Source organism: Pholcus phalangioides, unplaced genomic scaffold, assembly GCF_987345545.1.
Source record: "Pholcus phalangioides strain wild (caught in Gottingen) unplaced genomic scaffold, Ppha-v1.0 ptg000015l_1, whole genome shotgun sequence".
NCBI lineage: Eukaryota > Metazoa > Arthropoda > Arachnida > Araneae > Pholcidae > Pholcus > Pholcus phalangioides.
Window position 1 is genome coordinate 63023609 of NW_028301608.1, and position 59338 is coordinate 63082946.

Below are 59338 nucleotides of genomic sequence, written 5' to 3' on the forward strand. Positions count from 1 at the left end.
TGGCGAGCTACAAGCACTCAGTGGCAAAGTGTAGAATTATCGCCAAAATCTACTTAAATGCCTTAAACAAATGGTGATTTCAGTGACATTATTGCAAACAAATGACTAAATTCCTCCCTAACTAGATGCTAATATGGTTGTTGACTTTCGAAAGATGTTGCAATATGGACACCTAATAAGTTTTTGGCTAATTTGATTGATTGTAGTTAGGATGGTGTTTACGGAATTGATAATTATAGAATGCGACTTCATCTTCACTCCTTCGGGGCTTGTCAATAAACGTAGATATTTTGATGGAAATGGTATTACTACAGGATTTTACTGCTCTTTCCAAGTATATGCTTAGCTTGCATGTGTTTTTCAGAAACTTCGCAAATTCAGGTTTCTTTAGACTAGTTTTCTTTCATAATTCATAACGGCCCCAACTGCACAGAACATGCAGTTACTTGCAGAACAACGGCTGAAGTTGGTTTTCTGTGGTTCCCAACTTCAAGGTGCAAATGCGAGCCGATCTCCCCGTTAAAAAGTCTCGCCACAGACCTACAACGATAAATCATTCAATCATAACACTTCACTCATAGTTAGAAAAACTAGTGGCAGATGGCAGCACTACACATAAGCATTAACAATTAGAATTAACAGGTCGCGTGGCTCTTCTTGCACTAAGCAAATCTCATAATTGAGAATTCAGTTGAATATTTTCAAATTAACAATGGGGTAGGGAAAAACCTTTCGCAGTTCAAAGGTTTTTATCAAAAGCGTGCAAGTATTTTTTTAAATAACTTGTTCTTAGACCAGTGTACCACTAATAGACTTTTATTATAAAGAACGAAGTTCAGGAAAAAAAATATCATGGCCATCTCAAGATGCAAAGGGTGAAATTTTATTTTAGCAGATTGCACATTTTTTCAAAATAATACATATAATTTATACAAACGTTAGGTTGTCTGAGAACCCCACATAACTGGTTCTAAAAACATCACAGCACCTAGGATTGTCACAAACCTATGCCAAGTAAATTGCAGTAAGCTGGCAGTCTCTAACATGCTTTGAAGCAGTTTTTGTTGCTATTCACAGGTGACAAAACTTTGCCGTATTGTATATGGCAGCGGCTCTCACCCTTTGGAAGTCTACGGCCCTGTAAAACTTTAGTGTAAGTGAAAAGCCGTCATAAATTTATGGAGAAATGAAACTGCGCGAATCACTCGTGGGCCGGTGTGACTTGTTAGGGTCCTGTACTGGCAGTCGAGAAACACTGGTGTATGGCAACTTGCTAGTGTCATTTCTGCAATTAGCTTCTTTACACAGCAGTGTCCAGCTTACTCTTTATGCCCATGCTGCTATTTTTAATGCCAGCTCTATCAGTCAGTTTGATAATCACAGCAACTACCTTTGGGCACAACACCTAAAAACTAAATGTGTTGTGGAGAAAGTGCAGATAAGTGACTCATCCATACAGTATGTTGAATATATTTAGTAACATTTGGTTTCTACTACTCCTGGTCACATTTTTATTTTCTGACCCACAACACAAACCAAAGTTTCAAGACAACTTACAAAAGAATTAACATAGTTTTTAAAACATTTTTCAGACTCAAGCAAAGCTCAAAGACAAACAAGTCATGAAACATTTTTATTGCTTTAATCAGCATTTAATACAGCTGGAAAGCAGGTCCCATAGTGCTCTTGACATGGAGAGAACGGATGTTCTGCCAATTTTTCTTGAGAAGTGATACCAAGAAATTGATAGCCAAGTTCAAGTTTTGGGCCAATTCATCAGGCGTCATTTTCACATGCCCCACTGCAACAGCCAAACACAGGACCTAAATACGAACAGAGGAAAGAAAATTAGAAGAGAAAGAATCATTGATATGCTGAAATATATTCACTTTATTCATATAATTACCTTTCACCTTTACCCAAAAAATAACCCAGGTGGAATAATTATAAGTACTCTCAGACAGTATATACATTCATTTATTTCAGGTAATACATGCAAAAAGCATCACAGAGTACTCAACTTTGAGGCAAATTATAATTCAACATTAATACATTCACATGGCAATTCCATTTACAACAAATTCTTGAGACGGTCACCGAAGCACACAATCTGTGATGTGGCTCCCACTGGCAACATTGCTTCTCTTGGGTCTTTAAAGTGTGTAGTGTACGAGACATTAACAAAAAGTATATTTAGTAATAAATATCAATTTTCAAAATAAAATCTATCTCAAATTATAGCTAACGACTTGTTTAATATTTAATAAATATTTTTAACTTTTATTTCATAACACTTTATTTTTTTGGTTTTATCACTGAGTGTCATAGATTTTGTCCACTCTGTTACAAAACCACCATCGCTGTAAAAAAATTATTTCTGCTTTTTTTAATTCCATTTAAAATGAAACACTTATTTCTTACATATATGCCAAGGAAGTTTTAAATTTTTTTTCGACCTTTTTCCCATTGTTTTGAAGGGTTTTCATTTTTTTGAAACAGTACATAGGAAAGTTTATTTTTTAGTTACAAAATCAAAACTTTTTATTTCTGACAGACAATGAGTTGGTAATTTACAATTTAACGTCTTAGTTCGAAATGTTCTTGAATTTTTTTGCCTGTTGAATTGCAAAAATGCTTCCTGTAACAGTGCACAGAATTGTTTAACTAAGACACATACCTCAAATATTGTATGAATAGGCTATACAAATAAACTTCTATTTTCTCAAAAGTTATATACAAAATGTGATAGGTGACACACACTCCTCTATAACCTTTGAAAAATTCCTATCCCATAAGCAAATTCAACCCCCCCCCCTCGTAATTGAATTTTGGCCTGGTAAAAATGTTAAAATCTGGCCAAAATGAACACCAGAATATATGCACTGTATGTTATACCAGGATGACTTTTTACAATTTTTTTTTTGATGAAATTGGATTGAAATTTAAATGAAATTAGAAAATTGAAATTTGATGGTATAAATCTAATGTAATAAATCTAGGGATTGGACAAATGGCAGAATATCAATTTTCTTAAAATTCATCAAAATTATACATAAAATTGCCATTGAATTTTAATTAATTTTATTTTAATATTAATTTATTATTTAGGTATAAAAAAACTGATAACCAAAAGATTTTTGTAGCAGTGATACTGATAATCAAATTTAACGATGATACATCGTAGTTTCTATGGAAAATTGATTCTTTCTAGCTTCTGCCAGGTTTTTAACACAGAAGAATGCTATAAAAAAGACAATCTGAAGGCTAAAATGAATAGCTTCAAAATTGTATAAATGAGAATATACAGGAAAATGTGAGAGATGCTGAAGATCTTTTTATTTACCACAACCAACACCAGCTTTAGTCTACTAAAGCTCGTGTTGACACATCCCCATCCATTTGTGATTTAGTCAGCTCATTTCTGTCTCCGATACATGCAGATAAAGACAACCTCCCAGAATGTTCACACTGATGCTAAGCTTCTTGCACCAAATAAACACCCCATACTCTGAAAACACAGGCTCCTTTTTTTCTCAATGCATTTTCTATTTTTGCTGAATCTATCATTTTATATGAAATGGTTCAAAGAATTTCAGAAAAAGAAATGCAGATACATCTGAAAGAGATTCTGAGGTAGACATGAGATAATCTGACTCTAGTGACATTAATTCTGATGATTGGTGTAAAATTCAGCTCACAACGTGGTTATTTTATGTTAGTGCATACATTCATATCATCAAAAACCTTCATTAGCCAGACAATTCATAAGCCAAGGTGTTAATTAGCAGAGGTATCACTGTACTTACAGAATCAATTGTTTCAACACTTATTACAAACATCTAATCAACCCTGAAATAACCTCTTGCACAGAAGGGGATAGGTATGCACCACACAATAAAATATAATCAGTAAATTGTTAATTTGTGAGACAAAAATAATAAAGGCGGTCCCATAAAACTTGTGTGTGTAATATCACACTCTAAAACAGAGCCTGACTAATCCCAGGCGCCAGAGCAGCTAAAAAAACAAACTGGTATTGTTATTTTCACGTCTGATCATCATATAGAAGCCAGAGAATGACAAACATTTCAGAATATATATCTGTGCATCTTTTCTTTTCAAACCGAGCACAACTCAGGTCTATTGCCATAGGCAATTTACTACCTAGTGAGTTGTGCCGGACGTGTAAGTGCGTGTGCCTAACAATCTGAGTGTGTATCTAGTGTTGTGTATGATTTTTCAGTGCTGCCATCTATATCTCAGAAGTGAAGTGACTGAATATTTGTACTGTTTGTAGGACTGTTGCTCTCTGTGGCGAGATTTTTTAACGGGGAGATCGGCTCGCATTTGTGCCTTGAAGTTGAAAACCACAGAAAACCAACTTCAGCCGACCCCCGCGGTGACGGTGGGGCTTGAACCCGGGTCCCCGCGGTGCAAGTCCGTCATTATGACCAGTCTACCACAACAGCGGCTATCTGTCCATCTACAGCCTTCAAAAGTCCTGATATTTTTTGATTTAAGTCTTGCTTCAAAGCAAAAAGGGGGGGGGGGGGAAATGTACACAACCCCTGGCCTGTGAGCTATATCTGGGCAGAATTGGCTGAAAAGGTTGTACACACACCCTGGTCTCAAGTTTTTTTTCTCCACTAGAAAAAAAGACTATTTTAATATTGCAAAAAAAAAAAAAAATCCAACTGAACATACCTTTTTCATCTGGAACTTGATGGTGGCCTTAACCTCATCAATTTTAGCCATCATAGACTCATTGTGAGTTAACAAAGAAGGAAATTTCCCCGCCTTATTCAAACCAGGTCCTAGCAATCTAGGAATCTGCTTGATCAACGATTCTGAAGCCAGGAAAGCATCATACTTTTTGGCTGAAACAGTAAAAAATTTCAGCCAAATTCACAAAATTAGGTGAATAATAATGCAATACATATCAAAATATATATTTATAACAAGGATATACATGGATTTCTATTTCATGAATTTACTATGTACATTTTGGTGTCATTATAGCCTTGTTTACACAGGAAATAGGAAAAGTGGGTTTAAAACCAGCTTCAAGAATTTTTGAGAAAGAAGTCAAGGGTGCTAGAATTACCAATGTGACAATATTGCAAATGTAAACAGGACTTTAACGAGACATCTAGCATCCATGACATTCTTCATATCCTATAAAACTTGTCTTTGTATTGCTGACAAGAATAAAATTAAAAATCCAAAACTAATTTTTAAGGTGAAAATTACACAGTAAGTATGAATTCACAAGTGCTCTCAGAAATTGTTCACACATTCATATGTTTCAGATAATACATGCGATATGATACATCACTGAGCACTTGTTATGAACTATGAACCAAAGTTCTGATGATTCTTTGATTAGCCGCTGAAACCAAGCGGCAGAAAAATTTCATTTATCAACCTTAAAAAAAGATAGTTACCCAATTTTTTGACAAGCTTCTTGTTTTTATTCAGTTTCTTCAATGCTTCTGCATCCATATGAGACACATCATTGGCTTTTGCTTCATCACAATGTTGCTGGTCACCGAGAACACAAACAGTGAACTTCGGTCGCGGAATATTCTTCAGCCTGCACAATGTGAAATTAAAAATAAAACTCAAATTTAATGACAAAAATGTTTCACAATGTCAAAACAGTCAAAATTATTTGATTATAATTTTAAATCTGTGTTACACACAGCTTCTCACTCTCGGGGGAGAGAGAGAGAGAGAAAGATAGAGAGAGAAGGATGTTCCAAAAACGACATGCATCAGACAAGCTCAGGGAAAATCTGAATAAATATGCATAAAACACTGATGCAAGAATTTTTACTGCAGATAATTTTCAGCGAGCCGAGGACTTCTGGCGGAACAAAACAAAACATTCTGCTTTGGGATTTTGAACCAGGAAAATATAGAGTTAATGCAATTCAGTGCTCTGAACTATCTCAATGAACACTGGCCATAAGTTAAGGGACTGCATTTGCTGCCACTTATTATATGCAGAATAGTTGCAGGTTCTGTGCATACAAACATCTTGCGTTTAGACCATAAACCAGGTTTTAATTATTTAAATTTGTAACAGCAGAAGGTATGTTTCATAGATTTTTCAATCACATAAAAACACATGCCAGCCATTCAACAATAATTCACTAGATAGGGGCCATAAATGGCTCCCAGCAACCCAAGTCAAAGAAATCAAGCAGATTTTTCTGGAAACCCCAATAGAGATAGAGCATTGAGAATAAATACATACCAGAAAAAAATTTGTTAAAAAACAATAGTGATATATTTTCCTTTCTTTTTAGGCTTTAAAATTTAAAATAACCACACATGTATGATTTTTTTTTTGCCACACCCAATACATTTTATTGCTATGAAATGTGAGTAAATTTAAAGCAGTGTGCAGTTTTTAAATCGAGTCTGGAATATCTCATGTTCAGGAAAAACAAAATCGAACACTTCCAAGTTATTGTTTCTAATTAATGAAACAGATGCTCCCAATCAGTAACGTTGGCCATCAAGAAAAAAAAAAAAAATGTATGTGACATTAAAATGTACTTCCCATTCCCAAAGCAGAATATGTGCTATACGTTGCAGAACAATCCAGAAGAAATTTAAGAAAAGTGTTAAGAAACATCATGGAAAGTTCCACTGCAAAACATTTTCACTAAACCAAGGGCTCATTGCAGAACAATGCAAAACATTCTGCTTCCCACGATACATAATTGGCGAATGCTGTTTCCGAAGAATGAACAGATGGCTTTTATATCAGTTTTACTCATCAGAAAGTGTTCACAAGTGCCAAATAAACTCAATTTACAGAAATTGTACAAGCCGACTAAATTTCACATATAAAAGAAACCTATTTCAACACATCACAATAGCTTATTATACTCAAAATACTTACTGCATACCACAACCTTTATAGGACGGTGATGAGTTTTACATTAAAGTGAAATCTCACAACCTCCCCATTATGTTTTAAGACCCATGGGTCTGGGTCCGCCAAGGCATCAAAGAAAGTACAATAAAAATACAAGTGACATTGTATTTCAACTACACTTTCTTAGACTAATTTTGGCTTCCTGAAAAAACAAACCACATTCAAATACATCTTCAAATGTTCTGACAATATTTTGTAGTTTCTTTACATTAATTTATTACTTGTTATGCCACGTTAGTTAAAAATTGAACAATATGTTGAATTCATGAGAATGTGGTTTGTTAAACAGGTAAAAAATTTGATTGGAGCAGCATACTTGACGGTGCCAGAGAAACGTTTGTCTTTCTGAGGATCATAATTCTTCAACGCAATCTGTAGCTCCACAGTCTCCAAAAATTTACGAGGCTTTTTCTGTGAGTTTTCAATGACTGTATTCACACACTCGTACAGAGTATCTCTGCTGACCTTGGAACTAGAAAGGAGAAATTTATGATATTAGTATACATAACCGGAAATTTAACAAACAATAAGTTTTCAACCAGGGTGTTAGTGATTTAAATCAATTTACTTCAGTACGAAAAAATATCTATTTTAATCAAATAAAATTATTTATGCAGCTTTTAAAAAGCTATTTAAATTTTTATTATTAGATTATTTTAATTATTATATTTTAAATATTATTTATAGTATTAAAATATACATTTATATATATTAAATATCAGAGATGCAACAGTTGTACCGTTTGAACAAAACAAATGGTTGCTCAAGATTTACAATGATGAAGTTATGGTATGTAAAGCTGACTTGGAAAATCAGACAGTTTTCATGACAATCGAGGTATAAATTTCCATAATGAACCAATTGTGTGTGTTATCAAACAGTGTAGTAAAGCCATGTTGATACTATTGGCTCATCGCATACTGGAAATTATTTAGCAAATTTGGTTTTCATTTCAGTGAAATCAACAGAAGAAAACTTCAAATGTAAAATATCAAGTTTTGTTACAGACAATAATTGCACATATGGTTTCTTCCAGAAAGACTCTGGATGAAGAGCTTGGCTTTTTGGGACTTACATATGAGTGCAGTGGCCACATTTTAAAGCTAGCCAAAGATTTGGTTAAAACTAATGTAACAAAGCATATTATACAAGTACAGTATATTTAAATATTATCACAATCATCTCTCGAAAGCATGGTATGTACAGCAGGTGGAAGTGAATTGATACTTCCTGTAGAGGCAAGATGGAATACTTATTGTCATTCTTTTGAATAGTATGTTAAAACTGATCAGTTGTTACCAAAGTTTATGAAGACCACAGATCTCAAATATAGTGACATTCTCCAGTAAAATCATAAATGCTGGTTTAAAAAGAAATGTCAATGACATGATTGCGATTCTAAAATTGATAGCCAAAACTATTGATTTTGTACAAAAAGAACTGCTCCCTAACTGAATGGGTATTCCTAACTAGCATGAAAAAGGCTGCAATTGAAGATAAAAGCAGCATCAAACAATAAAAACTTTTCCAATTTATCACTCGTACACATCTGACACTTGTTGATGACACAACAAAATAACACAGTGGCAAATCTTTATAGCACAAACTGCATTGGTGCGCCATCTGTTGTCTGAAATCTGCATTTCATACTTGTACACCTGGTACATACAATTCTAGGGATATGAATCAGAGTTCAGTAGACTTCCCATTTCTGGATTATTTACTGCAGAGAAGAAATATATATATATATATAAAAAGTAGGCGAGCAAGGGTAATTCTTCCTCAAATTTAACACAGGATGTGACCCAACAATGTCTCGGCACTGATTTATACAGTAATCCAGGGGTTCTCAAATTGCGCCAAGGAGCCCTGGTGCACCTCGAACCTTTGTCAGGGGCGCAGACGAATGGTGACCCAGACAAGGGTTTACAGAAAATAGTCTTTGTTAAACAGCTCCAGGAAGCCGGCGGAGCTTGCGCATAAGCATTGAATAGAAAAAAAGAGCGCCAGAAAAGGTGGGAAAAGTTTGAGAACCCCTGCAGTAACCCTCCATACTAGGAATTCTTCCCCCAATAATATCTGAATATGCACCAAGAAAGCTGTTGACAACAAAAAGGGAAACTGTATACTAGGAATGAATCCATAATTTTCATTTAACCGATTTCAAATCATTAGTTTCCAGCATCAACGCTAGCATAAATCTCCCAAGCACATAGGTGCCAATTCAGACTTGAAAAATCTGTATTTTATTCCGCGAGACAACATTCCACATCAAACAAATAAAAGGAAAAAACCGGAGACTTTCTGAAATTGAAATAGGTGACCATATATATAAATCCTGTTTTTCCAGGATGCATTTCCCTCGTCCTGATTTTTTAACAATAATTACCAACTTTAGAAAAATTACAAATTTTGAAACACATGCAGTATGGTCTGCCATAGCTTTGGCGACTTTTTCCTGGCCATTAGTCACCACAACTGTTATAATGGGGATACGGATATTTTTCAACATCTTTCCAGTTTTCGCCGAGTGATACCTGGTGGCGAAAGCTTCGCCGAACAGGACTTTTCATTTGTTCACCGCATTTTTTTAAAAAAAACATTCAATTATCGTTCGATTTATTAAATGTGGCATGTTCCACATGTTCATTTCTCAGGGGCTTTTCCTACTAGTAGATAAAGTAAACTCTTGGATACATGTTTTTATTTACCATTACATGAATTATTTACTTGATTCATAGAGATACCTCCTCCTCCTCCTACCCCAAACATGACCTATCACTGACTTAATGAAGAGAAATAAGCAGGTAATTAAAGACCTGGGCATGCTGGAAAAAATTCATAGATACCAGTTTTTTTAAAAGATAATTTTTTTCGGGAGGGACCCACTTTCACTCAAAAGGGACCCGGATTTTTTGAATAGCGTAAATTAGAGTAAAGCGGCATCTCTGCATAAAACGTTGTTCGGTATATCACAAGTATCACTGTAGTTGGACGTAATGGTAATTTTTAATGGCATACATTGAAAAATCTACACCCCCCCCCCCCATATCCTGGAGCATCCCCACCAGCCATCCCTCCACAAGCCGGGATGTTTCACAGAACCTGCCATAGTCAATTTATAGCATGAAACAACAAAAAGTAATAGTAATTGTTCCTTGGCAGTATCAGCCCCATCCTTGTGGGGGGCATGATCATCTCCAGCACTAGGTGAAATTCGGAGGGAGTTAACAACGTTGACATAATTTTCGGACAAACATAATATGTTTAAAGTGAATGATATTTAACGATTATTATTATTTTTAGTCGTTTTCCCAAAAATATAATCAGTAATTCAAAGATCGAGAAAGATTGATTGCTCACCTCATCTTTCAACCGCGAAAATACACGCACACGAGCTGTGAAAACGTAAGATGACTGACTGACGACCGTGACTTCACTTCACATATCACTATAACGATGATCGAATGAGGAAACCGTTGCCAGATCTTTAAAATATTTTCAGCTAAAACCAAAGCGTATTAAAGTATTATTATATTATTAGGGTGACCATACGTCCCGTATTTCCCGGGACAGTCCCGGTATTTTCTCTTTTTTTGGCCGTCCCGACTTTTTGGCAAAAGTGTCCCGGTTTTACCCGTATTTCACACGGCGCCTACTTGAATTTTTATTCTTTATTGAAGTCGAAGATTGAAATTATTTTTCAACTCATAAATTATTTTATGATACATCTATATATGAGAATACTAATCTCCCACATTTGCCTTGGTTTGGTAAACTTTTTTTTTTCGTGGAATACATTTTAATCCACAAAGCGTATCAATATTATTGATACGCTTTGTCTAAAACCAACCTCAAAAGTAGCCAAAATATTGGAACTTGTGCTTCTTAAAAAAATAAATTCTGTGTTTTTCATCGACTTTGAAAGTATTTCTTTCATTTTATTCTGAATTTTCATGACTTTCATTTTCTGAATATTTTCTATTTACCTCTCACAGAATAAAAAAAAAAAAAAAGCTAGCGTCACAAGTGCTGCTATCTATCAGACATTGTTTACACTAACAGGGGGCCCACTGAGTTGGGGGGGGGGGCATTTCTGGTAAGGGTGGTCCTGCCCCTTATTTCTCCCATTATTTTTACTGAAAAAATTTATTTCTGGGATAAGTTGTGGAAGTTCGGGTTGAACATTCGATACTCTCTCCCAGGCCGTTTCAACGCAATAATGTAGTCGCCGGACGTCAAATATGACGTGAAAATTTGGTCATTTTCTCCGAGGCCAACGAGAAAGGATATATCAGGGAATATTGCACTTGGAAACATGTAAATTTTTTTGCTACAGGGTTCAACTTTCTAATTGGAAGTTAGAGGACGTGGGAATCATGAAAAATTAGATTTTTTTATTTTATGACACACTGTATTTTCACTCTCAATACTGGTTCGATCGTTTTCGTCGCACCAGTGCCGTCTTAACGCATGGGCGCACCCGGGCACGGCCTGGGGTCCTCAAGAGAAGAGGGGTCTCACAACCCCTCGAATTCTGAGGGGTCAGAAACCCCGAATTATTCTGACGGAAGTTGAATTTACACAGAAATACGCATTGCTGTCCGTCGGTGATTGTGTATTAATTATAATGCTGGGGATTTTTAGTAATAGTTTAGGGTTGTAAATTCATAATTTACATAATTTCTCAAGTAATTTGCCTCACGTATTTTTGATTTTCATAAATTCTGGAATTATTTGTCAATAATTCTAAAAAATAAACAAATAATTCATTTATTATTAATTTTCAGTAACTCCACGATTGCATTTCTCATATACTCTAAATTTTCATTATTTATGAAATTATCTCAAATTGATTATTATCTCAAAAGAAGTACGATAAACATGTTGGGGTAAATCGAGAAGCTATCCATTCTTAGAATAAGACAACCATAAGTATTCTTTATGGGCATTGTATAATATTTTATCATGTGTGTATATTGTTTATAATTTGTGTTAATTGCATTTTTAATTGGGTTGCTGTATTTTTGAAATATATGACAACCATATTTTATGGGCATCTTTTTATCAGCCACCTCGTTGGGCATTTTGTCTGTTGTGACGTTGTATTTGTATCTGGATTTCCACAATTATGGAAATATTTCATTGATTCTGAACTATTGATAATTCTGAAATCATGTCTCATTATTCTATATTTTCATTATTCCCGACTTCTTTTCATTTCATTCTTAAAATATTTTATTAATTCTGGATTTTTAATATAATCCCGAAAAATATTTCTTCATTGTTTACTTTCAATTCAGTATGCAGCGTTATCCAAAAGAAAAAGAAAAATTGAGAAAATATTTCACACCTCTCCAAAAAGGGAGTTTTTTAATGAGAAACAAAAGAATTAGTCTACAGAAAAATAAAAAGACTGCTTTGACTCCTCGAAGGATGAAATTGAAATTTTGATGAGTATTAGCGGACACTGATAGTACGTGTACATACGAGTAAAAAAAAAAATGAGCAAATGAAATTCCTTTCACACATTTTATTTATTTCTCTAATTTTTCTTCACCGAATACTTATGGCCGGGTGGCCACCATCCACCAAAAATGTTCTCCAATTCCATAGCGCACTTTATCGCCAATCGATCATTGTTTTTGGAGGCCACGATCTGGATTCCTATCGGCATCAATCCGTTCTCGTCTAGACCGAGTGGACATTGCGTGACGGGAAGACCGATAGTACTGAAGATGGTGGTGTAACCGCTCGAGAGAACCAAAAGTATCGATTCTCCACGATAAAAGGACTTCAAAGGAAACGTCGGCATCAATAGCACTGAGTTTTCATCCAATATCGAAGTGAATTTTTCTTCTATAGTCTTTAATTGTTTCTCGAGTAAATCGGCCGTTTCGACAAACACCTTGTCGAAGATGCGGTCTATACAAAAACATATTAAAACATTGGTACTGAACGACGATCGCCCGACGATATTCTTCAAAAGTTCTGTCACCTCACTGATTTTATTCCCTTCTCCTAAGACGCCTTCTTTCAGGGGTTTTTTGTAGGACGAACGCATCTTGCTAAGTGACGAAAGGAAAGAATATTTCATTGACTCCATGTGGAATCTCACTGGCTCGACATGAAATTTCTTTTTGAGCGCGGCGACCGCCTTTTAAAAACAAAACAAAAATTCATCGATCAGATCATGATATAACTTCGCAAATGCATAAGCATAAGAGAAATGGGCAACTATGAAAATCTATTTTACGTCGTACGAATTTGAACGAAAAAAAAAAAAAAAGAAACGTCTAAATTCTTTATAATTGTACATACAGGGTGTGGTTAACATAGCGTATGGTACTTTACCGACGAACCGTTGATCATAGAGGCATACTTCCAGTTGAAAAAAAAAAAGATTCAAATTTCGTGGCTACTCATGCGATTCGTTTTTCAAGGGGATGTGTAGTTATTAAAACAAAAAAAGTTTTTTCTGCAATCCCACGTGCTCAAGAACACAATTAGGAAGTTGTTGCCCTGTCTCTCTTGATAGAAATGCAGAAAATTTTTTCATGTTTACAAGTTCAATATTCGCCTAGATATTTGAATTCGAAAAAACGAAGGAAAGTTGGAGAAAAAACATCATTAAATGTATATAAAACAGTTTTCCAGCATTTAATGCTGTTTTTTTCTCAATTTCCCTCCGTTTTTCGAATTCAAATATCTCTGTGAATATTGCACTTGGAAATGCAGAATTTTTTGATTAGCATCAGGAAAGACAGGGCAACAACTTTCTAACTGGGTTTTTGGGCACACGGGAACGATATAAATAGTTAATTTTTTTTAATAACTATATGACTTCCCCCCCCCCCCCCCCCCCACCCTGCAACATGAATCACATATTTCAGTAGGGCTACTACACGTTGTATTCTAACTGGAAGTATTTCTCTAGGATCAACGGTTCACCAGTAACGTGCCATACGCCCCGTTACCTATGCATCTTGTATATACTGTACACATGTAAATTATATTTGAAGATAAATATTTTAGAAATAGAGGTATATGCATAAGTAGAAAAAATAAAAGGAAAAACTTTATCCTTTTTTTAATTAAATATCTCTTTTTTTAAATTGATTAATTCTAAGGTTTTCATTTGAGAATGATTCGATATAGGGCAAACACATACAGGATGTTCGTAAACTGTTTAAAAAAAATTGAGTGTGGATGGGTGATAGCACCCAACAAGACGAACAATATTCACTTTCTTTCAAACCGAGCACAACTCATGTCTATAGCCATGGGCAATTTGTTATCTGCCGAGTTGTGCCGTTAGTGTAAGTGTGTGTACCTAAGCAAGTACCTCTGCAAGTCAGAGTGCGTATATAATATTGTCTGATTTTTCAGTGTTGCCATCTATATAGGGTGATTCAGAAAAGACGGGAAAAACTTTGGTTTGTATTGGTGTATACTATCACCTCCTATTGTCATCAGAGATCGCATGGTCTAACATGAAACGCAAACGCACTAGCGCGTTTCGAAACAGAGGCTTCGCATACGTTAAAACGGCAATCCTGTTGAAATTTATAGGGAGAAAAAGTTCTAATAGTTGTGATGTACGGGATAATGTCACACTTTAGTATTACTAAAGAAGCAGACATGCATTTCATTTATTTCAGAGCTGTAAAGTGCGTCATTATTCCGTACGTTACAACTGTTAGAACAGTTGCACACTGGAATAACTTCACAGCGCTGGCGTCCGCGCCTTTTATTCACTGTGACGTAGATTTGCATAGCGTTTCTTCTTCCCCAGGTTACATTGGCATGCATGGTGTGCTTTTTCTCCCGATAAATTTCAACAGGAATGCCGTTTTAACGTTTGCGGAGATGCCGTTTCGAAATGCACTAGCGCGTTTGCGTTTCATGTTAGACCATGCATTCTTTGATGACAATTGTTCGTACTGGTGTGTATTATCACCTCTTAAAGTTTCTCCCATCTTTCCTGAATGACTCTGTATTTCAGAAGTGAAGTGTAATGATTGAATATTTGTACCTATTGTTGTTGTATATTTGTTATTAATATATTATATTAATAACAAAAATTTATTATAATAAAAATAAACCTGTCATTCGAATATAACTCAATCACCTGATGCAATCTTCTTAAAATTTCCGATTCCACTGGCAGTGTGAGCGTGTTGTCTGCAATGCTTTCCATGTAAAACACCTTTATTCTGGATATATCAACCTTTGAAGAAAAACAAAAATCAATTTATGATTGTTTCCTTCGAAGAATAAAATTTGGTAACTAGTAACACCAAAAATTGAAGGTTTGCAGCAAGGAGAAGTTAGCTTCGTTTTTTTTTCAGTATAAGTCCACTTTCTTGTTAAAAAAAATTCTTCCTTCCTTTGGTGCAAGAGAAGAGCAGTTAGTTCCCTGTCTCTCAATAGATGAAGCTACCATCGTAGTATTCGAACAAAAAAGAAAAAGGGAGGTGGGGGATTTAGTTCTCCTCCTAGCTTTTTTAAATTCCCCAAGTGTCAAAAATACAGCTAACCCCTTCTTGCTACATGTCCTTTAATTAGCGAATTTTGAGGTTTGTTATTTACTTTTTTTTTTGCGAAATCGTTGTCTCCGTCTCAAAGGGACAAAACATGTGCTCGAACGCGATTTATAAATTGCAACGTAAAGTGGAAGTTATTTTTTTAGCACGCGTAAACTGTGTCTTGTGCGTGAAAGAAAATAGAGAAATATGGAATTTACCGGATCATCCAGTTTCATTTTTGTTTTTTTGGTGCCAGTCAATACTTTCATCGAAGTCAATAGATCTTCGGCGTAACGACACATCGGTCCAAGAGTCAAGATTTCTTCCGGTGCGACAGGGAAATGGCCTCTTGGGGAAATTATTCCTGGAACAAAGAAGCTAACACCATTACTTTAATTGCTTGCTGAAACGAATTTTCGTGAGTATGAAATTCTTATTCGTAGAGGTTTAGATCGATTTTATGAATAATGTCGTTTGTATATACTGCATTTATTAACAGGTGTGCACTGCCAGATACTAGACACCACACCTTTGGCGTCCGAGTGGCGCAGTGGTTAGATGCTAGTAGTCTTCCACTATGAAGGCTACCGTCGAAGTCCACGGGTTCGAATCCGGCCAAAGAACATGAGAAACAAGTTCTTTACCTACCGAGCCCGGGGTGACAACCGATAGGTGGCACCTTCATTTCCTCTACTGGTAGGAAATTGCCGTATGGCGATATACTGCATGACCGTAGTTGGTATGCAATGAAGTAGATACTAAACACCGTGTCCGGAAAAATTACCGACAATAACTAACTGACATAAAACTTTGCTGGAAAAATCCAACAAATAATTAAATTCATCGACAATAGCGAGCGAACAAATAAGCAAGTGAATTTTAACGTGTGAGTGAAAAACTGAGCGGGGGAATGAGCGAGTAAGGAAACTGAGTTATATGAATTACTTATTGAGTTGATGGATGAACGAGTGGGCGAATGAGAGGTAAGTGATGGTAGGAGTGATAAAAGAGGAAGTCAGTGAGCATGAGATAACGAATGAGTGAATAAACAAGTGAGCACAAGCAATTAGGCGAGAAAATGAATGACTCATAGTCACTAGTGCCGAATTGTTGTAGGCGTATTTACTTTTTTTTTCGTAAATCACTAGACACATACCGTTCGTGGGTTTATGAGCGAATACCCCGCAAAAATTAGCAGGTAGTCTAAGGCTTCCTCCGATGTCAGAGCCTATTCCAAGAATTGAACTTGCAGATGATATCAATGCACCTTCGCCTCCTAAAAAAAAAAGGTATATTTCATGCATAAATTGATACAATTGAATTGAATTTTTAGCGTTTTCATGTGCAGGGCCGAAACTAGGAGACGGGGAGCAGGCGGGTCTGGTGTCCCGAACCAGAGGGGGCGCAAATTTCCACTCTTTTACCTCTCCATGGTGGGGGGGGGGGGAAGGGGTGCTAAAATGCGTGCTTGCTCCAGCTGACCAAGAATCCAGTTGCGGCCCTGTTCGTGTTTCGAAAAATAAATGAACCAATATTGACAATATTGATAAATAAGAAAAACTCGAAATGAAATGAAAAATAAAGCTGAAAGTTTGTAAATATTAAATATGGAAGATTTGTTTTATAAAAATGTATTGATTTAATATAAATAAAATGAAAATACGTATAAGTACGTAAAAAATATAAGTACGAAAGGCAGATGGCAGCACCAACAAGAGCACGAAACAAGCACAATTCTGAAAACAAATACGTTAAGGCCACACACATCTACCACTCTGAACACAGATTCCATCATGTACCAATTCGTTAGAAATTCCGTAGAGGAATGTGTACGAGGTGCATGCACAGTTAACTAGTAGTGTAAATAGTATAGTATATATATATAGTATAGCAAGCACATTACGTTGGATGGACATTATTTCATATAAAAAAGTAGGGATAGTCAGGGCCGTCTTAAGAGTATCATGGGCCCCCGTGCCAACTGGTTTTTCGGAGGCCCTACCTGGCAAATCCTAGAAAATTTCGATCGGATCATCTCATTTTTGTGAGGCCTCTCTTCTCTTGAGGCCCCCGGGCCGTGCCCGGGTGGGCCCATGTGTTAAGACGGCAGTGGGGATAGTATTTTTATGACTTAAAAACCTCCATAGAAAAATGTATTTATGTTCCTAAAAAATTAAAAATATGCGGTAACTCGTAAAACCGAAAAATATACTTTATAAAAACATATGTTTTTTAAAGTTATATGTAGACTGACCATATTTCCTGAGGAAATTATAGGAAATCGGCAGCTAATTGTCAGAAATGATGCCAAAGGTACTCAAAAAAAAAATTGCGAAAGTTGCTAATATGGCCGAAAAATCGCCAATCGTAACCAAAAATGATGTCAAAAGGTAGGTAAAATTTCCAATTATTGCTAAAATCGCCAATGGCGGGAAAGAAGCTAGGAAAGAGTAAGCTTGGGAAATAAAATCCCTCTCATAGTTATGCTGGCATATGCAAAATAATGCTCCAAAATATGAAAATATACCTCAAATTCTGAAGGCTATGAAAAACTAAAATTACTGAAAAATGACCTATTGATGATCGTAAAAAATGCATATTTTCATGCATTTTGGCATATTTCGCTGTCATAGACAATCCTAACCCTACGTATAAGATTAAAAAAGACGATATTTCATAAGACGAAACACCACTCACTCACCACTACTTCCACCGGCGGTCTTCGTTGTGTCAAATGGATTTTTTGTACTTCCGTATAATTTATTCGAAGTATCAATCGAAAGTGAAAACTCTGGTGCATTCGAGGTAGCGATAATGATTGCTCCAGCCTTCTTCAATATCTTGATTGCATCAGCATCTTCTTCAGCAAAGCGATATGCAAAATATTTCGAAGCAGAAGTCGATCTCATTCCTAGCCACATGAAGAAAACAAATTTTTATTTTCATGCAAATAGCAAGCATTTTGCTCGCTACAGCAAAAACATTTGTTCAGACACCACATAAATTACTGAACAAACAATTGCAAATTCGCATTCGCTATTAAATTGTGAACAATTGGTTGCAAAAATTATAACGATTGTTCGCAATTTAAATTATGTCGGTGAATACGTCCCTTAGTGGTTTATGTCTTCACAAATAGGTTCTCTTTCATACACGCATAGTTTTCCTTTATCTCCATGCCGAATGGGAAAACAATTGCTTTTGTTTTTCGTTATTGCTTATAAACAAAACAATTTTTTCTTCATATTTCCAATGTTAGAAAAGGTAACAGTTTAGAGTAGACAATCGTTTGAATCTTATCTTGTTTAGTAAACATACAGAAAAGACGTGAAGATCGAAAATTTAAGATTTAGTGTTGAGAACCTAGATCATTTGATCATTTTTGTCGCACCACGGTCATTTTCTGCTCACGAAGGCTAATGAGAACCTAGATGTACCCAAAGAGAAAGTGACAAAATCCAACTTTATTAAAATAGATTAGTACCTCCCACTTCGATTGTGAGCTTGACGGTTAGCGGCACACCAAGGAGTGGCATTTCCTCTGCTGTCTGTTTCACTGGTTTACATCCAGACGCTATCATCGAATCGATAGTTCTTGCTTCTGCCAAAGCTTGTTCAAACCTGTCTTCAGCTACGGCATTGATGTAAGGATCTACTTCGCGGATCCTATTGATGTAGCTCGAAACGAATATGAATGATTTGACCTGTGCATGAATATCAGTTCAGTTTCGGCAATAATGTCGGAGGAAGACGAAAAGTAGACAAAAACATTTATCGATTTTAACAAAAAGGAATTATTGAAAAATATCAAAGTATAAATTGAAAAGAAAAACAATGGATGTGTTTACATTGATTTGAAGACGAAAGAAAGTTGACGATTATTTTCAAAAGACCAACTAGCACAAGATTGTAAGTTGGAACAAAATACAGAGTGATTCATAAAGAAGTGTACGGTTTACTTTAAAACAGTGACAGTCGAGGACATTTCCGCAGCTGTGGTCCATTAGGTGGATGTAGAGCTCTAAAAGCCCAGGGCTGGCTTTCATCCGCCATATTTGTGAAAACTGACTTCAATATTATCGCTACAGCGAATAGCTGTTTGCTATGCAGTTTTTTTTAACGATTAGACGTCACTTTAAATAGAAAACTGCTTTTGCCACTCTAAGATGAGGGTTGATGAGAGTCCTCTCGGCATATTCCAGGCACCTCAGGTAGATGACCCGCAGTTTGTTTCGGAAAGTGACGTAGGTGATATAGCATGTCTCGTGACTACTTTATTCCAGTACTGTGTCCGTGAAGAATGTACAGGCGGTCCATTTCCACGAGAAAACTGTCACGGGAGACTTTTTTGGATACTTTGAGTGTTTAGTTCATGACACAGTTGCAGGACAACGGTGGCAATTTTATTCTGAATTGAATTGAAAATGTCGTTGCACAACAGTTATATTTCGTTGTGCGAAATTTAGGAACGCAAAGTGAACTTCACACTGCAGACGCTGCCATTTCGACCAGCTAGTCACGCGAGCAATCGTCTACATCATTTCCCTCAGTAGCAGGACACAAATTTCATAAGTACATCTACCTAACGAATCACACTTGGGGTGAAAATTGAAGACAACATCTGCAAACTATACTAGCAGCATCATCTGGAAACTGCATATTTCTTTTTGAATCACTCTGAATCGTTAATTAGGAAAGTGTTTAATTTATCAATATAAAACATCAACAACGTGAACTACTCACTTTTCCCTCTCTTATAAGTTCAGCCATCTTTGTTGCAGACATCAGCAGAAGTTCATTCCGTACCGGAGGAACAACTTTTTTCTGTCCAACGTAACGAAGCGTCAACCATAAACGAACCAGATAGCTCCACGCCAGCAACAAACTCCTTACGATATTTAGGAAGATTATGATTATCACAGATGCCATATCCGCGTTTTCGTCATCGACAGATCACGTCAAAATATCTAATGAAAAAAAAAATGGGCTGATGTAAAAGGCTAATTTCATTCTCATAATTTTTGGTACATTATTATTGCAGTGGTATCTGAACATGAGTGTCTTGACTAGCGAGTAGAGACTGGCTAGTTAAATTTTTGTGACTTATGAACCAGAAAAATGTGATGAAATTGTTTTGACTTGCGATCAAGACAAAAAGTCGTCACTTTCTTTTTGAAAAATCGTATTTTGAAGAAGTCAAGACCGATACTAGACTATACCGCGTAAATTATTTGATCTTGTAAGCGATATATTTTTTGATCATACGCGGAATACATTGAACTCTGCTATGATAATTACAGAAACTTTTATGGAGTCTTTATATTTTGGGAACGTGACGGCAAGACTATGGCACACAAGTGTGGGCTGACATGCAGCAGTTATCGTCCCCGCCCCTTTTCCCAACATCAGAGAAATGAGATGACTAATCCAGCATAGCCTGTTCACATATTCGATTGATTATACCTCCGTTATTTGTGAAATTGTACCCATTTGTCCTCGTGAATGAGTTCAAGATGCGAGTAACTTTTATGAAGGAAATAATGTCATGATGTTAAGTGTCACTCAAGCTAAAAATAACTTTTTAATCATGCTATTTAATTAAAAATTATAGAAGTTACACACGAGTGTTGTTTATAAGTTAAGAAATGTATACTATATATTACACTTTATAAATGTTGCCACACACACACACACAAAACCGCCTTACCTTTTTCGGGAACTGTTTCTGAAAGGATGTCGTATGTTTCAACCACCACTCGTTTCGTGTTATTTGAAGAGAATGCCCGGATGTTTTGCAACCGAGTTAGGATCTCGTGATTTATTTAATTGCGAAAATGACGAAAATAAATATTCGATACGAGTAAGAAAATTCATTCCGCTCATAAATTATATATTATTAGTGGGTTTTTTTTGCAGTCTAAATTTTTTTTAAATTCCTTGGAAAAAAAATGGTATGTATTTCGATATTATCAGTAGAACAATGCAATAGAATACTCGGTAGAGCGATATTTCGTCCTCCCTTCTTCACCGCATTAAAAACAGCCTCTTCTTGAAAATTTTGACATTTCTTCCTAATACTTCTTAGTCATTGTATTTTTTAAAACATGTTGTTTTTTTTTTTTGCTTTGGTTGAAAGAATCTGAGACAATCTTCCGATAACGAGGCATGCGATTAATTTTTTCACAAATAGGCTTGAAGTAAACAATTCTACAAAACAAGCGGAATACTTGCATGTTATTTTTCCCGAAGAAGAGAGTGATGACATTTCATAATGATGTTTCAAGACGAATAAAAGAATACCTTACCCGCAACTTTGATCCACGCGTATGTTTGATACGCATTCAAACTTCTCACCGCAAAACTGTGACGCCATTTCTAAAATGCGCAGCAAAAGCGTTAATGTTTTTGTTATGAACACATAAGGCATATTTTTTCTTTGTTGTTAAATAACAATGTTTTTCGCTTGCTTTATGTCACAACCGTTCAGCATTTACTTTAGACTAATCAAGATTAAGCCGAATGGGATATTTTCTTAATTATATGACTGACTGACTCAACCCCCCCCCCCCATGAGGTAAAAAGATAAAAAAATAATTTTTTTTATTACTCTACGTTTAATTTTTATTTCCATTGTTCCATATAGGGAGATTCAAAATAATAGGCAGGGGTTCTGAATCTTTTGTGTTTCATGGACCGTTTGTGAGAATACCACGGACACTCATGAAAGGAAAATGAAGGCTGGACCGCTTCACAATGATATTCAGTATATAGCAGTTAAAAACGATGAGTTAATTGTTTCTCATTAAAACTCACAGCCATTTATTTTACTAGGGACTGTTTATGTACTGACACGCAAAATTTAGTTTTTGTACAGGAGCCCCGTTCTAACAACTTTTTAATTAGAAGTTAGAGGAATATTTAGCTGAGATATTTGAATTAAAAAGAATCGCTGACAATGAGGAAAAGAACAGCAAAAAACAAGCTTGCTCCTTGATGCAAACGAGTCCCGTTTTGAAAAGGGCCCGTGAAAGTCGAGAAATGCAGAGAAATTTAGCATATGTTTAAAGTTCCTAATTTACCCAATTTGTTCAAATTTTTGAGGATCCCATTTAAAGTTGAGTAATTTTATGTGCATAGATCAAATTTGAAAAATATTTTTGTTTGTTTACAAGCAAAAGTTGAATTTTTTGAAATGATCATACACACCACCACTGCAGTTCCATCTGCCTAAATTTGAATTTCTGCATAAAAAAAAATACTGTTTATTATACCCGTGTCAGGAAAGTTTTCTGACAAGGACGAACCGGGTATCGAACTCGCGACACCTCTAAACATCCTTTGGACGAATATCTTATCGACCTGGGCTACCGCGCCCAAGTAAATCTTATTTCATGCTCAATCATACTGTGTATGTTACGGTAAATGTAATAAATCCGACGATTATATATGCATTACAACCAAAGCGCGAAATCAGCGAGTTCGCGAATTGTCCAATTTCATTCTAAATTGACTTGGCCAATGTCCGAAATTCGGGCTTTGGCCAGCCAGTTTACGAAGTGACTGGAGATCCCTTGCCAAAGTCTGAAAAGCGAAAACCTGCAGACTCTTGCAGCTGTACCGTATTCCTATCGTAATAGAGAGACCTTCAGAGTTATGTGCGTCCTAAGTGGCAGGTTATGTAACTGCACTTAGTTATCACGAAAAAATCCGCCAAATGGCGATAAGCATGTCCATGTTAGCTATGGGAACCCATATCGCAGTCAGGATGTGGTAATAATTTTTTCCTTAAAAATTTGACAATTAAAAAACTGTCTAGTTTTTTTCCCTCTCGCCACCTGGAGCTAATGCAATTCAGCTACTATATATAGTCATGTATCGCACGTCAGGGCCGGAACAAGAGGGTGGGAGGGGGGGGGGGAGGGAGCAATCGCCCCGAGTGGCAAAATTTAGGGGGTGGGAATGCTAGATGGAAACAAAGCAAATCATAAAATTCAGTGCGTCATTTCAACTTTTTCCAGGGGGAGGGGCAAAGCACATGTACTCAATGTGCGTACGTATGTATATAGCATCATTCATATGTATACACCATTCTAGTGTATTTTTAAAACTTTTAAAAGCCGGGGGGGGGGGTGGCAACGGCCCCCTCCTAAATGCCTGATAAAATTGTCGAATTTTAAAGTTGTACGAGTAGCAAAATTCCTACGGCCGTTTGATAATTTTTGTCGCAGTACAGTCCTCGGCCTTGTCCACGTCACCGATGAAAAAAAATGAATTTGGAGTCTACTGGACCGTTACATCATCCCGTTGAGCATTGGTCCGGAATCTCCAGTTATTTTGCGAATTGGCTGGCCAAATACTGAATCATTTCTGCAAATCGGACTTCGACCAAAACTCTAGGTTATTTCGCTAATTCGCCGTACTTTGTACTTTGGCAATAACATATGCATATTCAGCGGATTCATCATATCATTTGCGATTATTAGGCACCGACCAGTTTGGTACGTTTGACAAATTTTGTTTATACATTGCAAATTTATCACATTTACTGGTTATTATGTATAATATCTAGCTCGTACCAGTAAATACAATAAATTGTCAACGAATTGCTTGAAGTTTATGTAAAATGTCGAAAAAATTCAGTCTTGGATGATGAACTCTATCCGCAATATTTATGTTTGCAACATGTTGATAAATGTTGCCGCCGCCACCGGGTAAAAATTGAGCCGCCGCCGGGTCTCGTCGAATTTCTGTTACAGATTGTCCCGTCACTCGGATCTCTCGGGTTTTTCGCCAGGGACTTAAAGATGGGCAAAAACTCACAAAAATATTATATTTAGATTATAAGTCTTATATTAGATTATAATAATTAGCTGGAAGTCCTGCTGAAACTACAGCAGCCTTCCAAACGAACGTATTCCCATTTCGAATTCTACTGTCAGAGTCTTTTTAGAATCTCGTTCTTATATTGTAACGATCGCATCCACGCGTACCTTGCATGCGTTCACCATCCTTTTAAAATTTCTACCCTCCGTAACAATATGATGAAAGACAACATTAACAAGATCGATGAAAGAAAACTTTTTATTTGTGTTGTTGAAAAAATGTTGACACGAACTTTAAGGAAGAAAATTTAGTTGTTTCCTCTGGGAATCGAACCAGGGTCCTCTTGCATACCGGGCAAGTATGGTATGCAAGAGGACCCGGTTTCGATTCTCGGAGGAGACAAAGACAATATTTTTTTAACTTGTACTTAGGTTGCCAAATTTAAAAAAACTGATTTAAGTAACCCAACTCCATACCTAATAGTGCTGCGAGTGGGATTGTGTTAAATATATAATGTTTTCCTAACTAAAAAAAATTAAATAATCAAAGCAACGCAAAATCTAAATTATTAAGAGCAGTATTCACCGACATGGTTTATAAGCTATAGCACAATTTTTTGATAAGAGATCGACACGGATTGGTTAAATTCAGGGTTTCAACCACAATCTATGTTGATCTCTTATCCAAAAATTGTAACTACAGGTTTAAACCATGTCGGTGAATACGGCCCTTAGTCACCCAAACAGGAATCGCAAACAAAGTTTGAGTTTTGTTGACGATGAAGACATCTCTCGTTGAACCACTTGAAGCATTTCGAACACTTTACCAGTTTTAATATATCTATAGAGATTATCATATTTCTTTGTTTTATTTTTGGGAAGTTTTGTTGATGATGTTCAGGCCGATATTTATCTTCAATGATGAGACGTTTCTTGGCCTTATTCCTCCTTTTGGGCTCTTCCAAAACTTTGGTTTTCCCATAGAGGATTTTAGAGAAGTTTTGGGGGGGAGGGACTTTTCTTGTCACCAAGTATGATGTCCCGGCTCTGGAAGATGTTAAGGCTAGACCATTGATTCCCAACGTGGGCGTTAACACCCCTTGGGGGGGGGATGGAATGTTCCTTGGGGGGGGCGGTAGAAGCTACGGGTATAACATAGGGTCCTATGGGTTAGATTGCGTTGGGGGGGGGGCGATGGGACAAAAAAGGTTGGAAAACTATGGGCTAGACGACTGGAAATTTCTTGATGTCTCTTGGACCATACATCAATCGGAACGAGTCTAGATAGTCAAGAAAAAAAATATATCACAAGTCCATTATGAGTGTCCGCTATAAAGAGAATTCCGCTTTAGCAAAAATTATGATCCCCCCCCCTGACTAAACGATTACAGCTACACGGCTATGATGATTGCAACGCAATATTCAAGTAGCGATCTGTAACTCTGTGGTGTGCCGACGCCCTTCAAGTTGGGAAACACAAGTATGCGCATCAAGATAGAACAAACGAATATCAATCTACGAAATTACCTTGCGTCTGAAGCTCCTAAAATAACCGACCTCCAATTATTTTTATTCACTGCGGTATCTGCACGGAAAATAATTGGGGCGTAGCTGGTCTAATCATCACCAGTATATTGCATTACAAAAACAATATCCGGTGTACTTTTAAACTACGTTTATGTGTAAGATTCTAACGATTTCAGAAAAACCATTCGAGTTAATCTCACATGAACAATAGACTGAAGTCCCTCACGCACGAAGCGAATGGAGCAATGCACACTGTCAAATGTGCAGATCAAAATTATGCAAATTTGACTGCTTGAATTTGACTGGCTAGATTAGACTACTACTACCACTAAACCACTACCGCATCTCGTCCATATTCCTCTACGGAACTTCTAAAGAATTGGCATATGTTGGAATGTTCGTGAACTTGCTGTGTACCTAACGTGAGGTTTGTTTCCGTGTAATGCTTGTTATGTGTAGTGCTGCCATCAATTTTTTTAAACTATGAGTGAAGTGTAATGATTGAATAATTGTACCGTTGTTGGCCTGTCTCTTTCTGTGCCGAGACTTTTTACCGTGGAAATTGTCTCGCATTAAGGTTCGAAGTTGGGAACCATAGAAAACCAACTTCAGCCGACCGTTACTATGACAACGGTGGGGTTCGAAAGACGAATTAGACTGCCTCAAACATGACATTTTATTCTACTCGTCGCTATCCCTCACATGTATGTATTTCATTATATATGATGCAACCATTTTATTTCAATTCCTGTTGAGTGAGTAATGATTTTTTTCCTGAATACGTTCATACTTTACGGAAATGTTCGCATTGACTGAAGCGAACTGTTCTCTCTGGACACATTCTAAAAATTCATAAAAAATGAACCAATCGATATAAAAAAAGTGCGGTTTTACCGAAATAATTATCAAGTCTTCGAGTTTTTTTTATAGATAAATGTTTAAAAACTCAATTTCATTCACAGATGGCGCTCTATCACAAAAACTCCAATTAATACATAAAATGTGACGAAGACGGTGCGTAATTAATGTTTATTAAGATTTGTGACATGAAAACTGACACATTTAAATACGAGCACCCTTTAACTCTTTACGCGGTTTTTAAAATTTTCCCGATTCGCATTATGACTGACACATTGGAAATCACTGAACGTTCTAGAAAATGCGACCTAATTTTCAAGAAGAATTTTTTTTCCGATCGCGAGGTGTAAATGATCTCTCTTTCAACATAAAATAATGATAATGGGAAAAAACAAGGGGAGAGAGGAAAAAAAAAACTACAGTTTTTTCTGTTATTTATGCTGTTCGTAATAAAATGTTATACTTCCTCTCTCGGAGGAAAAAGAAAAAAATCTTCTCTCTCTCTCTTCCTTTCTGTTATCAGACTTTGAACAAAAGCTGACTCCGCCCACTGGCAGTTGATTGACAGGATATGGGGAGGGAGGAAAACATGTTTCCAGAGAAGAAAACTTTATTATTATTTGGGCTCGGGGTTTTGCCGTTTTACGAGTTTTAAGGTACCCACGATTTTTCGTAGGTGTAGCCCGAGCTAAAAACAGTTCTCATATTGGAATGCGGTAGTTTGTCACGTAAATCGTAATAAATACTAATTATACACTGCTTGTGTCACATTTTATGTAGTCTGTTGATTTTTTTGTGGTTCAATATGTATTTAAAAAAAAAACTCGGTAGCTTGATAGTAGAGCAAGGAAGTTTAGGCACTAAAAATGGTCGAAATAGGCAGGCAAAAAGGCACTATAAATGCCTAAAATAGGCACTTAAAAAAACATTTTTCTTACTTCCAAAAATGATAAATAACTAAAAACAAAGGTATTAAGGGCCCAAAAACTGTCTGAAAAATCGGTTGCACTTAATCCGTCTATTGTTTTACTTATAGTTTATAATAACTGCATTACATTGTACAAGTTAAATTGATTTCAAGTCCAAAATAAAATGTTGGACTTCACCCTTAGGATTAGGCCAATTCCAGGGCCATCATTACCAGACGCGGAGCCGGTAGAGAAAATGATCTCCGTCGTTTTGCGAATAATTCTCGTTTATTTGCTGTATTATTTGGAATAATCATTATCACTTCTATAGTGGAAACGTGGCTATCTTATTCTAATTTTTCTAAAAATTTTTTTTTTCACATTACCACGTATGCGAGACGCCTTCATGTGCGGGACCAGTGTGGCCGTATCTGTCACACACCCCTGAGGGTGACTCTTGTCAATTTAATCGAATACTAGATATATATGTTTATGTTTAATATATTGTTTGCAGAGCATTTTGGTGCAAAAAAAAAAACCAATCAAAACAACATGAGCCCCAAAAAGCCGTCCGCTCCTACCCTTTGTGTGAGCCATGACGTCAATTCAAGACCTCTTGGGAAAATCACTTATACAACGCTGTCAAATGCCTGAGTGAGGAATATTATTCTGTGGGGAACAAGTTTTTAATTTTCCTCTGCTTTCACATCTGAAACAAAATCATTCACGTCTAACACCATCCGGTCAAAGCGAAGTTAATGTATGGCAACACCAATTTCTCAGATCACTTGGTTGCGTCTAAATGAGGTGGGGGGGGGGGGGTAGCTTTCTGATGATAACTAATACCCAATGTCGGAAAATTTTAACAAGAGCAATCCTTTTGAAGTTCTCAATACTCAAAATATCGAAGTTTTGCAGATTAGGGTCTCTAGAATTCCCTAAACCCAAACCTATGTTAAAATAGGCATACATTTATGGCACGAAGATTTCAGAAAAGGCATTTTTATCAAAAAAAAATTTGAAAATAGGCAAAAGGCATTTATATATGGCATTTTGCCTGAACTTCCGGGCTCTATTGATAAGTATTTTGACCCAGACCGCATTTTTTTATACGAATTGGTTGATTTTTTTTTATTTTTAAAATTTGTCCAGGACTATTCGCCCACCCTGCACACATAATTGTTTCTATACATGAATACTCCACTTATTAGCCAGTTATCGCATTCCATTGGGGATTGGGAAAGTCTCTTGCATGCTTTGATTATTTATTTCCCAGATGCATAAGAATGACAAAACTATCGCAAATCGTAGTTAATGTCTATCTGAGGCCGGGTTCACAGCGATGAACCTTCAGCGATGCAATAAGTGATATCGCCGTTTTTATCGTTATAGCATCAGTCTGGTGTATATAAACCCGGTCTTACATCGATTACGATTTTCCTACAAGTGACGATTCATTGGATCTCAATATATGTCAATGTTAACGGCAGAGCCAGAGCGGGATATCGCACTTGTTCGGGTCCCGCTCTGGCTCTGCCGTGGGTGCTCATCTTGTGCTTCATGCAGGAAATTTTGATTTCTGAATCAATTCTGGGAGTTGCTCAGGCTCGTGCTTAGGTTACGATGGTTGATCCGGCACCATCTATAGTAAACATGCGTCAATAATGTTCCCAATGGTACAAGCTCATGTGTCCTCGTTTCTGAGTTGGGAACTTAATAACTTTATTTATACGCAGGAACGTAGGCAGAAATTTCTTTCGAAGGAAAAACTAGTATTTAGGGGAGGGTTAAAAATTATACACAAATGCATGCTATTCCATACATACTAGTTATTTTCTCACATTTCGAGAGGTGGGGGGGGGGAAGCACCTGTTCGCCCCTGCTCTCACTAATGCCTTGCTCAGACATCTATACGTTATGCGCTCTTTGAGTCAAAGATTAGAGAGCCTTAACGTATAGATTATTGCATTACGTAAAGCTTATTCCTGAAAAATAAAATTTTTATGGAATCAAAAGTGTATATATATATTGAATTATATTTAAAGTAACTTGTCATTTAAGTGACCGAAATTGCGGACATCTTAGTATATGCAAGACAATATTCATGAAATCATCAAAAGCTATGCAAGGCGCAATATAAAATTTACAATAATCGTTCACGCTTTAATACTGTAATTAATCAGAAGGAATACTTTTTCTATCATACAGATGCAGTGGCATCCTTGTTGTGCCACTGTGCAGCAACAGAATGTTCATTCACTGACTCGATCAAAAAATTGTAGTAAATAAACACGTTTTTTTGTAATTTGGGGCTAAAAATTAAATGACAGCTTAGTTGTATTTTTCATGATATAAAAAGTTTTCAGCGATTTCATAGAAATATAACGTAAATACATGTGATACATACATTTTAAGGGGGCGGGATTCTACACACTAAAGCAATTTTCTTCTGCATGATAATGAATGCAAGTGGTGCATTTTGATACAAAAATCATGAAACAAAAGTAATTATTTTTAGTAGGAAATAAAAAAACCCGATATAAACAATGATCCATATGTACAACAGATACTCAAAGGTACGGCAAAAATAGTAATACAAAAGAACTTGGTTAATTCGAATTTTGGATAATTCGAACTTGAGTTTTCCAATCTAATATTCAAATTTCTTGTTTAATTCAAACTTTTTTCGAATTTTTTTGGATAATTCGAGAAGTTGGAGGGAAAAAAAAAATCATGATTTTGTCTCAAATTTCTACAAGAGGCCAGACTTTGCTTTTTTTGATCAAGTTGTTAAGCAACAAATTCTTAAAGACTAAGAGTTTGAAAATTCTGTTTTCCCCTACTTTTTTTTTGTTTATAATTTAATGCCCGTTTTAACATTGCTTCAACTGGAATGCCATCAGGAATGTGTACCACTTGATACCGATTATGTTATTCAACCTGTCGATCAAGGCGTAACATTCAAAGTCTGAATCTTTTTGTCGTTATTAAGAGCATGGGAAGTATCGGAAAGTTCAGATCGTAAGGGTGTGAACATAGTGCATCCATATTTCTGATTTTGGAAACCCGCATCATCTCGGATTGTTAAAACCCCGAATTTCAACTTTTTTTAGCTCGAGTTTTTAACCAATCGGAGGTGACGCGGGTTTCCAGAATCGGAAATACGGACGCACTATGTTCACACCCTAATACACAAACGAAAATATAAGTATTTCCTTGATAGCGTAACTTTTTCTCTCTATCATAAGCAAAACTTGGGATGCAGTTTCATAACGGATGATTATGAACTGTTTCCGTAAATCAGGCTTTGAACATGGTCAAGAAATTCTGCAGTGATGCCGATTCCAGAACACTGGAATAATGTAGCAGCTGAGATCAATTATATAACTGTAATTATAAATTATTAAAATTTAGGAAACAGTTTCGTAACTGATGATAAAAATTTAATTATTGATAGTTATTGCCGTATGTGAATGTTAATCACTACGTTGCAATTTGTAGTCATTTTACAGATCCAGGAGCGATTAATTGGATAATTTGAATTTTTTTTTCAGTGACTTTGGACTTCGAATTAACCGAGTTCGACTGTACATGTTTGACAATTTACTCTGCTATATCTTCCAATATTCAGTCGCAGCTGCTAATGTTAGATGTGTTCTCCACCTACGATGCCGAACATCCATTAGCATTGGCAGTCAACATCTTCGAGCACTTATTGGAAATTAGAATTGTTAAGAAATGGAGTGAATAAAGGTTTTGATCCAATTCTTGAGCAATTCTTGTGTTTGCACCTATAAAAGCGTCACTCGTGCCCGTACTTTGCCAGTACGGAAAATGCTTGTTCCAGTGTCCTCAGCCCCCTTTAAAGTTTGTCCCATTAGTTCCGAATCACCCCCTTAGATCAAAATCTTAGTTTTCCTTCCATTATTGCGTTGAACAGATTTTCTTCGATTGGTAGATATTCTTTTTTCAAAGGATCGAGAAAGAAAATCGGATCTGGAATCTTTCTGATGTCGAATCCTTCTTTCTGAAGATCTACTTTTTTCACCTTGAACGTGCCTGCGAATAAAGATGAACAGAAAATGAATATTTTGTTATACATAAAACTGATATTTCTTACAAAATCCCCGCTTCCCCAAAAAGAAGTCGTAATTGAACAAGCCTTCATATGACTTATTCATCTCTGACTTATTGAATTTTCCCCCCTCTCCAAATGAAAGGAATTCACCAGCCATAAATGCTTAACTGAGAAATCTTTCATATGTTATTTTCAAAGATCTCGAAACTGGCCAGTTCACGAAGTGGTCACGAATTCGGACAATTTCGGAAATTGGCCGTGTCAATTTCCGAAATTTGAGCTTTAGTCAGCCAGTTCTCGAAGTGGCTGGAAATCTCTGGCCAAAGTCCAGAAGGAAAATCGCCATTTAGCGTATTTTTTGGGGACAATTATGCCCAAGTTAGCTATGGCAATCCAGCATGTCGCAGTCACGATGCGGTAATAACTTTTTTTCTCAAAATTCGACAGAAAAACCATGTGTATATACCTTTTACAAATAGTTTTTCTCTCAAATTTCTCTTTTTGCCCCTCTCGTCATACGGAGCTGATCCAATATAGCTACTATATATAGCCATGTATCACACATTAGAGATGATGAAAAAAAATGGATTTGGGGCCTACCGGACCGTCTTACATCAGCACATCGAACATTGGTCGGGGATCTCCAGCCACTTTGTGAATCGGCAGACCAAAGCCCGAATCATTTTTGCAAATCTGAGTTTGGCCAAAATTCTCGGCCAGTTCACCAAGTGTCTGGCCATTTCGCGAATTGATAGCACTTCGGGCTTTGGCAGTAACACATATACTAAATTGCTGCTGTTGAAATATTCGAATAAATTTCAAAATGGTTTGAGTCCACCCTGTCTCTTCTGCTATTTGGATAAATTGAATATGTGATCACCCACGAATTTTAAGTTCCAGTGATGGAGAGAGGAGACTTCCACTCTCTTGATGAGGACGAGTTATCAAGTCGGAGGCTATTTGCAAGTATCGTGTATAAAGTAGAAAGAGGGAGGATTTTTCTCAGCCCATAATACATCAAGGAAAGAGACTAATCTGGCTATTATGCCGAAATGAACTCGGAAAGAGATAGTATTTGTTATTTTCGGCGGAAATCGAGCCCAAGTCCTCTTGCAATCCGAGATCTTGGCGACTGCAGTCTCTACTTCGGCCTGTCACGCTACTTACTGTTCACCTCGGCGCATATCCAGAGAAGTGTCTCTCCTTGATATATTGTGAATAAAATTTCATTCTTTAGCAAATGTAATGTGAATTCGAAAAAAAGAGATTTTTTCTCCCTTGAAAGGGGCGTAAATAAGAGATCAGTTTCTGGCAGTTGTTGCCGGAGTTTTACAATTTCTCTGATTCACAACATAACTGCCAAATTGTAAATCTTGAAACCTTCTAGAAATTGCCATCTATTTTCAAGAAGAAAATTTTTTCTCCGATTGTGAGCTGATAAATGAAAGAGGCTGACTAAAGAAGACGGAAAAAACTACCGTTTTCTGTTATTGATGCTGCTAACAAATAATGCTATACTTATCCCCCCCCTCTCTCTCTCGGAGGGAAAAGAAAAAAATCTTCTCTCTCCCCCTTCTGTTATCAGATTTCGAACAATATTTAACTCCGCCCAATGGCAGTTGATTGACAGGACGGCGGGACATGTTATCAGGAAAAGAATACTTACAACGGTATGTGAGCTCGGGGTTGCCATGTTGAGAGAGTTTTAAGAGCCCTATACACTCGGGATTGCCGCTGTAAGGGTTAAGAAATTAATTAACCCTTAAATTAGTGTTTCTCAAAGTCAAAGTGTGAGTCGGCAACCATTATCAAGGGCGTCAAAGTGAGCTGGAATTATTGATTTGAGTGCCTATTTATGCTTTGAAGTGATTATTTTATGCTGGAGAAAATACCAAACTATTCCGGGAGTCACAGATGAACCATGAATTGCGCTAGGGAGCCGTGGGTTACAAAAATTTGAGAACGAAATTGCCTTAAATGTATGATTTTTTTGAGCTAATAACTTTTTTTTTCATAGTTACTGACATGTATAGAGCCAGAGAAAAATCATTAAAAAAATCTATTTCAAATTGCACTGCTTTTATGGGCGTTATTGAAGACGTGCAAAGCGTCAAAAATCGCACATAAAATAATTGTCACCTCACCTTATGTATGTACAAACGCGGTTCTGAATTTTTAATTTCTAGTTTTCGCAACTTAAAAGAAAAGAAAACAGGTGAGTTTGCCTGCACGTGGTTTTCGGATTGAATGGAATCAAGGGATATTTTTTCTTGATTTATAACACCATAGAAAAAAAAAGATTATCTCAGCAATATATAATCCTGTGACGCTTGCGAAATGCACTGAATTCAAGAATCAGGCATTTAAAAAGAAAAAAATTAAAATCACGCAAAAATCGGGGTAGCATAAGTCGGGATATGATTGTAATGCAGTAATAGTTTTTACTTGCCTGTTATTTCAAGGTCCGCACGAAGCCGAAGAAATATCGGAATGGCATAATTAGGTAATACTTCGGTCAGTCTCTTATGGAAAGCTCTCATGTCCGGTATAACTTCAGCTTGAATTGTAGCCATTCCTGCTCGACCTTCCGTTCCTGAAATGTATGAAAATGAGAGAAAAAAAGGATTTTATTTGATTTTTTATCTCTGAAGGTCATCAAGATCTCATTCATTTGAATTTTTTTCCTCGCCGTGCTTATTCTTGGACCTAGCATACATGCTGAACAGAGATGACGGTTTTTTCCCCTCCAAAATAAATAAATAAACCAAGGAAACTGATATTTTTTGGATATTAAGCCGAAAGAAAAGTCATCTGGTCTCCGCCGGTACTCGAACCCAGGCCATCTTGCATGTTTGCGGGGTTTGCAAGAAGGTCTGGGTTCGACCCAGTCCCAAGGGACACACCAGGTGATTTTTCTTTCCGAGTTTACCTTGGCGTAATATCCAGAAAAAATATGCTTCCTTTATACATGATAAAGTCAGAGGCGTACTTACGGGGGCGGGGGGGGGGGCGTAGGAAGTTTGCATCATTGACCTTTATAGGGAGCACAAAAGGATTGGGGGGCACAAAAAATTTTCTTCCCCAGAAATTTGAGTTGCCACCCTTCAAAAGCATTTATATTAACAGAAATTGGTTACTATACTATATAAAGGGGTTTTTTTTCGATATTTCAATTTTTTTTATCGAAATATTAAATTTTTTTTATAATATTTGGTCGGCTTGGGGGATAGGGCACGAGCCTCCTGAGCACATTTCTAAGTACGCCTCTGGGGGGGGGGGCTTAAACACTACCTCTTAGACAGTCTATATATTCTAGTGCCCGAGTGGCATGGTGGTAAGATGCTCGTCTATCATCGTGAAGGTTGTTGTCAGGGTCCCGGGTTCGAACCCAAGGGAGGAGGATATCGATAAGATATTTTCCCGAACCAACTCGAGGCGACCACCGATAGACAGCGCCTTCACTTCCAACCCATCTCACTAATTGCAGTAAAACGATATGGCCAGAGTTGGTGTTTGGTGAAGTAGTCTATATACAGTATTCTAGAAGATCGCGACTTCAGTACAGAGTGGCGAATTTCAGAAAAGAGTAAATGATATATGTATGATAAGAGTGATGAGATGTGAGCATTCTAAGTAAATGATTTCTGTTTACGCATGCGCAGAAAATATCTATTTCATTTTTTATAATTCGACCGCCAGATATATTTTGCAACATAGATAAAAATTCTAGTTGAATGTCCGGAAAATTCAGAAAGATGTCGGCGATATTGTTAGCACTAATTTAAGTTACTTGCTGAAAGTATGTAGCTTTATGATAAGAGATTTTCTAAAATTGATATTTCGATCATTTTCTGTCATTTAATTATTTCCTTCCGTTTGCTCATTTTGACATCATACACGTGTGTTTATGCTCAAGCATTTCTCTTGCATGTCATCAAACATGCGTCTTCGCTCATTCGCAAGACGCGTGTTTGCTGCGGGCTCATTACCGAAATAATCAAATGATAAAATAATCGCGATGTGGAAAATCTCCCAATACAATCTCTCTTAAAATTGACTTGTCCTGCGCATGCGTAATTGAAAATAATTTACTTAAAATGCTCATAACTCATCGAATACTGAATTGTCACATTTTAAATTTCTTTACAGTATGCCTCATGTATAGTGTCAAATTTTCTGTAAATTTTGTAAAAATTATTGAAAACTCCGCATGTAATAAGCAGAAAACATGCGATAAAAATTAGAATTCCTATAAGAAACATCTATGTATATCTTCGGGAATACATACCATTCCACGTTCGTTCTATTTTCACGAAAATGCATACAAGTATTTAAAAAGTAAAATATTCTATGAAAAGTGATTGAAAACTTCGCATGTTACAAGCAAAAAAAAAAAAAAACATATGCGTTGAAAGTCGGAATTCCTATAAGACACATCTGTAGAACTTGGTTAACTCGAACTTGGATAATTCGAATTTTTACGAACTTCCGTTGAGTTTTGTACTCATATTAATGTTAAAATTTCTTTTTTAATTCGAATTTTTTTCGAATGAATGTTTTGGACTATTCAAAGTTAGAGGAAAAAAAATTATGGTTTTTGTATGGACAAATTTAGTTTGAAAAAATTCAACAAGAATCCAGAATTTTCTTTTATTGACCAAGTTGTTAAAAAACAAATCTTTAATCTGTCCATTTCAACTTTGTTCAGTTGGAGTGCATCGAGAATGCGTACCACTTGATACCAATTATGTTATTCACCCTATAGATCAAGGTCTAATATTTAAAATCTGAATCTTTTATCGTCATTTAAGTGTATCAGAAAGTAAAAATAGTAATACATAATGAAATTACATTTCCTTTATAACATTAGAATAATAAGCAAAATTTGGAAAACAGTTTTCTACATCAACTGTTTCCGTAAATAAGGCTTTGAACATGGTCTGTTCAAAGATGTCAATTCTGCAATGATGCCGATTCCAGGGCAGAGAAATAATGTAGCAGCTATTAAGGTCAGTTATTATAATTATATTAGAGCCCGGAAGTTCAGGAAAAGTGCCATAAATGCCTTTTTTTTTAAATTTTCGTGCCATAAATGTGTGTGTGTGTGTGTCTATTTTAACATAGTTTTAAGTTTATTAGTGAATTTCAGAGGTCATAATTTGTAAAACTTGCATATTTTGGGCACTGAAAACTTCAAAAGCATTGTTTTTTTTTTAAATTCTTCAACACTCAGTATTGATTATCATCAAAAAGCCCCCTAGCCCCATTCAGACACAAACAAGTGATCTGAGAGATTGGTGTTGCCATGCATTAACTTTGCTTTGGCCAGATGGCGTTAGACGTGAATGATTTTGTTTCAGATGAACGCAGTCCGTGTTGGAAAAGCAGAGGAAAACGAGAATTTTTTGTTTCCCTCACAGGTTTCCCTCGAGTGTATATCTTCGTGAATATACATACTATTTTCACAAAAATGCATTCAAGTATTACGCAAGGTAAGGGAAATATTCAGCGAAAGAGTTACAAATCATTTGTCGCTTTTTATGGTAAAGGGTTGATCGAAAACACTTTTTAGCTAATTTTTTGTCTGTCCCCTAAAAATATTTGTGGCCGAATCTGCACTCAAAAGAATGAGTTTAATATGTTTACACATGCCTGAAATTAAAAAAAATAGTGTGACATCATAAATCATTTGCTTAAAACTGTCAGGTAGTCATAATAAAGTGGCTGCTCAGTGTGCATCTTACCAGGTATTTGAACTCCGTACACAACACACAGAGCAAAATTCATTATTTTGCTAATAATAATTTCAACTTCTGTTGTTGATACGTTTTCTCCGCGCCATCGAAAAGTGTCCCCCATGCGATCTAAGAAGTAAACGTATCCTTCTTCATCCATCACTACTTGATCACCTGCATAAATTTTAAACAAATTAGACGAACTTTTTGTGTATTAATACTATGCGCAATAATAAATGATTAATCAGTGACGAGAAAATAAGAACTGGATCAAGCGGTTTCCCAGCATTTTCTAATTCTAAAAAAAATTCTCATTTTTTTTTAAAATTTTAAATTAACCTTCCAATAAATCCAATACAGTATTATTACTATTACTTTTAAGTGCTGATACCATTTTTTATATGATAGGCTATCTTATAGTATGTATAGCTAAATAATAAACATATTTTTTTAAATTTAAGCTAGTAAAAAAAAATTAAAACATTTTGGGTCAATGTTACCCTTGTATGTGAGTATAACTTTGACCTTCACTTTTTCCTATCTTAAAATTTATTGAATGAAAAAGTAGAGTATTTCTTGAACCAAGGGTGGTAATAAAACTTCAATTTGTGAAAGAAAACTTGTAGTTGAACGTGTATTGATCATAAAAGATAGTAATATTTACTTGTTTTTTTTCTTCAAAATTTCAACCTTTTTTTGGGGAATTAGTAAAAAATTCGATATCTGTTATCCCTTAACAGGCTTTGGAGGCCTAATTATTAGGAACCCATGATCACACATTTTACCAAACATCACACGTGAGTAGCTTGACGCCTTGGGATGACTGGGTTTGCTAGAAAATGCATTTCTAACTGCTTCTAGTGGTGCTTCGAGGTATTTTAAAGTTATCTGCAACTTGCTTTTGGTTTATTTGAACCGATCTAATTGCATCTAAGTAGTTTTGAAGGCGGTCATTGCTGTATCCCGCATAACTTCGACTTCCAGGCTAACGCTTTTATCTTCCCAGTCTAGAAACAAAAACTTGAAATAGGTGTAGGCATTCAACAAGTAAATATGATTTTCAATGCATAATGACGTTTTTAAATACACTCACAAACAAATTATCAAGGGGTTGGAAAAGCACGACCTTCTTTGACCCATCAAAATGTTAGGCCAAGTAGGACGTATTTTTGAAGTTGCCAGAGCTTGATTTTTTTTACATTAATGTTTTTTAAAAAAGAAAGAAAGATTAAACAAAATTTTAATTGGATATACTACAGTAGAAAGCATGAAATTGTGTTTCTAATTAGGCCACTACCTAACAAGGCAAAGCTGGATTACAACCTCCACAGTTGAAAGTTTTGAGAGATGAAAAAACCATGTGCAATCACAGCAGACAAGACGCTACTACTGCTGCCTATTCGGCCATTCGTGAACTACCTGATGCCATCAGTTGCCTTGCTTAGTAGAGTTACTAAGCAAAAACCTAGTTCCGGAGTTTTTTCTACAGTAATCAAAGAGTAAGTTAGTTTATCAATTAACTGTTTTGGGCCAAAAGAGTTCCAGGTCCGAAAGTAGCCCGCGGTTACTTTGTATTAAGTTTTCTAATTCTTTGGTTTCTAATGAGAGGGGAAAAAAACAGATACCCTTAAAAACATATTTTTGGTTGTTTACACATATTGGAACAAATTTGATTTTAAATTGCGGGGGGGGGGAAACTAAAAATATTTGTGACCGAATCTGCACCCGAAAGAATGAGTTTAATATGTTGAAAGTGAACTAAGAAAGAAATCCGGAAATAACACTATTTGTTACTACGCGATTGATTATAAAAATCTGCTACTGACTGAAAATCCAGTTTGTACTGTGAGTTGGCATACGATAGAAACTGTAGAGGCGGTTCTAGGGCTATACGACACATACGCCCGTATGGGACGCCATATAAAGGGAGTTGTCATATTAGTGATAAAGGAAAAAAATAGCTGCAGCAAAATTAAAAAAAAAATTGTTTATTATAAAGTCAAAGTATCAATGTATCGGATGGGGAATGAATAACAGAGGAAATTGCCATTTTTGATACATTCCATCTGTTGGGAATATCGAGGTCGTTTTACAGAAGACTGCTTGTACTTCAGAGTGGCGCTGAATCGACACGAGTGAGAATTTTGGTCTCGAGCTGGCCTAGGAAGCTGTGACTTGAAAATCACACAGGGTGAACGTTACCTGTTCTATCAAACAAAAAGGGGTGATAGACGAGCCCAAGTGGAACATGAAACACCCTACCAACCCTGTCGTATCACGAACCGTTTTCGAGTTATGGTGAATAATCGATTATGGAAAACAAATACGTCAAGTCAGAAAAAAGCACAGATTTGTGAAGTTTTTGAAAGATCTTTCTTCCTTTCTTTCAAACCGAGCACAACTCAGGTCTATCACCATTTATGGGTGATTTACTACCTAGTGAGTTGTGCTGAAAGTGTAACTGTGTGTGTACCTAACAGTCTGAGTGCGTATGTAGTGTTGTGTGTTTTCAGTGCTGTCATCTATATTTCAGAAGTGAAGTGAGTGATGTGTTATGATTGAATTACATTTGTAATGCTTGTAGTTCTGTCGCTCTGTGGCGAGACTGTTTTAAAGGCAAGATCAACTCGCATTTGCACCTTGAAGTTGGGAATCACAGAAAACCAACTTCAGCCGACCACCACTGTGGCGATGGTGGGGTAGGTTTTGAAAGACTTACGCATTAATTATTTTGAGGCCGTGTTACCTTATAGGATTTTTTCTGCAAAATCAGAATGTCGCCAAAAATTCTGTAACTGCCAATTCCAAATTTTTGTCAAATATCCACTTCAACAAACGCTGATTTGAGTGATGTATTGGGAACAAAAGGCTAAATCTCTCGTGAACGAGAACACCGATATGATTTATTGTAGGCTCTTTAGAAAGCTGGTAAAATGGAAAGGTTTTTGGTAAATTTGACCGGTCTAGCCATAAGGGTTGTTGCGGAATTGGTGATCAAAAATTTTGACACAATTCAATTTTTAACTTTGCCAATCTTTCAGAGCTTGCAGCTCGCTATTGAATCCAGATATTACGATGAAAATGATGTCACCTTATTGGACTTTTTCTGTTTTTTTCTAAATTTGTGCTTAGTTTGCATGTAGGTCTTTCAGAAACTTCATGAATTAGGGTTGTTTTTAAACTTGCATTTTTTTCCATAATCGATTTTCCACCATTACTCGAAAACGGTTCGTGATAAGACAGCATGATAGGGTGTTTCATGTTCAACTTGGGCTCGTCTATCACCCCTGTTCGTTTGATAAAACAAACGTCACGTTCACTCTGTATATTTGCTGTCTCCGAAGAGAAATGAGAATACTCAATAACTGAATGGCAATGTGAAAAATCGTTCCCAATATGTGTAAACGTCCCTACTTTTGATTTTATGTATTCGTACCTGAGATATAAACCCTATCACCTCGTCTGAAACAGTCCCTGGCAATTTTCTTTTCCGTTTCCTCTTTAGAGGCATAACCATCAAATTTAAGCATCGGGTGATCTCCTTTATCTTTTCCAACAATAATTCCCGGCTCTCCTGAAAAATTCAATCAGTACAGAAATTAATAAAATCCAAGTAAACATGAAATATTAGTTTCCCTGTTCATTTTATTATGTTCCTTTACTTTCATTTTTAACGATACTTTTTTTTCTATTTTAATGTGCCTAAAAAAAAACATGTTGAGTTTAAAAGTTTACATTTACAGAAACCTTTTTACTATCTGGCATTCAGTAAAAAAAGGTTTTTTTTTGTTATGTTTTTATTAAAAGTGAAAAGGCCGCCGCCGAATGTAATCACGTCAGGGCGCGGGGTTTCTGATAACAATAACCAGTATATCCAAAGGAGATCCAGACGTGAATATAATTACGATGCATCCACTTCGTCTAATGGGACGTGGGGGTATAACTGGTTACAAAATACTGGTCACATTTCTCACAGAGGAATGTCACTTTTCTTTCCAATTATCTGTGCTTGGTCATTTGATTATTTTTGTCGCAACACGGTCATTTTCTGCACACGAGGGCTAATTAGACTGGGACCTACAATTTATTGCCGATTCCGTACGGCAGTCTCGTTTTTCATACTCAACGAGAGGTTGGTGCACTAACCCCTCAATGTGGAAATCCCAACTTTTTTTTATTTTATTCAAACCATAAGGAGTTTTAATGGAACTGTCTGTCTGATGTGTATTTTACGAATTACGATAATTTTTTTAATGAACGGTATATTTTCATAGATCCCCTGAGAATGTCTTTTGGCAGAGTAACCGTGAATCTCTGGTCTGCTGAAAGAAACTGACCAAGAATTATTGAAGGAATCAGCTTCCTTTTATGATATTATATTTGCCTCCACTATAGATGGGCCATTTCAAAAGTAGCCTTACGCGTATAGGGATTTAGCGGCTACTACATGCGCCCGAATAGGACGTTGTGAACTGACTATAAAAAGGGTTGACAGGGAAAACCATCTGACCGCTTACATAGTCTTGCAGGTTAATGACGATAACTTCTGGGGGAAAAATGAGTCTCTGGTCTCAACTTTAGCTTCAAAATGAGCATTAAAAATCTTTCGACCAAAAAAAAAAGATAACATAAACCGAAAGCCCGTTAACTATAAATAATACGCGTTGAAGTATTGTCTGAGGTTTTTCCATGAAAGCCTCAGAAAATACTTCAATTTTTTCTTATGTTATAATATTGGTCCGTTGGTGAATGTGATTACAATATCTGAATGATAACATTTTCAGAGATTATAATAAGTGGCGTCTACTGCAATAGATTTTTGAGCCTGTAAGAAAACACGATGTCAGATACTGGCAACAACGCAATACACTGAACATAAACCATAAAAAATCGAAGAAATCACGTCCTTATATAAACTCTGATTACCTGGTTTACATAAGGTACATAATCCATCCTCTCTCCGAACTGGTTGCTCTGTTACTTCGTCCACCTTTATTATATGTGAAGAAGCCAATCGAGATATAGTACGAGGGATGAAGCCAATCGCTCCGGCTTTTCCAGTATCATTCACTGTTCCACATTTGTAACGAAAAGAAAATATCAACTTCAAGTTTTATTGAAATTTACAGTTTATGAATATAACTATGATTGGATATGAAAGTTGCACGACCTCTCACCCAATACAGCAGTCCCTTCGGTTGATCCATAAAACTCGATGATTTTAGGGATACGAAATCTCTCTTGAAATTCTTCCCATACCTGATTTCTTAATCCACTACCAGTCATCAAGCGAATGTTGTGTGTTTTCTCGAATGGATTTTCTGGCTGGTGCAAAAGAAATCGGCAGAGTTCACCAATGTACGTGCCAATCTGGGAAAATGATTGAAAATATCGTTAAGACATACGAGTAAAGGTCTGTTCACACACATCGGTGCAGTAGTCGCACCATCTTTGTTCAGACGCCAATGAATCCGACCCGTTATTGTGCGAGTTATTCACACACATCAGTTCAGTGCCGGTCAGATTCCAGTAACCGCCACGCAATTTACCAATAGTTCAACGACTATAGCTAGTGAGTGGGATTATGAGCAAGTCAGTAAGCAAGTGAGCACTAATTTGTTAACTGATTTGCGCAATCGCTCACTCCTATGCTCTCTTGCTCACTCATGCATTCCTATGCTCACTTATCTGCTCAATCGACACTGCTACATTCACTTGATCACTGAACAAGAACTAGCGCTTAGAAACTGCGAACTCTTTATACTTAGCACATTATCAGCCAATCAGAATACGAGGAGATTACGATAGGAGGGGTAGCATGGAAGTGAGAAAAATGATAAAAAAAACACTTTTTTTACTTGAAATTAATGCTACTGTGACGTCATGGAAACATCATCGTATGTGCAAAGTGTACCTTCTGCTGTTACGTTTGGCAACTTACGCCAAACACCAGCATCTATTAACGATTTCGCTTTTATTTTGCCATCATGTCTCGTTGCCCGCACGATAACATTACAATGACATATAATCTAATAATGCTATAATATACAACCATAATAATAATGTTATATAATGATATTGACATGCAATAAATACAGCGGCTTACCGCAACGCAAGTTCTATGTTTCGTTTCCCAATGAATCTATTTTCATTATGAATCAATAAGGAATGGGTGGGCACCCTATGAATCAATAAATGATAGCAGGGCCCAGTTTCGCGAGCCGTTATTATTGTCAACTTGATGCAACTGAATCACATTTGGATTAAATCAGAAAAAAATGAAAGCATTTTTTAGTGATTCAATAAACGATAACTTATTATACGGCGGCAGCCCCCATTCCCGTCTCGCTACGTTCGCGGTTTGAGAACAACCCCCCCCCCCCCCATTTCCGTGCATCTGACAATTCGAGGTGAATTATAATAAATCACATTTATCCTGTGCAACGGTTAAAAGAAATTAAAAATGTAATAAGAAATTTAATTTTTCAAACTAAGATGGTAAAAAGGAAAAAAAAAAATTGGATGGGTTCGAAGGGGACTCACAACTTTCGTTTTGTGTGTCCCGTGAGCTTTCCACTGTACTAATCGTGATTGCCGGCCTATAGTAGAATTTAGTGTATACCCATTATTTAAATGTCGCCAGGAAATATGGTGACGCCAAATGAATCAAAAGTTGCGGTAGCCTTGCGATTCACTGTGACGTTTCTATGACGTCACATTTGCTTGACTCTGATTAGCTGGTAATGTGCAAAAGTATAAAGAACTCACAATGTCTGAGGGCCACTCAACAAGAACATTTTTTTCCCCGCTGAGACGAGTTGTGTAGCGCTTAGAAATTCTGAGATCTCCACATTGCCAGCCAATCAGAGTGAAGCAACTGTGAGGTCATAGAAACGTCACAGCAGATAGCGAGGCTACCGCAACTTTTGATCCATTTGGCGCCACCATATTTCCTGGCGACATTTAATAATGGATATACTAAATTCAACTTCAGCTCGGCAACCACCATTGGTACAGTGGGAAGTTCACGGGACGCTTGCAACGAAGGTTGTGAGTTCCGAGTCCATTCGAACCCGTCCAATTTTTTTCCCCTAATATCTTCGTTTGAAAAAAATTTAATTTTTATTACATTTAATTTTTTTTTCTTTTAACCGTTGCACACAGGATAAATATGATTGATTATATTATAATTCACCACAAATTGTCAGATGCACGGGAATGGGTGGGGGGTTGTTCCCAAACAGCGAACGTGGCGATACAGGGGAATGGAGGCCACCTCCGTATAATAAGTTATCGTTTATTGAATCACTAAAAAATGTTTTCATTTTTTTCTGATTTAATCCAAATGTGGTTCAGTTGCATCAAGTTGACAATAATAACGGCTCGCGAAGCGAGCGCCCAGCGAAGCTGGGCCCTGCTATCATTTATTGATTCATACCATGCCTTATGAATCAGTGGGGAGGGGCCCCAATCATGGGGAGTGCCGACCCATTCCTTTGTTATTGGTTCATAATGGTAATAGATTCATTAGAAATCCAAACATAGAACTTGTGTTTCGGCAAGCCACTGTGTTTATTGCATGTGAATATAATTATTATTATTATATAATATATATCATTATTATTATGATCGTTATACATTATTATAGTATTGTTAAATTATATCATTGTAATATTATCGTGTGAGCAAATAAGACGTAATGACAAAATAATAGCGAAATCGTTGATAGACGCTGGTGTTTGGCGATAAGTTGCCAAACGTAACAGCAGGAGGTACACTTTACAACGTCACAGTAGCCTGAGTCTGATTATTTGATAATGTGGTAAGAATAAAAACTTGGAATTTCTAAGCGTTAGTGACGAGGTGGGAGTGTCGTGACTGCAACGAGCCGAGACGGATGTGCGTGAATAAAGTTTAATGAAGGGAAACAACATGCATTATATAAAAAAAAAACTATAAACTAGTTCTTGAACAACATTCACATTACTTACTGTCACTTTATATTTCACCGCATCTTCCCAATATTTTGATGCAGAAAACTTCTTTTTTATCACTGTAGTATTTCCACAACACAAACTTGCGGCGATGAACAGTACTCCTCCAGATGAGTGGTACATAGGAAGAACGTTGTAACAGATCTGGTCTCTCCCTTCTACCATAAATATCTTCATAAACATACATACCATCAAATATCTTCACCGAGGAAAAATTAAAAAATGTGAGAATTTTGATTCACACACAGAAAGAAAAACATATGCAGTGGTGGAAGAAATGTTAGGGCCAAGTGTGAAAAATGGCGATTAAAAAATAATAGTAATCCGAAATAATCAAATGACAGAAAATAATCGAAATATCGCTATTTATCTCTTACCGTTCAGGTACCGAGAGCCAATGTGAATAGGCTACTAGCAAGACGCGTGAATTTAGCGAATTTTAACTAGAGTGAGTTAACTAGTGGTTTACTCTTTGTATATTAGAGTTTGAATTCCATTTTGTCTATTCACCGGTAGGGAACTCACCTCCACCTCCTCGTGGTTCGGTGCCGGGTGTCCTTTGGACCAGCCAATGGAGGTGAGTGGCTGCAGTCAGAATTACCATTCGTCTGACGAAACTAAGTTTCAAGAATGGCTTCGAGTGAAAGCAGCTCTGCCCAGCTGCGAAGAGGAAGCGTAGGCCCAAACGCTATTAAACGAGCGGAAGGATGATCTCTATGCTAAGCTGAAAGAAGTCTTAGTAGAGCTGAAAGAGGTGGCGAAAATCTCAGTGACACAAGCTGATGAGATTGAGACGTTGCGGCGAGACAAAAGTTATCTGACCAAGCAGATACAAGAAAATAGGACTAGAAAGAGCTCTTCAGCAGCGATGCTAAATGAAAGTCAGAAGCGACTTCAGCATCAGCTGGAGGAGCTAAAGAAATAGCTCGAGGACAAGTGTCAAGAAGTTAAGGACTGCGACATTAGAATCGCAACCCTCATGGAGAAGAAGGCAGAGAGCGAGAAAGGGAATGAGGCTATGCTGGCTCTTATCCAAAAAAGGGATAGAACCTGCGAAGAAATCCTTCTTGAACTGGAATGTAAAACGAATGAGGCTGAATCCTATCGCCAGGAGTTGGAGATGAGACGAAAAAATACAGAAGTCTTAGAGAGGTCGCTCAATCAATCGTTCCACGAGGAAATGGTCGAATTGATAGCCTAAGGGGCAAGTCTGGATCACATTGACTTGGTGAAAACTAAGTATAATCATGAGTTGATCTTGCGACTTGTTGAGGAACTGAAAAGATCAGATGATAGGAGTAAAAATGCAATACACGGTGAAGAAATTCGGGTTGCAGAAGAGGTAATCTATGACTGCATGTTGGCCGCATGTGAAAGACTGCGACGGCAAGACACAAATGAAGTGCAAGTAGTACAAGAATCACAAAGAGACGGTATCAGAGAAGAGGGCAAGTAAAAACCTAAGCCTAAGACCAGGAGAATTCTGAATTTTGAATTTGGAAACGGGCAATTTAGCAGAAGAGCTAAAGAAAGTTTATGACCCTGCTAATGCTGGCGTAAAAGTACTCGATTTCTGGGAGACCAAAAAAGGAGGAGTACTGGTAGAAATGGAACAAGCTGAAGATATCAAGAAGATCAAAGAAGACTTTGAACTAGACCCAGAACTTGGACTGAGATTTAGAGTAGGAGAAACAAGGAAAAGTGACCCAAGATTCATCGTACACGACGTGGCGATGGATGTACGCGAGACAGGGTTATGTGAACTCATTAAGAACATCACAGAAGTGGAATCAAACAGGATTAAAGTAGTGACAAAGTTCACTTCACGTGCCAGAAGAGGACAAAGAGGAACATACAAGACTCTAATTTCAAGAGGAGCGGTGAACATCGGTTGGTAACAATGTAACATTAAAGACTACGTCCGACCGACCACTCCAGTGCTTTCGGTGCTGGAGATACGGACATCAGGCTAAGCGGTGTAACAAGGAGTTGTGCAGAGCTTGCGGAGCTGAGGACCACAAGTAAAGAGAGTGTAAAGCTGCAGTTGAATGCAGCAATTGTCATGCGCACAACGTGGCTAAGAGCACGAAGATTCCCACAGGACATAGGAGTAATTCCTGAGACTGCAGTGTCTATGGAAAAGAATTGAGAAGACTGAAGGCAAGCATCAATTACGATGAATAAAAGACAGATGTCGGGCAGGATGGACTGACAAAATTGTATATAATGTATATATATATATGTTTGTTTAATAATATATTAACCCAGTATTTTGTGTGTGTTACTAATATAATAAGGTATTGTAACACTGAGAACCTTTCATAATAAGTTTAGTTTAGATAGGAGAGGGGGCGATTCTCGAGCGATCAAGTTGGGAGATTGTTTGGGGTTAGCCATTAGTTATAGGATTAGTACAGTTTTGGGATTAAGAACATTAACAAATAAAATAACACTGGAGCAAGTCGTCCCAGCCCAATTCCTCTTGTGTTGGGATGGATTATGTTTGCGACGTCCGATTATGCTGTATATCCTTCGGGATGGGACGGGGCAACTACAGAGCTTACCGTTTAAGTAAGAGATAAACAGCGGGCACGTGACACTCGTTTGGACTCGTGACACTCCACCACGAGCGTGCAGTTTCAAGTTTCCAAATTTTCTTAATTTTGCGCAAAGTAAGCTAAACACGTAAGCTAATTTTGCTCAGGCAAACATTTTTGTTGGGTAAAATGTTAAAAGTTGGAAACTCACTTTGAGCTATACACAAGTAGGGAGCGTGCCCCAATCTCTCCGTGGTTCGGACCTGAGTGGTTTGCTAATTAGGATTTATGACCTGGAGAAAGCCAAGATAAAAGTGAAGGACCACTGGCAGACCAAGCGAGGTGCGGTGATCATCGAGAAAGCAGACCGAGGGGGGGCAGGAAAGTAGCTTTCATTCACTTTATAGATGGCAGCACTAGAAATCATACACAACACTAGATACGCACTCAGACTGTTAGGTTCACATACTCACACTTCCGGCACAACTCACTAGGTAGTAAATTGTCCATGGCGATAGACCTGAGTTGTGCTCGACTTGAAAAAAAAAAGCTTAAGTGAAGAGGAGCTCCTGGGAACCGTGACAAAGACGACCTTGGAGAGCTCTCCTGTTTGCAGTAGATCCCGTGATTCGCCAAAGGTGCTAGTAGCACCAACTGAGTCTTACGAGTCGACCCGCACTCCTTTGGAGTGTTCGTGTAGAGAGGCACAGTTTATGTAGGTTGGTATCAATGTGTGGTGAAGGAGTTCCTCAAGCCTTTACTGTGCTTCAAGTGATTGCAGTTCGGTCACCTTGCGCGGCAGTGCAGACGACCAGAGGTGTGTAAAAACTGCGGTGAGGTGGAACATAAGGCTGTAAATTGTCAGCGCGATGCGAAATGCGTGAACTGTGATCGAGCTGATAGCGAAAGAAGTGTGGCCCTACCAACGGGCCATCACAGCACGGTCGGAATCTTTTTCCCCTCAAACCGAGCACAACTCAGGTCTATCACCATCTATGGGCAATTCACTACCGAGTGAGTTGTGCCAGAAGTATAAGTGGGTGTGTACCTAACAGGCCGAATGCGTATCTAGTGTTGTGTCTGATTTTTCTCAGTGCTTCCATCTATATTCCACCAGATGCAACGTTGATCACCAGAACCAACCGCATGCCACTGGGGGTCATGCATTACCGTTCAGCTATTTTCAGCAAGTAACTGGAATTTTCGCCCACTGTATCGCCGGTATCTTTCTGAACTTTCACGGAATTTTTATGCAAGTAGCACTTCACGGCATGGATACTGTCGACCGCCCAATAATCACACACGCGATTGCTTGTGAAAAACTGATACAGAAAAGTACTTTTGATTTTAGGATCGCACGAATATTAAGGGAGTTATAACATTGTGAAATTTTGTGACGTGTCAGTATTCTAATGGTCAGTTACGAGCTAAACACTCAACGAAAAAAGAGTTTTTCCATAATGCGGGTTGCCGAAAATTGTAAATGAACTGAAAAATTTAACCCCGTTAGAAGCCTAATGCAGTTAATTTCTTTCACGAAAGGCGCTTTTTCCTCTTCGTGAGTGATGTTAACCTTGTTATTACGTTTACGTGTTACCTTCGCCGCACTATATTAACATATTTATCACCAGACTTATAAAGCGTTAAGCTAACGAGATCTCTTACATAAATTAGTTTTTCCCTTTTTTGAAAAAATGGTGCTAATTTTGTTTTCTTCACCGTTGATGAAATTTTTCGAGGGAAAGACAAGGTGGGGGGGGGGGAAGGGGAGAAAAACTGGTTTGCACACCTTTAGCTTTCTTGATTACGATCAGGGTTGTAGCATTGCTATCAGCTTAAAAACTTCAAGTTATTTGTTTGGTCACGTTCGGTGAAATTGGCAGGATTCGAAAGTTCAGGACACCAATTTTTAGCGCGTCATAACTTCATAAATATTGTTAATCAAAAATCTGAAAACACTTTTCATATTAGTTTTTCACAAGGAATCACGTGTGTAGTTATTGGGTGGTAGATAGTATCCACCCCAAAGTGGTTGAAGAATCTTTATTCAGCTTTGATCCACCCTTTATATCTGTCAACCAAATTGGGAAAAATAAAATTTGTATTTTCTGCCCAAGCGTAATTGAAAATCTTTTACTTGATAAACGCTCACATCTCATTACTGAATTACCACATTTTAATTTTCTTTACGGTATGTCTCATTGTATAGTGTCAAACTTTCTTTAAGCTTCGTAAAAATTGATTGAAAACTCCGCATGTGTTATGAGCGAAAAACATGCGATGAAAATTGGAATTTCTCTAACAAACATCTATGCATATTTTGGTGACGCATGCTCTATTTTCACGGAAATTAAAATACACACAATTATTAATTAAGTATTTAAGTACTAACAGTCAGAACCTTGCGATTTTTTTTATCGAAGACGACGAATAAATGGAAAAGATATCTTGAAAACTCATTTGAAAATTCGCAATGCTTTGTTTATGAAAAGGAATTTTTCCCCCTCTTATCATTAAGTTGCAAATGAGAAAAACTATAATGCCTGCCAATCTCCTTTACTCGCGCGTTTTACCTTATTTGCATATCTTTTTGGCTAATATTATTCCCAAGAACTTCTCGAACAATTCAATACGTGGTTGAGTTTTCCGCTAAGCTCGATTCAGCGAAATGACGTGGCAAAAGGGTATCTTTTATAGAAAAAGTAAGATCCTCGTTTAAACCTAGAATACTAACTACGTCTCACAGACGTAGAGGTATAGGCAGTTAACATGCAGTTTTATCAGCTTTTTTATTTAGTGTTCTAGGATTTAAAAAAAAGTGTAGATAATTTTCCGAGAAATTGGGTGGAATATTAATATGTCTAAGACGCTATTTAATAATTTCCTGTAGAACAACGAATTTTATTTTGAGTATAAAAGGAGGGTTAGGCCGATTTTTTAAGTAGAAGAGAATAGCAATTATTCACGATGTGAGCAAAAGAAATCATCAGAAAAGTCGAATGGCATTACCGCTCGACTTTTGCAAAACCTCAAGTTTAAAGAACAACCTCAAAATACATTTTTACTTCTTTTTATGCTTAATTCAGCTCACGCAATTGATATTAATAACTGCATTTGTGTCTTTTGTTTTTTGATGAAATAATACGAAAAGTTTCATTCATATCAGTGGCTTTTTTCCCATGTTGAGGTGAATTTCACTTTTGAGAATTTCGATCATTTTTTTCATGCAAGACTAAAAAAATCAATTTCCTGTTAGTTTCCCCGTAATACTATTATACATTTTGAATGGGTCGAGAGCGCTCCAAGATATTGTCTTGCTTAGAAAGAAATAATCATTATATAAGGTGATGCAAAGTAACCTGCTCCTTTGGGCTACTTTGCACCAATTTTATAAACATACATGAAAATTAAAAAAAAAAAATTGTAGTGGTGTTTTTTATGGCAATAGACCTGTTTTCAAATTGTCTTAATATATGTCAACACCAATTTCAAAAATCCTTTATATACGTGCTATGCCTAGCATGAGCCTTTCAGGATAAAATCTCAAAAACGGCGCACAGAAAGTTTCCTCGTGTTACGGTATTCTATTTAGGAATTGTAATTTACATTATGGCTGATGATTACGGAATTGGTCGAAATGATTCGCGAACCAGCTGGTAATTCTCACTGACCTGTACCGGTCCGCGGACTAGCGGTTGAAGAACACTAGTTTAACAGACACACAAGAAAGATAAAATTACCTGCTATTTCGCATCACCGCAGGTTTAGGTAATCCGGTTGTGCCAGACGTGTATATGTACAAGAGTTTATCTGCAAACCAAATAACAAAAATATGAAAAAAGGGGGGAGTTCAAATATTAACTTGGAAAATAATCGAAAAATGATTAATACATAAAATTGATCGAAGGAGGTACATGATCAATCGTTTCATGGCATATAATTCAACTTTCTCCTTATCATATTACGCATCGCACTAGTGGTGTCTGTCACTTACCAAGAAAACCTGTCTCGAAACTATTTTGAAATGAAAATTTTTTTGATTCATTCGCCATAACGTGTCCCAAAGATTTTACAGCTAATAGATGCTCATTGCCACCGACAACACCGCTCGTCTCTCCGAGGCAATATAATTCACAATTACTTGCCCGCAATAACGGATGGATATCTCCGACAACTACATAATGAACAAAAATTGATAAATGAGAAACGAAATCTGTACAAGAAAATAAATTACTTATTTTGTATAAATACTGAGTTCATAAGACTATAAAGATACGTACAAAGAGAAGAAACGAAAAAAAAAAAAAAATGCACTCTTTAGAAAGCGTTTATATACAGGTCGCATGAACAGCTTAAGTTTTCTTGCCGCAAATCACTGGCGAACCGTTGATCCTACAGGCATATTTCCAATTAGCAAAAGTATCCTAATAACGTGTAGAACTCAGATGCGTTGCGGAGGCTTGTATAGTTATTGAAATTAAAAAAAAAAGTAACTTTCTATACGGATACCCTGTTCTGAAGGTATGCAAGTGATCAAAATTGAGTTTCGAGAAAATCAACTTCAAAAGTTATTGTAACATTAAAAATTCTATGCAATAGTTCAAACTAGTGGCATCTAGACACCAGCCTTAGTACATAGAATCAGGTCTGTCCGTCCGCCCAGTAGTCGGATGTTGTGTAAAGGAACCTCTTTAAGCAATTAACTCAATTTAGCAAATTTTGTCACTTGCATTCTTTTGCTTCTGGCCCCCCTCAATTATGCACTGTTTGTGTTGCATTTTATGTGTTATGTCGAGTTTTTCGTTTCTTCAGTGCCACCTATCAGTGAAATTTGAATTTTTTTTATTCATCGAAAAACTGTAGGCCATGGTAAGTATCTTAGTGTAAACCGTATTTTTTTATGTCAGTTGGTTGATTTGTTATTAATTTTTTAAATGTGTCTAGGGCATGTCGTCCACCCTGTATACATACATGCTTGAAGTGTATATGCGTGACGAGAAAAAGAAAATTGCGGGTTTTTTTATTTTTAGATCAAACACGACAAAACTAAATATTCATACCTTGAGCGAGCTCTTCGTCGAAAATTATGGCGCTCACCGGAACGGCGTTGATGCATTGAGCGAGTGACTCCGAACGCAAGTTGGTGTTGATCAAAGCTGTAACGACTCCTAATCTAGATAGGCCTAAGTATATGCAAGCGTATTCGGGGCGATTGTGCATAAAAAGAGCAACTACGTCGCCTTTCTTGTAACCGGATCTTGCAAAAGCATTAGCGACCTGGTTAGAGTAGTGCTCCACCTATAAAATCCGATTCTAATATGTGAGAACCATAATCAAATCATAATTTGGATAAAATACACACCATAAAATAACTATATTGAAAAATGAGCTGTGCGATAAATGTGTTGCTGTTATTATTATTATTATTTTCTTCTTCATATGCAAGAATGTAAACCTCAGGGGCACTAAATGTCTGCTCGCGAAATGTTAATGGTGCTTTCTGGGGTAAAATAGGTGTCGTTGTTTGTTTGTTGTTGTTTTTTTTCCCCCTCCTCCTTCACAATCGAGTCTGATATCAGGCTCTCCGAGACCGTCCATCCCTTTGGGAAAGAGCGCAAACCATCCCAAGATGGTCTCTCTGGGCGGTCAGCGGTCATGTCTGTCTGTGCGATAAATGAATGAAATTAACGAAATATTATTATAATGAAATGTTATACGCAATAACGGAGGACACTAAGTGGACACGAGCTGCCAAATACATTGTTCAAACTTGAAATTGGGCACACGTTTGCTCTGTCTTATCTTTAGACATTGTTTTATTGATATCAAGTTGTTAATGCTCTAGAACAGTGGTGCAAAAACTTTTTTGAAGCGTGACCCCCCCCCCTCTCCCCCTATTGACCAAAAAAATTTTTTTTTTAATCGGAGATTCCCCTCCCCCTCCCCTACATCCCGGTTTCTCTGAACATTCCGATTTTTTTGTCATTAAAATGTGCTGTCCCGAAAGCACTTTTGGGAACGCTTGTTTCGATTTTAATCAGACGAGATATTGACTTCCAAAGATTGACATATTTTAAAACAAAAATGAATTTCTTATTTGGAAGTTTTTATTTTAGAGAATCCCTAGTTCATTGACGTGCCCCCTCCCCTCCCAGAGGGTCGCGACCTACTGCGTGCGCACCACTGGTCTAGAGTACAGGGTGATTCCATAATTCCCCTTGCTGAATTTCACTGGCGAACCGTTGATCCTAAGATGCTCACTTCCAATTAGAAAAAATATCCAAATAACGTGTGTTGTAACTTAGATACATCATTCATGTTGTAAAGGGGTTCTATAGTTAATTAAAATACAACTTGTAGAATAAAATTACTTTTTATATGGACACCATGTGACCAGCAACACAATTTGAAAGTTGTTGCCCAATCTTTCCATGGACCAAAAAAAAAAAAAATCCACGTTTCTAAATGCAACATTTGTTGAGATATTTGAATTAAAAGATCGGAGAAAAAAGTTGGTAAAGAACAGCATGAACTTACGGGCAAAACTTATTTTTCTAGATTATATATATAATGTTCTTTCCCAACTAATCTCCGATTTTTTGAATTCAAAAATATCGCTGAGAAATGTAGAATTTTTTTGTTGGCTTCAGGAGAGACAGGGCAACAACTTTCTAGTTGGGTTTGTTTTTTTTTGAGGACAGCTTATCCGTTACGTACAAAAAGTTAGTTTTTATATATTAATAACTATACGTTCCCCTTCAACATGAATGACGTATTTGAGCACTACACATTATTTGGATACTTTTATGATTGGAAGGTCGCCAACAGTGCACCAGTAAAATGCGGCAAAGGGGAATTATATATGGAATCACCACGTATAGCCAGATATGTACATATTAATTAAAAATATGCAACAAAAATTATCTTAAAAAAAAGGATTCTGTTGCGACTTGACTTTAATCGTTTCGTCTCAACTCGATGTGTAAATTGCTTTTTTACTCACCTCTTGATAAGTCCATGCTTTGTCATCCATAATAAAGCAAGTTTTATTCGGATGAGTTCGCACCAGAGACTGGAACAATGTCCAAATCGTCATATTACGACGGTAATAATAGTATAGGAACACATAAATTCTTAGTAATTTTCCAAATGCCCTGGAAAAAAAAAACCACCAAATACGATTGACAGAAATACAGTCTCGTGCTATGCACAAAATCTGCGAAAATCACAGAAAAAAAGAAGTTTGGTAATCCTCTCTCTTAGTAAAAATAGAATGTAATTATGTATAATTAATCCGGCCTCCTCTTCACGTACAGGCTATTAGCAATAAATGTAGACGGCCTGTATTTGAAGTAATCTCAAAAACTGGTCTTCTTGTTCATATGTTTGAAATAGGGACGGGGGAAGGAACAAGTGCAATAGAGATTTCCTCTTTCGTAGTTTTTAATAAGGGAAAAAATATCCGTAACGCGGGAAGAACAAATATTTTACGCAGCTCTATACCAAAAAAGCAATAAAAGGGGGAAAATGCTAAAGTCAACGGGGAGGGGAAAACAACTTTCGTTACTAGGGTTGCAATGAAGCTTCTCAGTGAGGAGAAGAGAAGCTAAAGAAAACGGGGAGATCTGAAAATAACTTGCGTTGAGACGAGATATCTCGTTCCTGATCGTTGTGGGGTAAAACAGTCAACAGTTTTTGTACCCCCTTCAGATTCTAAACATTTTTCAGCTATTTTTTCGCGCAGTTTTCGCTGCTGTTGGTTGATCTGCAGCCGCTGCTGACCATGTAAGTATCGTGTTGAAGGTTTGCCCATGTCCTCTGCAGAAAGACATTTCCAATTGTAAGGCCGGATCGCATTCGCATCTCGAAGTTCAGAAACGGCTCAAAAACCAGCTTCAGCCTCCCACTATTGTGCTGCCAATAGGATTCGAACCTGAATATAATTATCAACTGTAAATTTGTTTGATATTAATTAGTATGCGGGGTGCATAGTGTAGTCCCCTTGCCGCAAATTACTGGTGAATGCTTAATCTTGGAGGCCTTCTTTCAATTAGAATCCAAATAACGCGTAGACCTCAGATACGTCATTCATATGGCAAGGGGTTGTATAGCTATGAAACAAAAACTAAATTTTATATATGGTCACATTGTGGTCAAAAACCGAATTACTGAGTTGTTGCCCTGTCTCTCCAGAGACTAACAAAATAATCCGCGTTTCTACTTACAATATTCACTGGAATGGAGGGAAAAACAGCATGTTTTATTGTCTGTTACTTCATTCCTACCTTTTCTCCGATTCTTGAATTCAAAAATATCCCTGCGAATATTGCGCTTAGAAACGTGGAATTCTTTTTGTTGGCCTCAGGGAAGACATGGCAACAACTTTCTAATTGGGTTTTTGAAGGCAGTGTGTCCTTATAAAAAGTTACTGTTAATATCAGAGGTACGAAGGTTTTTTAACAACTGGCTGTTGCGAAGATATATTTTGGAAAGAGAGAAAATTCAACTGATTCTCTCAAAATTCAACTCAATTCTCAAGGTACAACAAGGGGGTCTTGCATCTTGAAGCATGCACTGTTGAATCTTGAAACAGGGTAAACTTACAAAAATAAAAATATATAATATGTAATTTTTTTTTAAATATGGATCTTATATATTGAGATATCAAATAATGACACAAAAACGATTGTTAATATATGGAATGCATAATTATTTTTTACCATACTTGTACAAAAGAAAATTGTTTCTAAATCTTTAGTTGTGTCAGTTCCTTTGATGCTAGGTGATTGCATTAAAGCTACAACATCCGTGACTTAAACATTTGATATTTCTGGCACTGATAAGCAATAAATTATTTTCTCAGTTCTCCTAAGGAAATTCATTTAGTTTAAGTTTTTGTTGAACGCATTTCCTACACCGTAAACTTCATGTTTTTTCCAACAAATTTGACTAGGAAACATCCGAAGATGAATGGAAGAGAAGAAATGAGTATAGTTGGAGTCTTTAGGAAAAGTATAGAACTAAAATCTAAAATATAAATTGTATTTAAAAGAAAAAAAAGAATAAGTACTGCATTAGAGAAATTAGTGTAAGTTAAGTATTCCGAGGTAAACCTATAGGAAATTTCAAGGTTTATATTGTTCCAAGATGCACGATGTTTTTTGTTTCAAGGTACACGATGCTCTATTAATTGTGAAAAATGATAGTAACTTTTTTCATGATGCTTGATATGATTGAGCACTAGGTACGATTTATTAGGAGAATTCATAGATAATAACATCAGCTGGAAAGCAATACTGTGAAAACTATTTCAATTTTTAATATGGTCAAGGTTCAACAGTGTTCACCTACACGTCAGTTATATATTTTACAATTGTACTCACCTCAAATCTCGTTTCAACGTGAGAAAAATAATACGCAACGGAGGCGGATCATACGATAGAGCTCTAATCAGGAAACCAATACCTGCAAGAACTGATGCAATTGCAAGAAAAACACCGACCACGAACCAGATCATTTTTTACAAGTATGTATCATAAATTTTATATTGTTGAATTTCAAACAACGGAATCTGGAAAAACTGAGTGATCGGTGAAAGCTATTGTGATTGGAGGGAAAGAAAAACAAAATCGCACAATTCAGACATGCCAATCTCCGGGATTTAAATGAAATGGGTGCGAAAAACGTAAGAAAATGTTTGAGGAAATATTTGGATGGATTCATTAAGTATGGTTAATCTCATTTTGCGTATTATCATTTGGCTTTGAGGAAGTAATATTTTCTACCATTTAATGGAGGAAACTATATTTCTCATTTATGTTATTTATGCCAAATATAATGGAGGGAGATGCGTAAGCACGAGGAAAATGACAACATTACTCCACAAGTACACCATCGTCGAGTTCTCATTAAACCGTTGAGAAATTGATTAGACTGGATTTGTTATGATGTCGGTACGACGTACGTCCGAATTCGACACCATCACGGCTTCTCCCCTTCCAGAAAAGTCCCCAATTTGGGAGACTTGAAGCCCAAACACTTTTGGCAACCCTGACTTGATATATATTGAGAGTGGAAAATTCAGCATTCAGAAGGCATGCACAGAATTTCTGAAAAACATGTTGATGGAAGAGAAACAATTTTAGAACTATTTCCAAAATATTTCTGATATGATTTCTGAAATAAATAATTTTATAGAATCATCATAAGAAATCATTTTATACGAAGGTTTTCAACAGCTGGCTGATACGAAGATGAATTTAGAAAAAAGAAAATTCAACTACCCTTATGGAGAACCGAACCTACGTCCTTGCACTTGTCGGGTGAGCACTCTAGAGACCACTGGACTGCACAAAGAGAACGAATGAGTTTTCTCTCTTTTCCTAAAGTCCTCATCGCATCAGCCAGCTGTTGAAAACCTTCGTATGGATCGCGAAGAGTGGCATCATCCATCCTATTAGTCAGTAATTATGAGCTTTGGCCTGAGGTAGGTCCGACCGTCCATGAACGGTCCCGTTCAGCGCACCCGAGCTCTAAAGAAAGATTGAGAATTGTCAAAGTGAGAAGACGTGGATTCGTTTCCCAGAAAAGGCAGTTGAAAATTTTCTCTTTCCTAAATACATCTTCCGATAAACCAGCTGTTGAAAACCTTCGTATGGCTAGCGAAGAGTGACATCATCCTTAAATAATTTCATGCAATTAATTTCAGACACAATCTCAGAATTATTGAAAGGAACTATTTTAGAACTAAATTTAAAAACAATTCCATAATTATCGTAGAAATAGTTTGTAACTTAATGAATGAAACAACTTCATAATTCTCGAATGTAATAATTTTAGAATTACGTAAAGCCGAAAAAGTTCAGGATTGGTGAGAGGAATAATTTCAGAATTACTGAAAATTTATATTTTACAAAAGAAACTATCTAGTTCGAATTGTTGCCTCAGAGATGGATGAATTATCTAATATTGCTTCATGGAAATCAGCGCAGCAAGAAAAACCGGCTCTCCCAATTATTTTTCCTGTGTCCAATTTCACATTAGGAACAATGCATAATTAACGCTGATCTGGATAAACCAAAACAAACAGGTATTCACCATAATTAATCCTCGCCAAAACCGTCTTTACAGAATCATCGGACTTCGGCCATTGATGTTCCAAGGACACCCCCATCAGGCTGGAAATATCTGCCTACGAATTTCATTCATAGTCTCGAAAATCATAGCACTGGATCACATTGCCATGAAACCTTCAGGCTGTGCCCGAGAGCACCCTATTTATCCCAATGTTCATGTAACAGAAAATGCCACGACATGTAATGCGATTTGACATTTCACAATGCTCTTTCTTTATTGTTCTATAGTTTACAGGGAACGAATCAGTGAATACCGATAAAATAATC

At 36.8% G+C, this 59338-nt stretch overlaps 3 protein-coding genes across 3 annotated transcripts; all 3 read right to left on the reverse strand.

Annotated features, from left to right (window-relative positions):
• Positions 1–1614: 1614 nt before the first annotated feature.
• Positions 1615–10418, reverse strand: RpL10Ab (ribosomal protein L10Ab). Its single transcript, XM_089244027.1, has 5 exons — positions 10313–10418; positions 7266–7421; positions 5445–5593; positions 4705–4877; positions 1615–1823 (listed from the first exon to the last, which is right to left on the reverse strand). Exons 1-5 carry the CDS (start codon positions 10315–10317, stop codon positions 1653–1655), a joined length of 654 nt encoding a protein of 217 aa, XP_089100153.1. The 5' UTR covers positions 10318–10418; the 3' UTR covers positions 1615–1652.
• A 1870-nt stretch (positions 10419–12288) lies between these two features.
• Positions 12289–20481, reverse strand: LOC149076459 (fatty-acid amide hydrolase 2-A-like). Its single transcript, XM_089245549.1, has 7 exons — positions 20221–20481; positions 18962–19181; positions 18179–18388; positions 16634–16753; positions 15696–15841; positions 15081–15179; positions 12289–13106 (listed from the first exon to the last, which is right to left on the reverse strand). Exons 1-7 carry the CDS (start codon positions 20404–20406, stop codon positions 12495–12497), a joined length of 1593 nt encoding a protein of 530 aa, XP_089101675.1. The 5' UTR covers positions 20407–20481; the 3' UTR covers positions 12289–12494.
• Positions 20482–29729: 9248 nt separating this feature from the next.
• On the reverse strand, positions 29730–57625 carry LOC149076460 (long-chain fatty acid transport protein 4-like). The gene is made up of 12 exons (XM_089244028.1): positions 57320–57625; positions 54940–55090; positions 52997–53234; positions 51931–52110; positions 51677–51746; positions 45397–45598; positions 42583–42775; positions 42332–42475; positions 40842–40979; positions 37415–37579; positions 34120–34263; positions 29730–31651 (listed from the first exon to the last, which is right to left on the reverse strand). The coding sequence occupies exons 1-12, from the start codon at positions 57451–57453 to the stop codon at positions 31494–31496; spliced, it is 1917 nt and encodes a 638-aa protein (XP_089100154.1). The 5' UTR covers positions 57454–57625; the 3' UTR covers positions 29730–31493.
• Positions 57626–59338: the final 1713 nt, after the last annotated feature.

Coding starts and splice junctions, on each gene's coding strand:
- RpL10Ab (XM_089244027.1), bottom strand. Junction 5,594..7,265: donor CGTTTCTCTGGCACCGTCAA/GTATGCTGCTCC, acceptor CACATTGTGCAG/GCTGAAGAATATTCCGCGAC. Junction 1,824..4,704: donor TCAAGTTCCAGATGAAAAAG/GTATGTTCAGTT, acceptor GTTCGTATTTAG/GTCCTGTGTTTGGCTGTTGC.
- LOC149076459 (XM_089245549.1), bottom strand. CDS start 20,406: ATGGCATCTGTGATAATCATAATCTTCCTAAATATCGTAAGGAGTTTG. Junction 15,180..15,695: donor AAATGAAACTGGATGATCCG/GTAAATTCCATA, acceptor TTTTCTTCAAAG/GTTGATATATCCAGAATAAA. Junction 13,107..15,080: donor TTTTAAGAAGATTGCATCAG/GTGATTGAGTTA, acceptor TGTTTTTAAAAG/GCGGTCGCCGCGCTCAAAAA.
- LOC149076460 (XM_089244028.1), bottom strand. CDS start 57,453: ATGATCTGGTTCGTGGTCGGTGTTTTTCTTGCAATTGCATCAGTTCTT. Junction 51,747..51,930: donor TTTCGAGACAGGTTTTCTTG/GTAAGTGACAGA, acceptor TTTGGTTTGCAG/ATAAACTCTTGTACATATAC. Junction 31,652..34,119: donor TGCGGACCTTGAAATAACAG/GCAAGTAAAAAC, acceptor CTTTATTCGCAG/GCACGTTCAAGGTGAAAAAA.